This window comes from Stenella coeruleoalba, assembly GCF_951394435.1.
Source record: "Stenella coeruleoalba genome assembly, chromosome: 16".
Taxonomy (NCBI): domain Eukaryota; kingdom Metazoa; phylum Chordata; class Mammalia; order Artiodactyla; family Delphinidae; genus Stenella; species Stenella coeruleoalba.
This window is the reverse complement of record NC_137162.1, coordinates 57,700,825-57,771,400: the sequence shown is the minus strand read 5'-3', so window position 1 is coordinate 57,771,400 and position 70,576 is coordinate 57,700,825. Positions and strand designations below refer to the sequence as shown.

Sequence of the window (70,576 nt, the reverse complement as noted above, 5' to 3'; positions counted from 1 at the left end):
TGGTATTAGTAAAAAGCAATTTCATCATCAGTTTCATAGTAAACTTTTTTTTAAGGATTCTTGTTCCATAATGTTTGAGAACATTAACCATATTCTTTTTTAAACTCTCTAATCTAATAAGTTTAATTCTTTGATAGTCTTCTTGTAGACTTAAGTTACCCCTTACTAAAAGTAATTATGGTAATAGACATTTGTCAGTTCTTTACGGTATTTAGGCATTTGAGACAGGAAAACTCTTTTTTTACGATAGTCCCATGGCTTTCTTAAACAGTATTGGTTTCATTCAGATAGTTTCAGAGCCAACAAAGCATGTCAGCTTTAATGCCATCTTTACTTTGGCAGTTAAGACAGTTTGCATTTGTAAAATGTTTTAATCTGAATTACCCCACACTGCTGTAGAGGAAAATTCTTAATAACACCAGAAGTCAGACTGCTACAGGTGAGCAATGAGAAAGGAAAGAGGTTGAGGGTATTTTCTTTCTCTGTCTTTGAGTAGCTTTGAATGGCTGAAATTACTATGGAAGTAGGTTTTGTTTCCCCTCTCACCTATCCCTCACCCCCAGCAAATGCCACCAATTTCAAGTATCTAAAATATGGCGAGTTATTTTGCATCAAGTTCAATGAAAACATCTGTGAAATCTATAATCCAGCTCCCCAAAAAGTTGGTTTTTTAGAATATGTTCTACCCTAAATTGACCAAAGGATTTTATTCAGTGTACTCCATGTTTAAGCATAAGGGAACTTTGTGCCTAATATGGAAGGAGAAGGAATACTATGTTAATTTTGTTGTTATTTCAGGTCTGTTTCAATCTGAACTACTGGGTTGTCTGAACTAGCCAAGCAATGTTACCAGTTAGTAATATCATCTTTAAAATGCTTAATTTTAATAATTTTTTATTCAAAGAATCTATGGATTGTTAAGACAGTTGAAGTATTTCTGATATGAAACAAAGGGAGTGGAAACTGGTACTTAATGGGGGAAGCAAAATTAGCTTGGGCTAAAGTGGGCATGATTTGTTTTAAGAATGCTACCTAAATGTCACCCAATCTGCAGAGATACTAGTATTACTTGAAGATGTGAAAGTTCCTGTGGTAGCCATACCTTGAAGCACAGTGTTGTATATAAGTAAATATCTTGATTCTAAATTAAATCCAGATTTCACTAATATATATTATTTTATATCTTTGTTGTATTAAAATGTTTAAAAACACTAAAAATAAAACATTTGAAAGTTGGATTGTAGTCTCTTATTTAAATGCCTTTCCATTATTAATACAGCTGGTTTATTTTTTATGCAGTGAATTTTTATCATTTGCAAATGATTGGGCCCTGCAACTTTAAATCCTAATGTATACCTGGTCCCTGGCATTTACTAATTCTTGGTTGTCTATTGATAAGCCATTTGCCTTTTCTCCTTTCTCTTCTGTAAACTAGGAGAGAAAGGTAATCTTCATGATGGTATAAGAATAATTATAGATGAAGTCGAGAAGGAGGAAAGGGAAGCAAAGCAAATAGCTGCTTATTCCTGGGCACATTAAAGTTTTTGTTTATTGGTTTTGGGTTTATTTTAATTGTAAATTTTGTAGAAAGATGCCATCATCCTGTCAGGTTAGCTTTGGAGATAATGATGAACAGGAAAAGAAAACAGTTGTTAGGGGTAGCCCAGCAGCCCAGAGCCATGGAATAGTGAGAACACTAAGTATTGTCACAGGGCCCTATGAGTTTATTAATTCATAACTGAATTTGTCTTCGTGATCACTACTAATTGTAGCCTCTCTGGTGCTGGCACCAGCTGGTCTCTCTCGGGAGCTCCGGAAAAGAATAGTCCAAAACAGACTGAGAGGCTGCTTTGTGGAATAGAAAATGTGGTGGATTTAGACTCTGAGGACCTAGGTATGGGTTGCAGCTCTGCTGCTGATTAAATTGGGTCTTTTCTTCCAGCTCCACTTAACCTTATGTGTAAAATGTAGGGGGAAATGCCTACCTCATAAGCTGTGTTAAGGGCCAGATTATGAAAGTACTGTGGCCTTAATGGCTCAGTACCTGGTTTATAATGCTGAAATATTAGTTGAATTTAGGTCAGAAACACAGGGCCTGCACTCCCAGGGAGTTAATAATCTAGCAGGGAAGATGACCTAAAAAATGGAACTGGCAACATTCATTGGCAGAATAGAGCAGTAGTTTTAAAGCCGTCTGGGTGAACATCTTGTGGGGTTGGGGAAGAGAGTTGGAGCTTGTACCATTTTCATCCAGAGTTGGTGTTTTACATGTTTGGCTTTCCTAGTAGGCTTTCCCTTTGAAAACAGGGTTGAGGTTAGGGGAGGTAAATGTTTGGAAACCACTGAGGCAATAGACAAATTCACTCTCTTCATTTAATAGTAGCTTGGGAGAGGAAGGGCTCACTGGGGACTGAGGATGCAAGAAGAATTCACTAAGCATGTGAAACTTGAACCTAGCCCTCCCTGATGGGTAAATTCACTAGGCTGTGATGAAAGGCTTAGAGGGCTCTGTGATGTGAAAAAATTGGATTTATTTGTGTGTTAGGGAACTGTTGACAGAATATGTGTTTGATTTTATTTTAAATGGAAGCATTGGGAATGCCTATTGCCAGGGTCTAAATTGTGGGGACAGGATAAGTAATTCTGTAAAACAGAAATTGGTAAAGGGCAGAAGTTTAAGTCTAAAAGAGAGAGGAAAGATGATGGAAAGTACACAGAAGATCACTGGAGATGAAAGGAAGGCTAGCGACCCCAAAATAGTAGATCAGGGCACCAGGACTGGGCACAGTTTGTAGGAGGCCTTTGTCCCCAGCCGAGGAAGATCAAGACACCAAACAAATGAGTTGCCAACTGCTACTGGCTGGTGCCATATGAATCTAGGATATGATATACCTTGTATCCAAAATTGTCTGTGTTTTTTTTTTTTTTTTTTTTTTTTTTGGCGATACGTGGGCCTCTCACTGTTGTGGCCTCTCCTGTTGCGGAGCACAGGCTCCGGACGCGCAGGCTCAGCGGCCATGGCTCACGGGCCTAGCCGCTCCGCGGCATGTGGGATCTTCCCAGACCGGGGCATGAACCCGTGTCCCCTGCATCGGCAGGCGGACTCTCAACCACTGCGCCACCAGAGAAGCCCCAAAATTGTCTCTGTTATGCTTGTGCACCTAACCTGTTGAAATGCTGACCTGCCAGGCATTAAGTGGAGTGGAAGCTGACTCTGGTGAAGACGTGAGGAGATGCAGTGGTAAGAGAATGCCTCAGAGGAGCTCAGTGATCACCCTCAGCTGTAACTTAGAAAAAGAACGGATGACAGCTATAAGACCTCTGCTGGAGTAGCATGATATTTAAATGCTGTATGTTCTCACCTCACAGAGCTCCCCATGAGAGCCAGAAATACAAAACCACCATGACCTACCTGTTCATATTCCAGCCTTAAGAGCCCTGGATCACACTCTGAAGAAAATACCTGTACGTAATGTTTGTTTTTTTTTTAAAATTAGAGTATAGTTGATTTATACTATTGTGTTAGTTTCAGGTGTACAGCAAAGTGACTCAGTTATACATATACATATATTCATTCTTTTTCAGATTCTTTACCCATATAGGTTTTTACAGAATATTGGTTGGTTATCTGTTCCACATATAGTAGTGTGTGTATGTTAATCGCAAGCTCCCAGTTCATCCCTCCCCTTGATGTTTCCCCTTTGGTAACCATAAGTTTGTTTTCGAAATCTGTGAGTCTGTTTCTCTTTTCTAAATAAGTTAATTTGTATCATTTTTTAAATTGGATTCCACATATGAGTGATATCATATGGTATTTATCATTCTCTGTCTGACTTACTTAGTATGACAATCTGTAGGTCCATCCATGTTGCTGCAAATGGCATTATTTCATTCTTTTTTATGGCTAATATTCCACTGTATATATGTACCACATCTTCTTTATCCATTCCTCCATCAATGGACATTTAGGTTGTCGATGTCTTGGCTACTGTAAATAGTGCTGCAGTGAACATTGGGGTGCATGTATCTTTTCTAAGTATGGTTTTCTCTGGGTATATTCCCAGGAGTGGGATTGCTGGGTCGTATGGTAGTTCTATTTGTAGTTTTTTAAGGAACCTCTATACTGTTCTCCATAGTGGCTGTATCAATTTACATTCCCACCAACAGTGCAAGAGGGTTCCCTTTTCTCCACACCCTCTCCAGCATTTATTGTTTGTAGACTTTTTGATGATGGCCATTCTGACTGGAGTGAGGTGGCACCTCATTGTAGTTTTCATTTGCATTTCTCTAATAATTAGTGACGTTGAGCATCTTTTCATGTGTTTTTTGGCCACGCGGTATGTTTTCTTTAGAGAAATGTCTATTTAGATCTTCTGCCCATTTTTTGATTGGGTTGTTTGTTATTGTGACATAGAGCTGCTTGAGCTGTTTGTATATATATTTTGGAGATTAAACCCTTGTTGGTCACGTCATTTGCAAATATTTTCTCCCATTCTGTGGGTTGTCTTTTCGTTTTGTTTATGGTTTCCTTTGCTGTGCAAAAGCTTTTATGTTTTATTAGGTCCCATTTGTTTATTTTTGTTTTTATTTTCATTACTCTAGAAGATGGATCCAAAAAGATATGCTCTCATTTATGTCAAAGAGTGTTCTGCTTATGTTTTCGTCTAAGAGAGTTTTATGGTGTCTGGCCTTGCATTTATTTCTTTGATCCATTTTGAGTTTATTTTTGTGTATGTTGTTAGAGAATGTTCTAATTTCATTCTTTTATGTGTAGCTGTCCAGTTTTCCCAGCACCACTTATTGAAGAGACTGTCTTTTCTCCATTGTATAGTCTTGCCTCTTTTGTCATAGATTAACTGACCATAAGTGCATGAGTTTATTTCTGGGCTTTCTGTCCTGTTCCATTGATCTATATTTCTGTTTTTGCACCAGTGCCATACTGTTTTGATTACTGTAGCTTTGTAGTATAGTCTGAGGTCAGGGAGCCTACCTAATGGTTTTTTGATACAGACTAATCAGCTGCCTTTAATAAGACGTCAGAGTACATGAAATTTGATCCTATTTTTCCACAAAGACTGATTTTGGAGGCTTAGCTGGAGAGCATTTTGGCAGTAAGGATGCAATTTGAGGACTTCAACATGGTTGAAATCTCACATGCAGACATGTAGAAATGTGATAAGCCTAAATATCTAGGCAAGATTCTGAACTTTCTTCACTACTGATTCCACAGTGGTGCCTGTGATTCTTACTCTCTTTTTTAAAAGTTACTAATTTCAAGTAAATGAATCATGAACATGGTAACAAACTATACATACTGAAGAGTCTTCTCCCACCCCTGTGCCCCAGCCTTTAGCTCTCCTTCCAAGAGACAATCATTTTTTTTTTTGCGGTACACGGGCCTCTCACTGTTGTGGCCTCTCCCATTGCGGAGCACAGGCTCCAGATGCGCAGGCTCAGTGGCCATGGCTCACGGGTCTAGCCGCTCCGCGGCATGTGGGATCTTCCCGGACCCGGGTACGAACCCGTGTTCCCTGCATCGGCAGGTGGACTCTCAACCAGTGCGCCACCAGGGAAGCCCGAGACAACCATTTTTAACGAGTGTGTTTTTCCAGAGCTATTCTATGCATATACAAATATATTTTTTTAAAGATTATTTTTACATTATTTTACACAAGTTGTAGCGTATACACATATGTGCACATATAAACATGGTTTTACACCTTGATTATTTTGCTTAACATGTGCCAATCCCTTCCCCTCTAGGGACACACCTTAGTTGAATGAGTTGAGTTTATTGCTCATTGCAGTGAGGGAGAACACACACCATGGGGAATTATAGGGCATCTCAGTTGCAGTGTGTTGGAAAGGACTTACCAGATTGGGGTTTGGATTAGTTGGTTTTGGGGGAAAGTTTTAAGGAAGCAGCTCATATTTGCTGTGGATTGGATACTTTCAGGTTGCTGGAGCAATTCTATGATTGCATATTTTAATAAATCTTAATAAGGCAGGAGGAATGAATTGAGGCTAATGTTACAATTCATAAGTGCTGCTGTTACAGCAGTCACTCATATCAGCCAGGATAGAGGGATGTTTGGTCATGTTTGTAGTTACAGTAATGTTCGTGTTTTTATCTGTGTTCAGACATCATTACTAAATATTCTTGTTTTTGTCCTGATCCGTCATGGTCACAGATCTCCTTGTCTGATGGGGTGTTCTGGGAAATTTTTTATGTTCAACAGGAAAACAATAAGGCCTAGCTGTGAGTGCCAGGCCAGCTTCTAGCAACATCGAGTTCTCGATGATGGTACCAGGCCATCTCCCCAGTGTCAAGGGGAGCTTTTCTCTTAATGTTGTCTCCACTGCACAGAGGTCCTAATTTATTACGCATTCCCAGAGAGATGGACATTTAGATTGTTTACTATTCAAACAGTATTGCAATAAATAACATGTTACTTTGCCTGTGTGCAAGTTTATCTGTAGAATAAATTTCTAAAAGGAAAGTTGTTGTCAGAGGCTTTGTGCATTTTAAATTTCGTTAGATATTGTCAGATTGACTTCAATAGAAGTTGTACCAATTTATTTTTCCACTAGCAATGTATGAGTTTGCCTGTTGATCCACATCATTGCCAAAATAAGGTATTACTGAACTTTTGTATTTTTGCCAACTTGATAGGTTTAAAGATGGTATCTTAATTCCCTTTCTGCATAAGTAAGCTGCAGAATTATTTTTAAATTGCGGTAAGGGAATGGTGGAATGGTGACAACTTTATTAGCATGTGAATCTTTCTGGAAGACTAACTGAATCACAGACTATGTCGTATATTTTGTTAAAAACCCATATGGCTATAAGATGTTGAATGGGAAAAGGAAGATGATTATTAGATTGAGGAGTGTTTCTCCTATTTTATTTGTAGCATAGTCTTTCAACTTGGCCATCTTTTGTCATTGGAGAGTAGTGTTTTTTCATGATAATTATCTTCCCTGAACCCTGATGAAAGCTAAGTGCCATCTAGTCTAAGGGAGAGTCCAGAGGACCTAGTTGCTCTCCTTGTTTTAAAGTTCTATAAAATGTAACTGTTAATACCTGTCTGCCTACCAGCAGCTACTATTGGCTCTGACATCGCTTATGAGACATTCCAAGGACTCGAATTTACCTGTCCCAGATATAGGGCTGTATTGTAGATGTGTAGGACCTGAGGTATGAAAGATGTTTTGAAAAAATAATTATCAAACATTTATTGAACACCTACTATATGCCAAGCACTGGTGACAAAGTCCCTGCCCTCAGGAAGCTTACTTTCTAAACAATAAACAAATATATGAGAAAGAAAAAAAGCATCCCTGATAGCTGTCAACTAGCGTAGTTACAGTGGTGTTCCCCTACTGAACCTAATGTTACCGAATATCAACAGCAGATGAGGACTCTGCATGATTGTGAAAGGCCATCTTCAGTCATAATTAAGCCTGAATGAACACCATGCAACACAAAAATAACAATACACCCCCTCCCCCCCCCACCCCCCCGATTAATACTGGTAACTAAGAGGGACTTCCCTGGTGGTCCATTGGTTAAGAGTCTGCACTCCCACTGTAGGGGGCATGGGTTCAATCCCTGGTGGGGGGAACTAAGATTTTGCATGCTGCGTGGCGCAGCCAGAAAAAAAATACTAGTAACTAAGATACTGAATTGCCCAGGCTTTCTGAAAACACTCAATCCGGAATAGCACCCCACTTGTTTTCTTGAACACTCTGTAACATCACCTAACACAAGCCCAAATCCTGTACAGGTCCCTCCTAAAACCCTCTGAGATTCCCCACTCTTCTCCATGGTGTTCAGTCTCTCTTGCTACAGGGAGTTTAATTTTAAAAACTAACTTTGACTAATGTGTGTTCCTGGTGATCTTTGGCTGGTGGGAATTGACCCTTTAGGTAGCAAAAGTGCTGTCTTTATAACACACACACACACACACACACTCTCTCTCTCTCTCTCTCTCTCTCTCTCTCTCTCTCTCTCTCTAGAAAACAGGATGAAAGAGAGAGGAGCATTTGCTGCCTGACAGCGCTAAAAGGCCTGCAGAGGTGACTTTTGTGCAGAGGCCTGAATAAAATGAGGAAAGACCCATGTGGATATCTAGGGGTGGAAGGAATAGCAACTGCACTGGCCTCTGGAGCAGGCTTGGCATGTTCTCCAAACAATTATGAGGCCAACTTGGCTTAAGAGTGAGAAGGGAAAGGGTAATTGGAAATGAATTTAGAGAAGTAGCCAGGGCTCTAATCCTGCAGGCTTCAAAGGTCCTGGTAAAGACTAGATTTTGCTTCTAGTGTTATAGGAAGCCAGTAAGAAATTTTGGTTTTGTGTAGGGGAGTGACTCACGTACCACATCACCGTTGTAGCCAAAATGACACTGCCCTTGGGCTAAGGCAGAGAAGGCCTCATTCACCCACCTCTTACTGTGTGGGGCGACTTGCCTGGCCTTGGAGACAGTTTCAACAAGCTCTTTTGAGTCCTTTATTAGGAGCCCAGATGAATGAAGGTTGCACAAGGAAATGAAAGCTGCAGCAGAGCCATAGGAGAATGCACCATGAGCTACAGTGGATTGAAGCAGCAGTGGCTGTAATAGGAAACCGGAGTTTTCTTCTCTTCACTTGAGTAAAAAATTCACAGGCTGTCAAACTAGAGTTATGAGTGTCTTGTTTTTAGTTTAGAGGTCGGCCTTTGCAGATGGGCACCAGCAGAGGGTGCTACAAACTTCCAGCAGCCTGTGTGCCTTTGTCACTTAGGCACAGAATGAACTGCGGAAGTTGCTGTTTTGAACAAAGTATAGTGTGGGTATCAGAATCACCTGGCTTGTTAAAATTCATTAGATCCTACCTCCTGAGTTTGATTCCATTGATGGGAGGAATTTTCATTTCTAACAGGTTTCCAGGCAATGCAAATTCTTCCAAATTGGTTCTCTATCTGGAGGCAATCAGAATCACCTGAAGACCCTTTCTACAAGGCTGGGCGCCCTTCCCTAAGGGCATTTCACAATCAGGTGTAGTGAGAATGTAGGTGTTCACAAAGCTCCCTCGTTTCCTCCTCTTAAGTGGATGTGAAAGTTCACTGAAGCTTGTAAGCATCATGCTTAGCTTTTTTTCCCCCATTTCTTCTTTTAATTTTGCTTTCCAATTGTATGTTACTAGTGTATATAAATACATTTGATTTGGGAATATTGATCTTTTGTGACATTGCCAAACTCATGTATTAGTTCTAGAAGTTCTTTTGTAGATTCGTTAGGATTTTTTGCATAGTCATAGTCAATCTTGTTGTCTGTGAACAGGGACAGTTTTATCCTTCCCCCTTTCCATCTTGAACTCTTGTTTCTCTGGTGGCCAGAAATAGATCTGCTGACCCCATTCTGTCATGATATTCAAGAGCAGATAACTTACCAGTTCACAAAGCAATTGACAGTATTCTGAATCCTAAGTGACCACTGAGGACACTTACGGGGAAAATATCTGAAATGATGATAAGGGCATTGGCTTGGAAATAAGAGAGACCTAGCCTTGATGAAATAGTTTGTTCTCATTGGCCAGAGCTAGAGAGTCTAGCCTTTAGCACAGCCCTGCTACTCTAAGCCAGGAGTTCCTGAGTTGCAGCATCCCAGGGGACTCGGGTTAAACCTTGGGGCAGACCAGGGCTTGGCAGAGGAGAAGGTATCCCACCTGATAGGTCCTGGGAATTGGTAGCTGCATTCTCATGGAGGGCTCCAAATGGAAAGCAACAGATTGGGCTTCTAGGCAGCAGGGAAGAGGAAGTTTGCCTTTTCCTGGGCAGTAGTTGAATGGGGATGAGTGGCATCTGGGGGCAAAGTAATGTGTTTGTGTCCTTTCTCCCTGCACGCTACCTGGTGCCTTCATACATTGGCACTAGGAGCATAACCTCCCTGGGCCCTCCCTTTGCCAAACCACTTTTCCTGGGGTCAGTTTACTGAGAGTTCCCATTTTCACAGCTTCATCCTTCCTCTGCTTCTATTCTTAAAGGTGGCCATTGTCTTCTCAAGGAAAATATCATCATGTATAAAATGCATTACATTTTCATTTCCCTAGCTGTAGGGTAGCATGTTTTGGAATAGATTCATAATTGGTACTGCCTTTGGCCTCCCACTCTGGGTTCCACCTCTCACCCTTTATAATTCTTCCTGTTAGGAAAATTACTTAAAATAGAAATGGCTGATAACCTCAGCTGTCACACTGTAATAGGTCTTGGCTTACAGAGGAAAGACATTGGTTTTGTCTCCTAGGGTTTTTTTTTGTTTTTTGTCTCCTAGTTTTGATGTAGTGGGACTGTGGGTGAGTTTAGGCAGGTCATCAAACCACTCTGACTCAGTTTCCTCATTTGATGTAATGGGATGATAATATACAGTATTTGGAAGGTAGAATAGTATAGTGGTTTAAGGACATGGGCTCTGAAGCCAAGCGCCTGGAGTCAAATCTTAGCTCCTCTACTTACTAGTCATGTTAACCTTGGGAAGTTACTAAGCCTCTTTGTCTCTCAGTTGTTGTTTTTTTTAACATCTTTATTGGAGTATAATTGCTTTACAATGGTGTGTTAGTTTCTGCTTTATATCAAAGTGAATCAGCTATACATATACATATATCCCTATATCTCCTCCCTCTTGCATCTCCCTCCCACCCTCCCTATCCCACCCCTCTAGGTGGTCACAAAGCACCAAGCTGATCTTCCTGTGCTATGTGGCTGCTTCCCACTAGCTATTTTACATTTGGTAGTGTATATATGTCCATGCCACTCTCTCACTTTGTCCCAGCTTACCTTTCCCCCTCCCCGTGTCCTCAAGTCCATTCTCTACATCTGCATCTTTATTCCTGTCCTGCCCCTAGGTTCTTCAGAACCATATATATATATATTTTTTTAGATTCCATATGTATGGAATATAGCATACGGTATTTGTTTTTCTCTTTTTGTCTTTCTTACTTCACTCTATGTGACAGACTCTAGGTCCATCCACCTCACTACAAGTAACCCAATTTTGTTTCTTTTTATGGCTGAGTAATATTCCATTGTCTATATGTGCCACATCTTTATCCATTCATCTGTTGCTGGACACTTAGGTTGCTTCCATGTCCTGGCTATTGTAAATAGTGCTGCGATGAACATTGTGGTACATGACTCTTTTTGAATTATGGTTTTCTCAGGGTATATGCCCAGTAGTGGGATTGCTGGGTCGTATGGTAGTTCTATTTTTAGTGTCTCTCAGTTTTGAGTTGGTGATAGTACTTACCCTCATAGGGTTATTATGAGGATTTATGAGTTAATACATGCAAAGGATGTAAAATGGTACCTGGAACATCCTAAGTGTAAGATATCATCATCATCATCATCATCATCATGATTATAAGGATCCAGTGAGTTAATATTGTAAAAGTACTTTGAAACTGAAAAATGATACCCACCTTTGACTCTTACCTTAGTTATGCTTAGTCTGCAGGTTGAGGAGGGCTGTTTTGAACGTCACCTTCCCAAAACCCTGAAAAGCTGCTCTTGCCTGACAGTTCCTCTGCCCACAGAATGGCATGGAGGACCTAGGTCCCCTTTATTTACACAGAGCCTTAGGTGCTGATGCTATCACACCCCCAGGGAGTGACTGAACCACCTCTGTAGAAGGGAGTTGAAGAGGGAGGTCTCAGTAGGTGGCAGGGACAAGGATAATGCCCTGGCATGGGACAGAGACCTGACAGGGAGTTGTGAGATTCCTGGCTCTTGTGCCAAACTTCTGGAGGACTGGAGGGTAGTCCCTCCAGGCCTTAGTTTCCTTATCTCTAAAAGAGGAACAAGAGTCCCTGTTCTCACTTCACAAGGCACTGGAAAGGAGGCAGTGAGTTAATAAGTCCCAGATATTTAAAAAAAAAAAAAAAAAAAGGTATTATTGGAGTAAAAGGTTGTACTATTACTTGGCAAATTACCATTCCTGAACCAAACCTCCCTAAAAGTGAGTTCTGTTGGAGAGTTAGGGTGTGTGGGTGAGCAGTAAGCCCTGCTCTCTTGCTGGCCTCTGTCAAGGCTTTTTGCTAGATTGTACTCTAAATTGCACTCTGTGAAGGCTTTGGTTGAACCTGCAAAAGTTTGGCCACTCTGCCACTCAGTTTTTCCAGTGTTCTGTCTCTGCATGGTCAGGAGCCTGGGGAAGGCTTGCTTTGTTTTTCAGCCCTTTTGCACTCACACCACATCATACAGGTGTTTTTGCCGTGGCACCACATCCTCTGCGGTAGACGCTATACTCTTTTGCACTGTGACTTCACTGTTCCATCCATCAAGACACAAAGTCTATTTCCCCAGCCCTCGTAGGTGCTGTCTTTGTGGCTTGCTTTAATTAATAAAATGTGGTGGAATTGCTGTTATGTGACTGAGGAGACTACCACTTTCACCTCTTGGGATGCTGGCTGAAGCTGCTGTGCCACGAAGGAGACTGGGATGAAAGATCTTGAAAGGAGAGAGAGGCTCAGCTGACCAAGCTATCCCAGCTGAGCCCAGTCCCCAGCTCACCCACCAGCTGATGCAGCTGCATGAGTAAGCCCGAGGGAGACCAGGAGAACTGTCCAGTCAATGCACAGAGTCATAGACATAAACTGTTTTAAGCCACTAAGTTTTGGTGTGGTTTGGTTTGTTCTGTGGCAATAGATAACCCACATACCTAACATTTTATCTCTAAAGCCCCTTCACACTGGTCTTCTGTCTTGAAAGACCTGGCTCTATGTCTTTAAGAGTGCAGAGTGTGTTTGTCCAGACTTCTTGGTCAATACCCAGTTCCATGCCATCCTGAAGTGTGTTTTCACAAGGCTGGTCTTGGCTCTGAGGCAGTTGTATTTTAAATGCAGTCTTACTGGTGAGCCACTGGTGCATTGTCGCTTGGCTTTGCCTGGAATTAAAAGCACCAACAAATATGCTTTCAAATTTTTTCAATTAAGAAATCACAAATTTAGGACTTCCCTGGTGGTGCAGTGGTTAAGAATCCACCTGCCAATGCAGGGGACACGGGTTCAAGCCCTGGTCCAGGAAGATCCCACATGCTGCGGAGCAACTAAGCCCATGTGCCACAACTGCTGAGCCTGTGCTCTAGAGCCCATGAGCCACAACTACTGAGCCCCCGTGCCACAGCTACTAAAGCTCACATGCCTAGAGCCCGTGCTCTGCAACAAGAGAAGCCATGACAATGAGAAGCCCATGCACTGCAGTGAAGAGTAGCCCCTGCTTGCCGCAACTAGAGAAAGATTTCTGCCCGTGGCCAAGGTGAAGCAGTAGGGTCCAGATTTACCCTTCCACTTCATTGATGCCCTCTAGTTTGTCACCATCATTATCCTAAATATGGTATTCCAGTTGTGACATGGGCCTAATACTGAGGACGGCCAGCACATGCTTCCCTTGATCTGGACTCTATATGTCTATCATTTCACATTTGTAATTTGATGAAGGAGGTAGAACCTGAGCAGGCACTGTCTGGTAGCTTGTGACCTGGCCTCAGCTGACCTCTCCAGACTGGCCTTGCTAGAAAACCCCTCTTCCTGCTACCTCCTCCCCTAATATCCCATCTGTTGTAATTCCCATTCTTGTCATATTATTTGCAGTTTGCTGAACGTGCCATGCTGCATCGTGCCTGAGCATTCTTTCCTTATGTGCTGCCCTTCCCCTCCTTGTCTGCCACACAAACACATCCTCCACTTTTAAGAATCCATTGAACTCTGAGGCCTTCCTGATGCTCTCAGGGTGATCTGATCCCTTCATAACCCCACTGTCCTCTGTTCATATAGCAATTCTTGCGCAGACAGCACTTTACAATACTTGTTCATGTTTGTCTCCCTTTCTATACTGTGAGATTGGGTTTTTTAAATTAATTTATTTATTTTTGGCTGCGTTGGGTCTTTGTTGCTACATGCAGGCTTTCTCTAGTTGTGGCAAGTGGGGGCTACTGTTCATTGCGGTGCGCGGGCTTCTCATTGCGGTGGCTTCTCGTTGCGGAGGACGGGCTCTAGAGCGCAGGCTCAGTAGTTGTGGTGAACGGACTTAGTTGCTCCATGGCATGTGAGATCTTCCTGGACCAGGGATCGAACCAGTGTCCCCTGCATTGGCAGGCGGATTCTTAACCACTGTGCCACCAGGGAAGCCTGAAATTGTTGATTTTTAATTAGCCTCCGGCACAGTGTCTCACACACACTAGTTGCTTAATAAATGTTTGTAGAAGAAAAGGAGAGAAGAAGAAATGTGTGTTACAAAATCTGAAAGAATAGGGATTCCCCCTGCCACCTGCCCCAGCTGGAAGAATAGCCCATGCAAAAGCTGAGTGGTTCCTTCTGAGTGATGAATACAGTAACTTTTATTTTTGTTATTTATTTAATTTATTTATGGCTGCGTTGGGTCTTCGTTGCTGCGCGGGGCTTTCTCTAGTTGGGGTGAGCGGGGGCTACTCTTCGCTGTGGTGCGTGGGCTTCTCATTGCGGTGGCTTCTCTTGTTGTGGAGCACGGGCTCTAGGTGCGCGGGCTTCAGTAGTTGTGGCACGTGGGCTTCAGTAGTTGTGGCTTGCGGGCTCTAGAGCGCAGGCTCAGTAGTTGTGGCACCCGGGCTTAGTTGCTCCACAGCATGTGGGATCTTCCTGGACCAGGGCTCGAACCCGTGTCCCCTGCATTGGCAGGTGGATTCTTAACCACTGCGCCACCAGGGAAGTCCCTGAATACAGTAACTTGATTTCATTGCTCTGTTAATTGGGACTTCACTAATTTTGAAGGAATAACAAGTTGGATAGTTTATTTTATACCATTTATAAACACAGAGTTTGTTCAACTGAAATCCTGCCATATAAACAAGAGCAGGCATTTCAAGTTGCCTTAAACACCTGACAAGTAATCCTTTCCGTATACACAATTGATGGACTGAATTAGAAAATATTCTCATCTGTTCATTAAAACAGATTTCCCTTAAGACCTATACTGAGAAGCAATTTATTAGCATAGTTCCACTAGATTCCTGAAGGTATAAAACTGAATTTCTTTTAATATGCTTTATGATTCAAACCAACTCTTGTCAGCTGGACCTAGTTAATCTGAATTAACTATACATGAAGTCCTTGGCACTGCAGAGAGCCGAGTGATTCATTCAAATGGTGTGTCCTTGTAGCTTGTCTCATAAAATTGCTGGAAGCTCAGAGAAAATGGATGCTGTTTTGAGGGCAGTGAAGGAGTTGTCCCTGGTACACTTTGGCTTCTAGATTTGAACCTCATGAGCTTGGTAGCTTTCTACTAAATGGGAGCTGTAGCAGCAGCCCTGACTCTTAAAAGGCACCCATCCCAGTGACTTCCTACCTCCAACCCCCAAAATGCCCACTTCTATATACATATCATCCATAGAACTTTCATGGGGCATCAGGACCTTAAATGAAGAAAAACACAGACTCGTCATGGAGGGTCATCCTGTTAGAAGACAAGGGAAGAAACCTTGCTACGCACAAACACACTTGCCTACTGGGGGAACAAAGAGATCACTAGTGCTGGGCTGTACCTCCAGCAGGGCCTTAGGCATTTCTTCTACCTACAACTTTTCTACTCTTGGCTCAAATATCCTAGAGCTGGGGTACCAAGGGACTAATGAGGTTTTCAGAAGAGCTGAGGTGAGTGTGAAGGCTTCCCCTCCCATCAGAGAGCAACATTGGGCTCGTGGGACAGGTTACACCCTTTCCTGAGCCTCCCCAGATCCAGAGCCACAGCTGGGCATACAGGCAGAAGATCTAGGGATTCTAGTAGCTTCCTCCTGCACAGACCAATGACAGGTTACTTTGGAGGCCACCCCTGATGTGCTGTGGTTTCTCCCACCAAGTCAGAGTTCATGGGAAAATCCTAAAACCAACATGGCCTGGGGAATTCCCTGATGATCCAGTGGTTAAGACTCCGAGCTTCCACAGCAGGGGGCACAGGTTCGATCCCTGGTTGGGGGACTAAAGTCCCACATGCCACGCAGTGTGGCCAAACAAAACAAACAAATAAATCTTGTTATTTAGCACAGGGAGATCAGCTTGATGCTTTGTGATGACCTAGAGGGATGGAATAGGGAGGGTGGGAGAGAGGCTCAAGAGGGAGGGGATATGGGGATATATGTATATATATAGCTGATTCACTTTGTTGTACAGTGGAAACTAACACAGCATTGTAAAGCAATTATACTCCAATAAAGATGAAAACAAACAAAAAACAGAAAAAAACCTCAAAAGAACATGGCCTGACACCATGTACTGAAGGAGAAGGCTATACTCTGAACTAGGCAGGAAAGCCCTGGCTCTGTATGTTCTAATTGTGTCCCTACATTGACCCATTGTTCATTATCAATCTTTGCAATTTCCTTCCTTCATTTTTCTTCCATTTTTTCCTAGTTACACTAAGCTTGGGTATGAGGCTTTTACTGCTAAAATAGCTCTTCCTGGTTGTGTTTACAAGACTTAGAGTGCCAACCTCTGCAAAGGGGCCTAGGAGCACACCTTTGGAATTCCTGGCCCTTTTCTTGGCAGTTATTTCTGAAATCATAGTTCTTTTGTATATTTCAATATTATATATAATAAATATATTTTATATATATTATATAAACATTTCCTATTTTATACATGTATTTTGAATATTTACATTTCCTGTACCATTGGTTGACTCTCCTAATTGGCTCTTCTGCCCCTTTTCTCTGAGATGCCCATTTCCTTCTGCAAGGAACCATTTTCTTCCACACAGTTTAACAGCCATTTGTTGGGCCACAATGATTAAGGCCCTTAAGGGGAGTTAAAGATGAAGATTACACTGTCTATCCTCAAGACTTTATAAATCTGATAAGGAAAGTAGAAAAAAACGCAAATGACTATAAACCGTAAGTGTCATTCTATCTGTTGAGTACCTGCTATATGCGCAGTGCTTTAAGTGTAATTTTTCATTTAATCCTTGTAAGCCTTGCAAGATAGTGGTGTAATCCCCCATTTTACAGCTTGCTGAGGAAATTCCTAAAGGTTGTACTGCTAGCAAGTGACAGACAGAGTTGGGATTTGAACCTGGTATACTGTCTTCCAGAGTCCATGAGCTTCCCTACTGTATCAGGAGGCCTCTCAATGCAGACCATAGAAACAGATTCCATAAAAGTGATGTGAGGTTCCAAGGAGGAACTGAATCTGGAAGGGCTTTAGAAGCACATTTGAGACAGGTATGCTAGTTTACATCCTCTCAGCAGCAGATGCCAAGATGGAATTAAATGTGCAAGAGATTTACCGAGGGATATGCCAGAGACAGATAAAGAAGAAAAAGCAGTAGCAGCTTCAGATTTGGATACAGGAAGAAGATTGGGTAGAAGAGTTTCAAATGGCAGTGTAGCTCTAAGAAAGTTTCAGCCAGGTCAAAGGGGCATCCTGTTAAACGAGTCCCATGTTTTGCAGGGATGGACCTGCATGAATACCCCCATCATGCTTGGTCATCAGCAGCAGCTTGTGTGGCTTCACTGGATCCAGAGGGGCAGCAGCCAGAGCAGTGAATCTGCCATGCTCCTCATAGCAGCAGATGTGAAGAGTGCCTTTTCATGGCTGCCATGATAGCCTTAGAAAAACTGGTTAAATTTCAGGGGTAGCTATGTTGAGAGTGACATTTGAGATAGCACACGTTCTATGGAACACTAGGCTCTCAAGATCCTTGTTGAAAAAACTGGAAATTTGTTGCATTCTCCTTTCAGAGACTCATCATGCACAATAATTCAAGGCTCTGTGAAGTTCCACTTAAAGAAACGGGTTAACCTTGGTTTAATATAACAGTTCCCACACCTGTTTGATTACAGAGCTCTTTCTATGTATGTAAATTCTGTTAATGCCCTGTGTGATTATTGTTCAGCAAAACTCTGTGCTTGCTTAGAAAGTTAGGTATCAGCCATATGGTGAAGGGTTTTAACCTGTATTTAACCTGGGTTGCTTTATAGAGGGGTTCTGAAGAGGGGATTCATACAATCAGAGTTGTATTATCTGGCAGCGGTGTGTAGTGGTGATTGGAGCAAGAGGGTGACCCTTAAAGTTAATCCCTGATTACTTAACAGCCGGAACCAGTCCTGGGATTGCCCCCAGTTTCCAGAAATAGCATGTGAGTCATTTTAAATCCAATTGCTTTACTTCCAATCAAAGGACTAGGAGAACTCAAATTGTTGGGAGGGGTGGGTCACCCAGTATCAAACTGACCAACCTCCTACAGCCAGAAATAATGGCCCATTGTCCTGCTGGCTTCCTCATCAGTTTCCCTCTGTACTGAGTGTCTAGGCAGCTGCCAGTCAAGCTGCACTTGTGACTTGCCCAGGCCTCAGAACTCTCCCTCACACTCCTTCCACTGCCTCCTGCACCAGCCCTACAGACACAGGGAAGCCACACAGTAGATGCAGGCAGCCGTGGGATGTGAGTCATGAGACATTCTCATAGGTGACCCAGTGACAAGTCTGTGGACAAGCTAGCTTCCCTCTCCCCCATTTACCTTCATTGTGGAAGCTCATGCCCTCATCATCACAAACCTACCAGGGAAAATTTTTCAAGCCAACTGTCTCTCTTAATGGGCCATGACAAGGCTGGTACAAAGCAGTGGACTCTGAACATTCGATAAATATGATTAGTTACCTGCATGGGGTAAGGCTTTGACGATGGGGAGGCAATGTGAATGGTTAAGAGCATGTGCCCTAACTCACAGTTGGGTTTAAATTTTGTCTCCACCACTTAAAGCTATCTATGCATACTGGGCTAGTTACCTGACCTCTGTGTTTCTAATCTATAACAGGTGTAACAGGCTTATAGTACCTGTGTTCATAGGGTTGTTATAATAATTCAATAAAGCATATGAAGTGTTGAGAATAGTACCGGCACAAAGGAAGTGCTTGATATTGTGTTAGCTGTGATTATTTTGATTGTGTTTATCCTTACTAGTGTCATCATTATTAGTTACTGGATGGGTGGGTGGGGAGGTGAGTGGGATAAAGTTAAGTAAGAAATGGTTCCCACTATTAAAGAGTTTGATAGGGAAGGCAGAGTGTTTTTTAAAAACATGTAGGTAAATTTTAATTAAAAAACCATAAATATTGAATTCTAGTTAATTGTATGTATGCTGAAGTATTTAGGAGTGAAGTATACTGATATCTGCAATTGACTTTGAAATGGACTGATGAATGGATAGATGGAAAGATATGGGATAAAGCAAATATAGCAAAATGGTAAATGTAGACTCTAGATAATGGATATATGGGGGTTCACTTTACAATTCTTCCAACTTCCCTGCGTATTTGAACATTTTCATAATAAAATATTGGAAATATATGTTGATACCTTATGCCATAAGGTAAAACATACCATAGAATTTCAGAGGGAGTAAAATGACGTGTAACTGGTAGGTCAGAAAAAACTGTGGTGGGAGTATATTTGAGTTGGGCTTTAAAAGGGTTCAGAGGGTTTAACTCAAAAATGGTGGGGACAGGAAAGCATTCCAGGTGGGATGAACAGCAAAGGCCATGATACTAAAAACAATGGGATTTGGGAATGTATCACCTGAATTAGTACAGGTGGTAGGAGGGAAACATGACTGTGATGGAAGGCAGAGTAGGATAATGGTCCATCTTCCTTATATCAAGGACCTTATCCTACAGATAAATGGGAACCACTGAAGTTTCTTGAGCAGGAAACTCTACATTTTTCCTGTCACTTTGGGCTAGGCTTTCCCATATAGGAAGGTGTGAACTTTTTCAAGGAAGTAAACAATGTTTCATCAGTGTTTTAATTAGAACTCTGATCAAGACCACAGGTTGGACTGGATGATACATAGCAAAGTCCTTTTATTACATATCAGTCTCTATACAAACCCAGAACCACTGGTATATCAATTGAGAGGAACTGCATGAAACTTGCACTTAATTTGTGTCCTGACTGTTAAGCTGTAACTCCAGTATCTGCTTTAATAGTCACATCTTACATTAAATACTAAATCAGAAACGGAGTCTACACTGCATGTGTCTGGAGAGCTTTAGAATGCTCCTCTTTTCCCCTAGGGACTGCAGGGACTTGATAGACAGCCTAGATCAGTGGTTTTTATGCTTCAGTGTGCCTAAGAATGACAGCCCAATGTTGTATGCACAAAACCAGGCACACTGTCCCTTATGTGCAATTTCAGGGATTTCTTTCACAGCTAAGGGCTTGAGTTTTGAGCCCAGTTAATCCTAAAATGGCCCTCACCCCCAACTGTGGGTCTTAACTCCCCCAAATATTTTAAGTCCCTCTATTTATCTGTGCTCTCCTTAGTTTTCATGTCAATCCTGTCTGTGCTTCCTTCTTCCTGGTTTGTCCTCCCACTGCTGCTCTTCCTGCCACCCTATCCCATGGAGCCCTCTAGAACCTCGTTCCATTGTAAACAAACTACCCTAAGTCCTTAGTTTCACCACTTGGTGCTCTTTCACTCTGCTCACCTTGGCAAAAAACTACCTTTTTCCATTGATATATTGGATCCCAGGGAAGACTGCTCATTCTCCCACACCCTCCCACATCCTAGGGCTGGACCTGGGGACAGGAAGGATGGCCACTTTCTTAATTCCTCCACCCTGCTATAAAATCACCTCCTTTGAGGTTCATGCCATCAGTTCTACCATCCTCTACTGAGGTCATCCTTTATGGCCAACTTCCTGTGTTCCCTGAGGACTTTGGCACCTGACTCAGTTTTCCTACCTCTTATCCTAGCAACATTCTGGTAACTTCAGTATCCCTGCCAACAAACTGTGCCTATTCCACCATTGTGTATTGGATGTGTGGGGGGCAGGTAGCTGTAACAACCAAGCCTCACCTCTTGTCCTGGACTACCTTCAACTCCAGTGAACTTCACTTCCACCCTTCCATGGCCACTCCCCACCCAGAATGCTCCACTGCTAAACCTTACACCCCAACATCCCACATTCTAACTGTAACGACAGCTTAGGGTTCTCTCTTTCTCTTGTCTCACCTCAATAAATGTTTGTTCCAATTGTATAAAGATTCCCAGTGCCAAGCCCCAAAGACCCGGGCAAGAGGAGCCCCCACCCCAAGTCTCATACTTTAGAGGGCCCCAGTCTAACCCTTCTCAGATGGTGCCTATTCCTCTAGGGTAAGGAGTCTGCAGGGCCAAGGGAACATGCCCACCAAAGCCCATGCTCACCCTCTCCATACCTGGACCAAGCTCTGGATACAGAAGATCTTAGTTTTCCCTGTTGAAAGAGTCCTGAGCCTGCTTCTGGGGCCTGCATGGACTTTGTCCTCAGAGTCCTTTCTCTGGAGCATGGATTGAACTGCCAGTGACACACCGCTAAGCCCATGGGGTGGTCAAGGAGTGAGCTATGTGAGGGAGGATGGACCTTGCCTGTGCAGGCTACGGTGTACCCTTCACACTGTGGGGCGGAGCCTGGGGCAGGAAGAGAAGGAGTGTGTATCTAGGGCTGGCTCTTCCCATGTGACCTCATCTGGCACAGTCAGGATTAGCACTGAGTCCTAATAAAGGAATCTTGAAAACTGACCTGGCTGGATTTCAGAACTGCTGTGGACTCCACGTACGTCCTGTTTCCCCTTTTTGACCAGGGGTGTCTTCAGCAGTTATCTTGTGCCTAACCTTCTCCGTGTGTGTTGGATATGTGTATGTGTAGGGGTAGGCAGATTCTCTTTAGTTCATAGATCTTCAGGTTAAGAGGAACTGTACTGGAGCTGCCGTACTTAAAGGAACTACACCTGACAAGCCTCTTGATGATGCTATAAATGTGAAGGTTTGGGGAAGGCTTTAGGAGGGAGTTAGTGTATTTTCCGTGTAGAAGAAATGTAAATAATGTGACCAGAGTGTTGACTATGGTAGTTTAAAATATATCCACAATTCTTTGATACTCCTTTCAAAAGGAGGAGCCTAATTTCTCTTCCCTTGAGGGTGGACTGGTCTTAGTAATTCGCTTCTAACAAATAGACTAAGGCAGGAATGACAGTGTGATTTCTGAGGCTGGATCATATAAGACATTGTGGCTTCCATCTCTCTCTCAGATCACCTGCTGTGGGAGAAGCCAGGGGCCATGTCATGAGGACGCTCAAGCAGCTGCCCTATGGAAAAAGCCACATGGTGAGGAACGGAGGCCTCTTGCTGAGAGCCACGTGAGGGAGCCACCTTGGAAGCAGATCCTTTAGCACAGTCAACCCTTCAGATGACTGTAGCCCAACTAATATATTGACTACAGTCTCATGGGAGGCCCTAAGTGAGAACTACCCAGCTAAGCTTAATTTTTGACCCACGGGAAGTTTCGGATAATAAAATGCTTGTTGTTTTAAGCTATTAAGTTTTGGGGTGATTGGTGACACAGTAATGGCAACTAATATTATACTTATTCGGTCTTGACCTCACTTGACCACTCCTCAGGACGTGACACTGTTCAGCACTCCCTCTTCCACCCACTGCTTTCCCACATTGGCTTCCAGGAAAGTACTTCCACTTGAGTTTTCTTTTAGCCTCCTAGCCAGTCTTGTCAGTTTTCTTCATTAGCTCCTCTGCTACTTGCCCCTGAAACAACCAATTCTCCTAAGACTTCTATCTTTATTCCTATCACATTGCTTATTGACTTTAATCACACCCATGATTAGTCATAATTAAAACTAAAATTTTCATGTCAATGTCTCCTCTCCAGACCTGTCTCCTAGACTTCTGCTTATAGGACAGCTGCTTATAGGACAACTCTATTTAGAGTTGGTGGTCCCTGGCTCCTCATACTTATTTGAAATTGAATCATCCTCTTTATCTTCACACTTGTCCCTCTTCCCATAGCCCTTCCAACAATGAGGGAGACCGTTGTCCTCCCAGCTGCTCAAGCCAAAAATTTTGCTCCCAGCCACCCTAGACTCCTCCTTACTTGCTGCTTTCAGGACCTTAGTCATTCGACTCCAGCAAATATCTTTAGACTCATATTGCAATTTTTTTTTTTTTTTCGGTATGCAGGCCTCTCACTGCTGTGGCCTCTCCCGTTGCGGAGCACAGGCTCTGGACGCACAGGCTCAGCGGCTATGACTCACAGGCCTAGCTGCTCCGTGGCATGTGGGATCTTCCCGGACCGGGTCACGAACCCGTGTCCCCTGCATCGGCAGGCGGACTCTCAACCACTGCACCACCAGGGAAGCCCCATCTTGCAAATTTTTCTACAGGTTTTTCCAGCTTTACTTAATTACTTGTGGTTTCCAAGCGATTCTTGCCACTTCAAGCCCCTTATGGCTTTGCATATGCCTCTTTCTAGAATTTTGCTTTTCCATCCTTGATCTGTTGGTTTTCCAATTTTGATAAGTCCTACTTTCAAACTTTAGTGCAAGCGTCTCCTCAGTCTAACTGTGCCCACAGTACTCTGTGCTTATGTTTAGCATCGTCCTTGCAACTCCTGAATTCTCCATCCTACTTTGTAGGGCAATTCTCCATGGTATTTCTACATGTCTTGTGACAGCTTTTATCTCAAACTATCTTCTTAAGAATGTTCGCATAGCAAACAGCCTTGGGAGACAGGGGTAGTAACTCCCTCTGGGACAGGAGGCAGAGGGCAGATTTTATTTCCAGAGAAGTATAATAATGTATGTCTCTGGGGCAAAGACTGGGCAGGTTAGCAGCTCCTGATAAGGCAGGAGGTTTTCTGAGCTTAGGATTCCTCAGCTGTGACACAAATGCATGGTGTGCAGTTTCTACCTAGGGTGCTCTGCATTACCCCTGTGGAACACAGAGGGCAAGGGGAACTGATGTGAACATGAAGCTTATGCTGCCTGCTGAGCCATACATAATAAAGTCCTTTGTCTGACCTTCAAGTTTCATGTCTTCTGCCAGCATCTATGAACCTATGAAACTGTGGCAGGCTAACTTGCTAGCTTGCACATAGGGAAAATCTTGGACTCTTCCCAATTCTTGACACCTCTCCACATGCTTGACTGTAAGTGCCTTGAGAGCAAGAGCTGTGTCTGAATGGACTTTGCTTCCCTTGTGGATGACACAAGGTAGTTGCTTTATAAGCGGTGGCTGCTACTAATGATGTTTCGGTCTAAATGGCTTTGGAGGTAAGCACTCAGATATATTTACTGAATCCAACTTTGAAATAAATTGCCATGATTCTGCTGCTGGTTATTAGATATTGTGTACATTCCTTGGAGTTGTAGAGGGTGAAGGCTCAGATCTGTGTTCTGTGGCACAGTGAAATTCTCTGGGGGTTAAAAATGCTAGATAGTTCACAGGGTGTTAAGCCCTACTGCAGGTAATGAAGGTGGCTGAGCAGAGTCTAGGTTTTTCTGGGAGGTGGTATATTATGCTGCAGTTGTGATGGGATGGCATTCTCTGCCATTAGCCTCACAGTAGCATCAAACATAGCCAGAGCAGACCAGTCCCCTGTGGAACCAGACTGATTTCAGACCAATCTGTCTGAGCTTGAATGAAGGAATTTATCAGTGCTTCTGGTGCTTGAACTTTTAAGAGCAAAGGCTCTTCCCTTCTTCTAACCCTTTGCAATGACTAATCCCAACCATGACTAGGCAAGATTGCTGGCGGGGTTTGCTCGTGGGAGGGAAATCCACCAGGCTGCAGCTTTAATCCGGCTTTGCATTGTGGAAGCCTGTCTAGCTATCCTTTTTTCCTGGTTTAGGAGGAGATGGAACCTTGTCAGCATTTGAGCTGAGGTGGCTTTCAGAGCCAGAGTCAGGGGTCAAAAGGCTTTGCGCATAGTCTATGGCCAAATGGTTATTAAAGACCACTTCATCCCATTTAAACCTATAAATAAACTGGGGTACAAAGGGGATAAATCGCTGATAATTGGCGATCGATTCCGGAGCCTAAATTGACTCTATTTCCATCTCAGTAGACGCCTCACTTTTTCTTATTCCCTTGGCTCCCTCACTCTTCCTGCATACCCAGGGAACTTGAGTGCAGCATTCTAATGCTTGGTCAGCATGATTCCTAAATTTTCTAGCAGGGTTGACTCACTAAGACAGCTCCAGTTCCCTGAGTGTGTAAAGCAGTCCCACCTCTAAGCGAGACGGAGGCGTCAGAAAAGGAACCCTAGGGCGTGAGCCGGGGAAGGGGGGCGTGCGGGGCAAGGCGGGGCACCCTGAGACGTGCTCGTCTGTTTAGGGAGCGGCAACCCAAGAGAGACTCTCAGGTCGAGTCCCGCCCTGCATGGCGATTACACGGTGGTGGGAGGCGGACGAAGGAGGGAGTGCGCAAGGGGCGGGAGGTGCGTCTCTGTGCCCCACTCGTTTCTCCCTGGGCCAGGAGAGAGAGACAGTCTTTCAGAAGCGCACGCTGCACTTGCTCAGTGTAGAAGGGGTAACGCTCAGCTGACTCCCTCCTAGACTGGGGATTGGCTCTGCAGGGTGTGCCAAGCACAGGGTGTACGAAACTCTCCGAAGGGAGTTGGAGAGAAGTACTTGACCCGGGGTGCGCGGCGGCGCGCTCAGTCGCGCCCAGTCGCGCCGAGCCCCGCGCAGGCACGCGCCTGAAGCCCCGCCCCGCCCGTGACGAGCGCGCGCGGGGCCTCTGCCCCATCCCTCGCCCGCGCGTTCCCCTCCACGCTGCCTCCGCCGTTCCCCGCCCCCTCGCCTCAGGGGCTGCCCTCGTAGCTGCCTGACTTGAGGTCCGGCAGCTTCTGCTTTTCCTGCCCCTGACGAGGGACCGAGGGAGCACACCCCGTGGGCAGCGGTGCTCTCGGAACACGTGGCCATCTCGGAGCAGGTTGGAGTGAGCAGCGGGCGGCGCTGCGGGGACAGGCGCGGTGGGCAGCCCCAGGGGCAGCGGCAGGGTCCTGGCGGGGGGAGGACAGGGTTGCGGCGGGCGGAACGGTGTCTCCTTCACTTCGCCCTCCAGCCGCGGCAGCTGCAGCGGGACGCAGAGCTAGCCGAGCGGCCTCAGCTGCTAGCGGAGCGGCAGCGGTGCCTCCCCCTCCCCCCAGGAGACCACCAGGTACCGCCGCGCCCGCCTCACTCGGACCTTGGGCCTAGGCCCCGGTGGCCAAGCAGGACGCCTGAGCCGGACTCGGGGTCGGCCCCGACTCCCTAAGATGGCCGCGCTGCCCTGCGGCCCCTCTCCCCTCTGTCTGAGACCCCCTTCTGGTCCCTTGATTCGCCTCTGAGCCCCGCTGACCGCACTTCTTGTCCCTCCCTCAGATCACCTCTCCTCGCGGCCTCGCCATGGCGACCTCCGGACAGACCTCCCCGCGGCGTAAGTAGAGCGATCTCTGCGGGATGGGGCGGCGGTGTCTGGGCAGCCGAAGCCTCCCGACCAGAAAACCGCAGCTTCTTTCCCGCTCTGTCTTCAAGGGCTTGGAAGTTCGCCCCTTTCGGTAGCCATTCCACCGTCTGACTTCCCTGGCTTTGCGGAGGAGGGACTGGGTGGTTGGATCTCGGATAGCGGGACTGACTAGGCCTGGGGAGCTGGTCTGTGGACGCATTCACGTTCAGCTTTGACGAACTGAGAAGCAGAAAGTTATTAATTATCGGGTTCAGCTTTTGCAGGATTGGATCGGTCACGTTTTTAGAGGAAGTAGTAACCCCCCGTGTGAGGGCGCAAGGTCATTCATTACATGTGCTCCTAAGGGCGTGGACGTGCTATGTAGGATGAATGAGCTGGTGTAACGACCTCAGATTGCTTGCCCTTAAGCCTCACAGCGTGGGCCGAGGACTTGAGTGTCTTACTAATATGTTTAAAGTGCATTTGATATTTAGTTGATGTAGGCGCTTGAGTGAAACATAAATGGCTGTATTTTTTTTTTATGTTTCAATATTTAAGTTTCAGAAGTATGACCTATCTTTCTCTTTCTATTTCGGAATATTGGTTTTGATCTCCGTGAGGATACTAAAGGTTGAATAGGGGGGAGAGGGACTTGTCTTAGTTTTTAATCTTATCTCATTTGGTTAAATCACATTCCAGTGAATTTTGGCAGGTATATCTGTATGTACAGATATATACGTGTGTATGTGTTTGATTCTTTGTACTAGTCTCATCGTAGGAAGTGAGGCTACAGGCACTGTGTAAATTTAGGAATAGAAAATATTTTTATATATTTTGGAGGGAATTTTCCAAGTTTGTATAAACACTTAACTGTGATTATCTATTTTAGAAATAAGCCTTTGGTGCTGATACCTCCTTCATGGATCATACTAGACTACAGTGTTATTATAGATTCTAGTGGTATCAAAACTAAGTTGGACTGCTTGGTTTTAAAGGTAGCAGTGGGTCATAAGCTAGTTCTTGGACAGACTGGGAGAACAGGGACGTTAACACTGGAATGTTTCTTCCCACCAGCAATGTGTATTCCTCCATCATATGCTGACCTTGGCAAAGCTGCCAGAGATATATTCAACAAAGGATTTGGTAAGAACTGTTTTAAAAATTTTAGATCTGAAGCGAAAATGTGTGTTTGGATTGCTTAGTGAATTAGTAATTTCTTCAGATTGTAAATATCTTGCTGCAGTAATTCTTCTGTTAGCTACATTTAAGATAACATTTCTTTTAAAAGAGTACTGTAACAATCCACATTTCCCTCCATCCCACATTTCCTCCCTCCATCCCAATTTCCTCCTTTTTTTCATACTTTAGTTCAGGGAATTTACCTTTAAGAAAAAAAACAATTGTGCTTTCATTTCCTTCGGATGTAGTTTAGGCCTTGGTTGACTAGAATTACGATGTTTTACTGCTTTTGCTTTTATGGTGGTGACTCATAAAGGGTTATGGGTTTCTGCAAATAAATTTGGGTTTTGTTAAAGATTTTGTTCCACACCCCACCCTCCCTATCCTTTAGATTATTTCCCCAGTTGTTCAGATTATTAATTTCAAAGCGAGGTATGCCTTTGAGATAAATGTTCTAAATGCCTGTATCATAATAAACTATTGACTATTCTGATCTTTAAGTTGAATAGATTTTCTGATCTGATGTTTAGGTTTGAAAAGCATGTTTTAATAAATGTTTTGATAAGATGATTTGGAAGCTGTTTTTGAGGGTGGGTGCCAAATACACGCCAACATACTAGGAGAGCTTCATAGAGATGTTCTGTCCTTTACATGTTAGTTTACATAGAATAATTTAATTTGTTTTCATTTAAATATTGTATATCAACACACATTTTTATCCCCCTCTGAATATGTGAAATGTTTCTGGTTTTTGTTTTTTTAAATGTAGTCAGCTGTTGGTATGCATCTTTTATACAAAAAGATCATTTTGTTCTTTTTTGCTCTCTACTTGAAGGTTTTGGGTTGGTGAAATTGGATGTGAAAACAAAGTCATGCAGTGGCGTGGTGAGTGTTAGTTATTTGATAAGTTCTGACGAGCCTTTATACAATTTTTCAACCCATAAGATAGTCATAACTGAAAGATGTCTACACATTTTATCTTAAAGAAGGGGCAAAAGATAATTTCGTTTTAAGGGAATTTTATCTTGATTGTTTTGGCTTTGGATATGATTTCTGATTTTCATGTGGTCTTTTGCCATATTACTTTGTATGCTCAAGGAACTCAGGAAAGACACTGGTCATGTGGGATTCTGTTTACTTAGTAAGGTTGCAAGCTTAAAGGCAGGGAACCTGTTATACTTTTTTGTAACCCCTTCTTTTAATGCCTGTGGAAAACATTAAGAGTTCTGGGCATAAAAATATTCAGTAACTTAATTTGAGTGTACTAATCGTTTATGTAATGGTCATATTCTAGCAGCCCGCCTTGGGGAAGATTTCTACTTGTATTTTGTGAATTTAGAGAGTCCTAAATTTGAGTATTTTTAAAGAGGTTACTATTTTGATATTTGGATGTCTTGATCTTGCCTAACAAACTCCCTCAAAGAGAGTAAAGTAAAATTTAATTTTGTGTAATTTTTTTCTTCTAAAAGTTTTTGTTTGGGGATTGTTTTGGGGATGGGTATAGTGTGTGCATATTGAATATTATTGGTTATTTTGATAAATTCTTCCTACAGTTGTTAACTCCCTTAGTGCATATAACTGGTATTTATTTAATCATTTTGTAGTTTCTCAATGCCTAGACTTGGATTTCTGGGGTTTTATATTGGTCGCATCTGTTTTTTGGTTTCTTTGGTCTGAAAGGAAGCCTGAGTATTTAGTGTGGTTGAGTGACTTACTTGCTCAAGGTAACAGGTTACAGAGCAGTGACTTAGTGTTTGTTTTGTGTTCCCTCTCTTAACCTATTGCCCCTTATAAACCACTTGCTGTGTATTTGCTGAAACACAAAAGGCCTTCTAAAAGTAGAAGACTCAATTCTTGTGTTTAAAAAGCTTGCTTGCTGGCTGGAGAGACAAAATAAACTTTAAAGTAGGGAACAGTCAGAGCAGTATATCTAGTACTAGATTGTTTGATAAATCAAAACCTTTGTTGGAAAGGAAAGGCTTATTGTGGATAGGAATTTTATAAAATTAAGCTTAAGAACATGAAGGATATATAAGAGCTTGATTAGATATGGTATATTTTAATTTACATTTAATGTATGTAATTCCAAAACATGGTACTGATCTTGTAATATGTCCCTGGCCCCAAATAGTCGCAGTCGCATTTCTCACCTGAACTGCAACGATGTCTGGGCCACTGCAGAAGGTAGAAGCCTAAATATCTTGGTGAGGAGTGAAAGGGAGGGTATAAGCTCCACCAGTGGTATCATCTGACCCATTTCTGGTCCCAGATCACAGTGTGATCTTCTTGGTTTTGTGTCTTGAGGACTCCTTGGCATGTACTTGGCATGTATATAAGCTGGCTCAGTCTGTGGGCTGATGGGTGGCAGTGGGTGGGGCCTTAAGAATCATTAATCATTGTCACTCAGGACTAAAAATAGCTACTCATACACATTTGCATTTCAATTATCTGTTAGAACAGGCTCCATATATATTATATTGTTTTAGTAATGCATTCCTGTTGTGTAGAGCATGTGAAAATGTGCAAAGCTTTCAAAGTCTTAGTCCAATTTAATCCTCCAGAAGTAAGTTTTGTTATTACAGTTGAGGTAACTGAGACCCAGAAAAGTGTCTTCCTCAGTGTTACTCATTTAGTAAATGCCAGGCAGAACTGGATGTCAGGACTCCTAATTTCATATCCAGTGTTCTTCCCTAACACAATTTGGTGCTTTTTAGTATGGGCATGAGTGCCAAGCTTTGACTTGAAATTTCTGTTACTGAAAGCATCTAATTTCAGGAGATTGTATATAAGACCTAAAGAATTGAGTCTGTTTCACGGCAGAGCGATAGTTACACAAATGCTCTGTTTTCTAAGTGAAGGATGATTGGTCTTTTCTCCTTTTGATAGAGTTTTTGGTATTTCCTCATTCTGCAGGTATCACAATTTCAGGTCGAAGGCTTTTCTTTATTAGTTCAGATCAGCCATCTTTAAATTTGGCTTTCCAATGACCTTAAGAGTATAACCATCATTAGCAATCAGATCAGAACCCTCAAAGGGCATTTTTAACATTTTATCTTGGAAGATTTCAGTTGCTTGCCTGTATACTAAGCTCTGAAAGGTTAGATTTCTGGATTATCTGTAGCAGATTTTGAATTTCAGATAAGCCCTCTCCATATTATGCCTTCCTTTTCAGTTGGTGTGCAATTAGGGATTGGCAAGTTATTTATATTTGCTACAAACATAAGATTATATAGTACATTTCAAATTGATCACTGCATAGGTTGTTTTTTCTACTAATATCATCTGTTGTACAGAGTATAGTTTATATTATGCATGATATAAATCAGTTATAGAGTAAATCTCCTATAATTTCCCTCCCCGTTTTTTTTTTTTTTAATGAGAATGTAAAGATGGTTGGGAAGGCATTAAACCTGATGAAGACTCTTTATGTCAGAAACAGAATATTGAGGTTACCAAAGAATTAAAAAAAAAAAATCTTTTGTGGCATAGATTCTTACAGTGGGGTGCTTTCCTTTTAAGGATTTTCAGGAACCATTTCATAGTAAATTGTGTATAAACTCAGATTTTAATGAAGGGGGTCTGTGATTAGCCATACTGACCTATTTAGTGTCTCATTCAATATCAGGCAGATTGGAAGCAGTACTAAAACATCCATCCTCCCCCACTGATTTTTTTTGAATCCCAAATAAAATCACCTTAGCAGAAGTTTCCTTAAAAGTCGTATAGTTTGTTGTTCACTTGAGAATCAGATACAAGTAACTTTTGATCCATTGGTTGGAAATGTCAGCAGTAGTAAGATGTAGTCAGTAACTTACAGGCTAATTTGTCACTGTTGTATATACTCAGTAGCAGAGGGTAGGAGTGTTTGGGAAGCTAGAAAAAAGAGGATTAGTGAAATTATTGTGTTTCAGTGGGGTTTTGTGTGTGTGTGTGTGTGTGTGTGTGTGTGTGTGTGTGTGTGTAAATTAGGAAGTGGATTCTTCTAGGCTTACGAGAAAGTTCCTGAAGTTTGTCTTGTCTTCTTAGGAATTCTCAACATCTGGTTCATCTAATACAGACACTGGTAAAGTTACCGGGACCTTGGAGACCAAATATAAATGGTGTGAGTATGGTCTGACTTTCACAGAAAAGTGGAACACTGATAATACTCTGGGAACAGAAATCGCTATTGAAGACCAGGTAACATTTGAAAATGTGCTGTAGTATTAATTATTTTATTTTTGTATTTCAAAAAAGAAATAAAGCTGAAAACAAATTCTTTTTCTCTCGAAATAGATTTGTCAAGGTTTGAAACTGACGTTTGATACCACCTTTTCACCAAACACGGGGTAAGCATGGCATTTTTATCTGCTTTAAATTGAAAAGCATTCTTCTTTGGTATATTTAAGAAAGGTGCACATTCAGGTGCCTTGTGGTGGTGAATTTCTGTTTCTGCCTTTGGAACATGAGCAGTATGGTTGTTGACTTGCCTTCAAATATTTGCCTCTTATTGTGACACTAACTTGGGTACCTAACATGTTTTTTATAGGCTTTTGTGACTGATAACCAGTTCTGCAAAGCAGTCTTCCTATGGTGGTGGTGGTCCAGTCGCCCCTTGTGCCTTTTAGTTCATTGAGCCATGTTTTTTTTTTTACCTCTTATGATTATCTTGCTATCTCTTATACAGGCATACCTTGGAGATATTGCAGGTTTGGTTCCAAACCACTGCAATAAAGTGAATATTGTAAAAAAGCGACTCATACGGATTTTTTGGTTTCCCAGTGCATATAAAAGTTATGTTTACACTATACTGTTGTCTGTTAAGTGTGCAGTAGCATTATGTTGGGGAAAAAAACAATGTACATACCTTAATTAAAAAATACTTTATTTCTAAAATATACCAACGATCATCTGAGCCTTCACCAAGTCGTAGTAGTAACATCAGAAGATCAGTGACCACAGATCACTGTTAACAAATAAAATAATAATAATAAAGTTTGAAATATTATGAGAACTACCAAAATGTGACAACAGCAACACAAAGTGAACAAATGCTGTTGGAAAAAAACACCCAAACAGATCTGCTTGGTGCAGGATTGCTACAAACCCTCAATTGCTACAAACCCTGCTACAAACAGGTGCAGGGGGGAGGGAAACACGGTAAAGTGAACTGCAGTAAAACAATGAAGTGTGCCTGTACTCCCCAGTTACAGTGAGGTTCATTTAAATCTGTTTTGTGCCCTCTATGCAGAAGTTATGTCTGTAAATCTTTCCCACTGACATCAGTTTTAAGACAGTTTGTTCTTTTTCCAGAAAGAAAAGTGGTAAAATCAAGTCTTCTTACAAGAGGGAATGTATGAACCTTGGTTGTGATGTTGACTTTGATTTTGCTGGACCTGCAATCCACGGTTCAGCAGTCTTTTGTTATGAGGGCTGGCTTGCTGGGTACCAGATGACCTTTGACAGTGCCAAATCAAAGCTGACAAGAAATAACTTTGCAGTGGGCTACAGGACTGGGGACTTCCAGCTACACACTAATGTGTGAGTATTTCTTTTGTGGGATATTATGATGTAGGACCTCAAAGTGGTATTGATGTCTCCTGTCATCTCCTGTGAATCTGAGTACAACCTAAAGGAATTTTCTTAACATAAAAAGATCATCCTTGGGCATTTCTAGAATGCCCTTCAGAAGTGTACAGTAAAAACCATTAGTCTGAGTTTTGGTGCTGAGAGAGTAAATGTTCATTTCACATGAGGCTTGATGTGCTTTGGATTTTTAGAAGAGGCTAAGATGGGAGTTCCTTGGTGGTCTAGTGGTTAGGATTTGGAGCTTTCACTGCCGTGGCCCGGGTTCTGTCCCCGGTCAGGGAACTGAGATTCCACAAGCTGCATGGTATGGCCAAAAAAAAAAGGCTAAGACATTGCCAAACTCTATGTGCATTCATTTGACTTCATTGTCTGTGATGTGTGAGATGCTCATTTGATAGGATTACCTAAAATGTATAGAGTTTTTACCTAATCCAAATTAAATGTATATGTAGAAAGGACTTAAAAAGAATTTTTTCCCTTATAAAAATGATGCATTGGTATATAACAGAAGTACAAAGAAGAAAACAAAAATGTTTCATAATCCCACCGTCTAGACATATAACTTTTGTTAATTGTTAATGCTTTGGTGTTTCATCTTTTTATATGTGTGTATATAAAATACATACCAAAAAGGCTGTTTTTAACCTCCCCCACCTTAATACATTTTGATCATTTTCCTATAGCATTATGTGTTCTTAGTGATGGTTAGTGGCTGCATGATAATTTTTATAGATATACCATGATTGATTTGACCAATCCCTGTTTTTGGACATAAGTTGGGAAAAGTCCTTTGATGACATTAAAAAAAATTTTTTTATTTATTTAGTTTTGGCTGTGTTGGGTCTCCGTTGCTGTACGTGGGCTTTCTCTAATTGCGGTGAGCGGGGGCTGCTCTTCATTTCAGTGCGCGAGCTTCTCATCGCGGTGGCTTCTCCTTTCGCGGCGCACAGGCTCTAGGTGTGTGGGCTCTAGAGTGCAGGCTCAGTAGTTGTGGCGTATGGGCTTGGCTGCTCCGCAGCATGTGGGATCTTCCTGGACCAGGGCTCGAACCCATGTCCCTTGCATTGGCAGATGGATTCTTAACCACTGCGCCACCAGGGAAGCCCCGAAAAGACCTTGTAAAACTAAAGTTTTCAGTGGAACACTAGAGACCCATGTAAGCAGTGGCTTTTATTTAAATGTAATGCTACAGTATCAGCCTTGTGCCTTAGACATTATTACATTGTCTAGTCTAGGTTGACTAATTTAAAATATCTTATAGCAATGATGGGACAGAATTTGGAGGATCAATTTATCAGAAAGTATGTGAAGATCTTGACACTTCAGTAAACCTTGCTTGGACATCAGGAACCAACTGTACTCGCTTTGGCATTGCAGCTAAATATCAGTTGGATCCCACTGCTTCCATTTCTGTGAGTACTGCTGTGGGCTTAGAATGGGATTTTGGTTGTGGGACTTAATCTTTGGGTATATTGGATTGTGTTGAATATTTGAACTGTGGTTCACACAATTCCCAGTTTACACACAGATTGGGACTAGAACTCGGGAATGCTGCTTTTTTTTGTTGAGACAGAGATGTTTGCTATCCAGGCCACAGGAGTTTGTTTAAATTAACTTCAAAAGTTGTTGAAGTAGTGTAGATAATAACTATGAGGGCCAAGCCTGTCCAAGCCCAGGGAAGCCAGTATTTTGGGCCCTGGGCAGTTCGCATTCTGGTTGGAAGGTAATAGTACTTTGTTACTTTGTGTTTGTCTTTAATGGTTTACAAAATATCTTCAGATTTGATCTGAGCAGCCAGTGGTACACATGCTGTTTTGCAAGTGAAGAAACCAAAGCTTGGAGAGAGGAATGACGTAGACCACAGCTAGGGAAGGAAGGAAAGAGAGGTAGGGCCAGGACTGGACTTGCATGTCTTTTGATTTCCCTTCTGTCTAGGGTGACTAGGTAGCTCATCCTGCTTTGCCTGGGACTATCCCAACTTCAGCACTGAAAGTCCTGCATCCCAGGAACTCCCTCCCCTCTATTGTGGGTTGGCTGGGTTGCATGGCCACCCTAGTCCTGTCCTTACACTCTTTCTGCTATTTCTTCCTTCAGTCATAGTGGATTGTGGTAGGGGGGAGTACAGTGTCTGAGGGTATAGAGCGCTGGCTCCAGTTTCAGGCAGATCAGCAGCTCTTCCTGTGTGTTAGTTGCTTACAGGTCAGGCACCGTATGTACTAGAATGAAAGAGTTAAACCTTCCGTGAGAGTTATTTCTGTTACATAGTCATCTTCATTCCTGAGGACGATATGTTTTGATAATTTAGGCAGTTAAGTTTTAGCCCCATTCTTGTTTTAGCTTAGCAGGGTTGTAATCAGAGAGAATGAGAAGCACCCGGAATGCTTTTCCTGTTGGCAAGGCAGTGATTCATTTATTTTTCCCTTCTCTATTTCTGACTACACTGTAGCAGTAAAATCCTCAGGATTCACACAGCACACTGTGCTGCGGTAGCTACATTGCTATTCTCTTCAAATATATGTCTATGGCACCATCACAGGTTTAATGCCAGCAGAAGATGCAGCTCTCTCACAGTCTAAAATGGGAAGGCAGCTTGGGACCTGTGTGCCAGTGAGTGACTTCTGGGGATTAGTTTGGAAAACTATTGAATATTTAGCATGGTCTGCCTAAGTAGTGCTGCTGTTACCCTAATCAAGCATCACCCAGGAAGCATTGCATAATGCTCCATTAGTTTCATGGTTGACTCCTAAAATAGTAGGAGCTATTTTATTGTTTGGGGCTCTTAATTTGTTTGGCAAAAGATGGTTGCTAGTGGGGCATTCCTTCCTTAGACAAATAACTCACATGGTCATTGGTGGCTCATGAAGACTTGGCTGTAGTGCCAAGTGAATACAAGTTTTGTTTCTGTGACTTTTGCCTGTATAGTTGGATCATTTCTCTCTCAATTGGGCTGTTTTGATATACATTACAAAAGAGTGTAGACATCAAATCATTTCCAAGTCTGTTTTTTTTTTTTTTTTGCGGTACGTGGGCCTCTCACTGTTGTGGCCTCTCCCGTTACGGAGCACAGGCTCCGGACGCGCAGGCTCAGCAGCCATGGCTCACGGGCCCAGCTGCTCCGCGGCATGTGGGATCTTCCCGGACCGGGGCACCAACCCATGTCCCCTGCATTGGCAGGCGGACTCTCAACCACTGCGCCACCAGGGAATCCCCCAAGTCTGTTTTGATCCCAGAGGCTGTTTGTTACCTTTTTATTACCATAGCACTCAAAATGCTGAAGAGCAAAGTTACCTGACTAGGCAACCTAGGCCATGGAGAGCAGGGTGAGATGCCCCCATTTACAGCCTTAGGCCTCTGGTATGGCTTAAGTGATATCAGTAGTGGGAGAGAATGGAGCTCGAAGCTTCTCCTGACCATGTCTTCCTCTCCAGGATTCCTTCCAGCCCTTGAAAGTCTGTGACTAAAATCCTAAAATATTAGAATTGTACAAGGAGGGAAGGGGTCTGGATTGGTAAATGATGCCCCTTTGGAACGCCTTCTTAAGCACCGTCTAGTTATATACAGCCAAGACTCAAGGGCATTAATGAGAGGTGTGAGAAAGTGAGGTGAAGGAGTTGTAGTCAGTCTCTTTCTTCAGAGGAAGTGCTTGTCATTTGGAGATTTAGAACATGCATGGTTTAAATTCTTTAGGAATACCCCTGAAAGTAGTGTCGTAGTCACAAAATTAAACTATACATACACATGCCATACTTTGAGGGTGGTGTGTGTGTCAATGTCATGTAGTTAGTGAGCCTGGTGAACTTCCATTACCCACATTCTGGTATGGTCTTATGTGCTAGATTAGACTCAACAAGGACAGTTTTTTTTTTGTTTTGTTTTTGTTTTTTAAGGACAGTTTTTATGAGAGTGCTTAGGCTTTTGTGCTATATGGACAGTTTGGGGTCTGTGGACACATCCCAAAAGATTGCAAGAGTTTTGTGTCCTGCTGACAATTTGAATTTAGTGGATGAGGATTAAGTGGCACCTAGTTTTCGCTTAGCTTAATACAATATTAAATTTTATTAACTCTTGTGGAAAAGTGAATGCGTCATAATTGTATGATAGGGAAACACCCAGGGGCTTTGTCCCTCCATTCAAAAATTTGTCTTACATTTGTTTTTGCATTTTATCTTAGGCAAAAGTCAACAATTCTAGTTTAATTGGAGTGGGCTACACTCAGACTCTGAGGCCTGGTAAGTATTAAGGATTGTTCTGATGGTGGTTTCAAAATTAGTTTCATTTCTTAGCTTCTTTTTATTTATTTATTTTTTAAATGGAAACTTTTGAGTTTATGCTTTAAAAGGCAGTATTAAGAGAATGAAGACATACCATAGACTGAGAAAAATGTTTGCAAATCATACAAAGGACTTGTACCCATAACATGTAAAGAACTCTTAAAACTCATTAATAACTATGACAAACAATCCAATCAAAAAATGGCAAAAGATTTGCAAAGACATTTATATGAAGACATACAAATAGCTAATTAGCACAGGAAAAGGTGCTCAGTGTCATTAGTCATTAAGTAACTGTAAATTAAAACCACAGTGAAATACCACTGCTACCCACTAGAATCGATATAATAAATCATTAGAAAATAACAAGTGTAGATGAAGATAGGGAGAAGTTAGAGCCCTCATACAGTGCTGGCATGCACATAAAATATTACAGACACTTTAGAAAACAGACTGTTAGATTTTTTTTTTAAATAGATCTTTCTTGGAGTATAATTTCTTCATAATACCATGTTAGTTTCTGTTGCACAACAAAGCGAATCAGCCATATGCATACATATCTCCCCATATCCCCTCCCTCTTGAGCCTCCCTCCCATCCTTCCTATCCCACTCCTCCAGGTCATCACAGAGCACTGAGCCGATCTCCCTGTGCTATGCTGCTGCTTCCCACCAGCCAACTGTTTTACATTTGGTAGTGTATATATGTTGAAACTTCTCTCACTTCGTCCCAGCTTCGCCCTCCCACCCCATGTCATCAAGTCCGTTCTCTTATGTCTACCTCTTTATTCCTGCCCTGCAACCAGATTCATCAGTACCATTTTTTCTTTTTTTTTAAGATTCCATATGTATGCTTTAGCATATGGTATTTGTTTTTCTCTTTCTGACTTACTTCACTCTGTATGACAGACTCTAGGTCCATCTACCTCACTGCAAATAACTCAATTTCGTTTCTTTTTATGACTGAGTAATATTCCATTGTATATATGTGCCACATCTTCTTCATCCATTCATCTGTCGATGGACATCTAGGTTGGTTCTATGTCCTGGCTATTGTAAATGGTGCTTGCAGTGAACACTGAGGTGCATGTGTCTGGTTTTCTCAGGGTATATGCCCAGTAGTGGGATTGCTGGGTCATATGGTAGTTCTATTTTTAGTTTTTTAAGAAACCTCCATACTGTCCTCCATAGTGGTTGTATCAATTTACATTCCCACCAACAGTGCAAGAGGGTTCCCTTTTCACCACACCCTTTCCAGCATTGATTGTTTTTAGCTTTTGATAATGGCCATTCTGACCAGTGTGAGGTGATACCTCATTGCAGTTTTGACTTGCTTTTCTCTAATAATTACTGGTGTTGAGCATCTTTTCATGTGCCTCTTGGCCATCTGTATGTCTTCCTTGGTGAAATGTCTATTTAGGTCTTCTGCTCATTTTTTTTTTTTTTTTTTGCCGTACGCGGGCCTCTCACTGTTGTGGCCTCTCCCGTTACGGAGCACAGGCTCCGGACGCGCAGGCTCAGCGGCCATGGCTCACGGGCCCAGCCGCTCCATGGCATGTGGGATCTTCCCAGACTGGGGCACGAACCCGTGTCCCCTGCATCAGCAGGCGGACTCTCAACCACTGCGCCACCAGGGAAGCGCTCCTCTTCTGCTCATTTTTTAACTGGATTGTTTGTTTTTTTGATATTAAGCTCCATGAGCTGTTTGTATATTTTGAGGTTAATCCTTTGTTGTTTCAATTGCAGATATTTTCTCCCATTCTGAGGGTTGTCTTTTTGTCCTGTTTATGGTTTCCTTTGCTGCACAAAAAGTTTAATTAAGTCCCATTTGTTTCTTTTTGTTTTTATTTCTGTTACTGTAGGAGGTGGGTCAAAAAAGATCTTGCTGTGGTTTATGTCAAAGAGTGTTTTTCCTCTAAAAGTTTTATAGTGTCTGGTCTTACATTCAAGTCTTTAATCCATTTGGAGTTTATTTTTGTGTATGGTGTTAGGTAGTGTTCTAACTTCATTCTTTTACATGTAGCTGTCCAGTTTTCCCAGCACCACTTATTGAAGAGGCTGTCTTTTCTCCACTGTATGTTCTTGCCTCCTTTGTCATAAATTAGGTGTCAGTATGTGCGTGGGTTTATCTTTGGGCATTCTATCCTGTACCATTGATCTATATTTCTGTTTTTGTGCCAGTACCATACTGTCTTGATTACTGTAGGTTTGTGGTATAGTTTGAAGTTGGGGAGCCTGATTCCTCCAACTCGTTTGTCTTTCTCAAGATTCAGCTGCTTCTTTTCCAAACCTTTCAAGCATACAGAAGAATTGACAGAAAGTACAGTGAACACATGTTTACCTTTTGCCACAGTTTTTTATTCCTTTCCTTTTTTTTTTTATGGTGGGCTGTTTGGAAATTGCAGCTATCATGACATTTCCCTAAATGCTTCAGCATGCATCTCCTCAGAATAAGAACATTGTCCTGCATAACCACAATACTGTTATCACACCTGAGAAAGTTAACAGTGATTCCATATTATTACTTAATATCCGTTCTCTATTTACTTTCCTCACTTGTACCTGAAATGTCTTGTAGTAATTTTTATTTCTCCAGTCATAGTTCACTCATTGCTTTGGTTGTTTGGTCTCTATAGTCTCATTTACTTTACATAGTATTTTTGAGCCTTGCTGTGTTTTCTGGAGCAGTACTTCTCAAATACCAGTGTGTGCATGAATCACCTTGGGAATCTTATTAAAATACATAGGTCTGGGGCGAGGGGTTCTGACTTTCTGACAAGCTCTTAGGTGATGCCAGTGTTGCTGGTTCTTGAACCACCAGTTGAAGAGCAAGGTTCTAAAGCACTTGGAACTTTTTCCCCAGACTTTTTGACTGTTTTTAAACCTAAAGAAAAGAATGGTACCACGAACACTCATACCTTCCCCACGTTGACCAATTACTAACATTTATTTTGTTTTTATTATCTCTCCATGTTTCTATACATAATCCTTCTTTTCTTTTTTCCCCACATATCCTTATGAATTATTTAAATGTTTTCCAAGCACATAGACACATCAGCCCTAGCATACATATCATGAGAGTAAGACATTTTTAACTGCATCATTATAAAGACATCATAACTATAATACTGTTTTCACAGCTAAGGGAATTAACAGTTTGAAATTATACCTAATATATAGTATATATTTGGATTTCTGCACTTGTCCCAAGTGTCTCTTAATTGTAGCTTTTCCTTTCCAGGATCCAGTTATGGTTGTCATTTAGTCTGGATAGTGTATTGAACATGATTGTATTTTCCAGAGCTGTTTGAGCTTTATTATGAAGTTCTTATGCTCTGGGACTTGATTCCTTCCTTACTGTGGATGTGCAAATGAATTGTCTGGTGTCTCAGATACTCCCAAGCGCCCTCTGGTGGCTGGCACTAGTAGGTCATCTGACAAGCTGAGGAAAAGTGACAGGTTGTGGCGTGACTGCAGACTCCCATGAGGTGTTTCAGGCACTTGATAGTTGTCTGCTTTTGTTTACAGGTGTGAAGCTTACACTGTCTGCTCTGGTAGATGGGAAGAGCATTAATGCTGGAGGCCACAAACTTGGGCTTGCCCTGGAGCTGGAGGCTTAATCCAGCTGAAAGAAACCTCTGGGAATGGACATCAGAAGATTTGGCCTTAATATATTTCCAGTGTGACCAGCAGGCTTCCCCCCCACCCCCACCCAAGAAGGTGATCAAAACAAAGGATGATCTAAACAAGAGCTGTATTTTAAATATTTAGGCAGTTACTTGTTAGCTGGTTTCTAGTTGAATTGGTTATCTATCTAGTTACCAATGCTGCAGTCGTGCAGTCACCTATACATTATTTAAATGTATTTAACTGTTAAATGCGCTACCCACCAATAATGAAATAGACCTTTATGAAAACTGTGCAATTGTGTGCATGTTTGTTTTTATGTTTCTTTTAACATTGAATATTGCCATTGAATGAGATGGATCAGTGGATGTTTTAAGATAAGGTTAAAATTTTTTGTTAATTTCAACCATCATTAGAATTACTTTTGGTATCCCAAAACATTACAAATTATGAATAAAACAATAATACATAATTAATGACTCTTAAGTATTTGCAGAGTTAAAAACTTGGCAGCTAGGGTCAAATCTTCCTTGTTTCTAGCTAGTACTTTATTTTTCCAGTGAGCATTTATTTTGCTCTTTTCATGAATCTGTGCCACAGAGTCCTCTGACCCGAGAGTAACTCCATGAGATTTTTAGACTACAATAAAGTAAGAAGATATATGCCTTCATATCTTCAGTTTGTAAATTTGAAAAATTACATTGGATCATCGTGAACTCCAGGAAGAGTTAGCAAGTGATGAAAAAAGAGAAATGAAGGGATGGTGCTGAAGGTTGTATACACCCACCACACCCCTTTGGGTTATTGCTTTGGAAATGATCCAGGCCCTAGTTAGGTAGGATGGGACGAGGTGTATGGAAAGGGAGTAAGGCGTAGACAGACAGTGTCAATACCCAGAGGGTCTGTAGAATGCAAGTGTATGGGCCCCAGTGAGAGGTCGTTACTCCTTTCTTTTCAGGCAGGCACTGAGAAGCTTGGGCCTAAGTTTGTGACCAGAGTGCCTTCAGGCTATGTGGCCATTGGCCTTAATCTGGACTTGAGCTGAATGATAGAAATTAATAGATGATTTGGTTGGAAAAGTAGGAAAGAGGAATTTTGATGGCAGAAGTGTTAGAAAGATACCATCAAAGGTTAGAGAAGGGTTTTGTTGAACAAATTCATAATACTAGATCTGTGGTATAGTTTGAAGTCAGAGAGAACAGATAAGAAAATGTAGTACTTACTTATTACCCAAAAAGTGATACATGCTGAAAATTTCCAGGTCAAGAAGAATCTGATGAGAGATTAGCAACCCAAACAAGCTTTCCATACAGGTGGAATGGGGGGCACAAAGGCCCCTTCTGATCTGTTTGTCCTAAGGGACTGGCTGGAATGGCCCATGGAATAAGACACATAACTTAATGGCAGTAAGTTGGAATTTGAACCAGTTTGTTTGAATCAGGCAGGACCTATTGCTAGGTAAGAAGAAAAACAGGAAAGGCTGTCTGCAAGCTAGGTATGAAAGCAGCTCTTGTGTTTTCAGGATACTTAAGAGTAAAATGGACCTATTCACCCATGTGCTTCTTATATACTTTTATAAGTAGGAGAGAGAAGGATAGTTTACAGCCAGGTTCCTGAGGGTTGTCTGAAATGCAAGTATATATCCCAAATACTGTAGGGTTATGAAAGCTGCCAGCTGTGGGCTCATGGGGCTCCTGTGGCCTTGATATGTTAGAAATTAATAGATGATTAATTTATTAATCAGCAGCCTCCAGGTTCAGTTCCACCACCCAGGCCTAACAGATGGTGGCAAAACCTAATTCTAGGCTGATGCCATTTCTGCCTGAGGCCTGAGGCAGTGTTGGTGGAAAGGACACTTCATATCTGAGCCTGATCTTCATTTGTGGTGTGGAGATAAGATCTTCCTATGGATTGTGGAGGTTTAAACCACAGAGTGAAGCACCTGGCTCCCTCTCCACCTGGGCTCATAGGCTCATAGATGTTTGTGTTGGAAAGCTTAACTTTCTCTTCATCTTCCTCTGGGGAACTTGTTAAAAATTGCCTCCTACCTATTGGCCTGTCTGCTTCACACCTCTGGCCAGTGATCCCACTCAGTGTCTCATGTTCTTCATGGACTTCATGGGGAGGAGAGGATACATACTCCAGTCAACCTTGAGGTCCTCAGGCCTAAGTCAAGTGGCCTGGTCTCAGGTGATGTTGACCAGGGCCTCCACTGCAGAGGTGAGGCCAAGCTGACAGTTCTGTGACAACTGGGCAAACGGCCAGCAGAATTGGCGTAACCTACAACACTTACACGGAGCAAGGCCCTTTTCCTGCCATCAGATCCCAGATTGGTCTCCACCGGTTCCAGCTGCACTGAACAGGAACTTTAGTCATTTGCCCTTCTTAGGAAGAGGTGTCAGAGGGAGATCACAGGGGCTCTACCAGGTTTCCAGCCCTCAGGTCCTGTGGAGGCAAATCTCCACAAGGAGCTGGGGTTTCTGACCAACTGCATGTGGGCAGGTCAATTAAAACTTTTTTTTTTTGCGGTACGCAGGCCTCTCACTGTTGTGGCCTCTCCCGTTGCGGAGCACAGGCTCCAGACGCGCAGGCTCAGCGGCCATGGCTCACGGGCCCAGCTGCTCCGTGGCATGTGGGACCTTACCGGACCGGGGCATGAACCCGGGTCCCCTGCATTGGTAGGCGGACTCTCAACCACTGCGCCACCAGGGAAGCCCCAATTAAAACTTTTGATAATCCTGCTTCCAGTCAGCTGGAAGCTCCTGTGGTCAGGCTACAGCCCTGGTGCCAGAGTGTCCTCAGGAGTGTGCCAGGGAGGGGATGAACATCTGTGGCCTCAAGGCTCCCTTTTGTTGAAGATGTAGCCAGTGCGGGGCCTTCACTCCCTACCCCACTTCAGCACATACGGAGGCTCAGAAGATCGTCGTGTCCCAGGCCTCACTTTATTGTCAGATTTAAAACTCGGTGTCAATGGCTGGGGGTCCCAGGGCCCCTCCCTTGAGGCCACTCGGTAGGGGCCAGCCCTAGATCTTGAAGGCTAAGGTGAGGCCGTCGCCCAGGGGCAGGAGGCTGATGTGGACCCTGGCGTCCCGCAGAATGCGCTCATTCAGGTTTCGCACACACTGGGCCGCCTTGTCCTGCGGTTTAGGCTGCAATACCTCTCCACGCCACAGGACCTGCGGAGGGGCGGGGCATCGTGGGGGCGGGGCCTGGGGGGGTGCCTGAGCAGGAGGCGGGGTGAGAGCTGGAGACCCAGGACCTGAGCAGGGGAAAGTGGAAAACCTGGGGACTCAATTCGAACACCTGGGGGCAGGAGCTTACGTGATTGTACTAGGCGGGGCTCTGGGGCAGGGGGGCGAGGAGGAGCCCAAGGAAAAGACGGACCCAGCTCAAGAGGGTCTTTCTTCTCTCCCGGGGCTGTCCCTTACACTGAGCACAGCGAGGACACCTCCGGGTCGCAGCAGCTGCAGGCACCGCTCGTAGTAGGCGGTGCAGTTCTCCTTGTCCGCATCCACCACGGCCAAGTCGAAGGTGCCGGCCTCGCCCGCTGCCAGGAGCTCATCTTGCGGGGGAGGGAGGGGCAGATGCAGCTGAGTCCGCAGGCCCCAGCGGCCGGAAGACCCCGCCCAGGCCGGCCCAGGCGCTGTGACCATTCAGGTACTTGAGGGCCCCTGCCTGCCACTCTGCATGTGGCTGCGTACCGGGTGGCGGGGGGGGGGGTGGGGGCTGTCATTGCCTAAGCCCGCCCGTTGGACCGGGTCACTACCTCGCGCCGGGTGGTCCCATTTGGGAAATGGCGCCAAGGCCCTTTCCGCTCCGTTGCTCACCCAGGGTCTCCAGAGCGGGTTTCAACCGAAGTTCGATCTTGTGCTCCACCTCGGCCTGCGTGCGAGAGGAGCGGGGTCAGAGTCAGCATGTCCTTTCTCCCGGAGCTGGGAGTGGCCGGGCTCCAGGGTCCCGACGAAGGCCTCAGGTGTGTGGGGCACTCACCTGCCTCCACAGGGGACGTCCCAGCTCCGGGGGCCCTGCGTCCACCTCGCAGGTCACCACGCGCCCGGCCGGGGGCAGCGCTAGGGCCAACGCTAGGGCCGAGTAGCCTGTGAAAGTGCCTGAGGACGTGGACACGGACAGGCTCAAGCCAGAGTGGGGCGACGGCCCGGTGACTCCGGCCCCCAGTGACCCCAGCCACGTGCCCTACCAAGGTCCAGTGCCTTCTTAGCCTTGATGAGGCGAGCCAGGTTGGCCAAGAGCTGGGCCTGCTCACAGGTCATCATGGAATCCCCCTGCGGCTGCTCCAAGGTCAGCTGCTTGCGGGGAGGAGAGGGTCGCACTAGCCCTGCCAGTCACCCAGCTGAGCCCCAGGTTTAGAGCCCCCAGAGGCGTGGCTGTGGGCGTGGCCCAGGGGCGGACCTTCATGGAACGCCCAACCATGCCCGGCCTGCGCGGACGGGGGCCACCGACCAGCCCAAGGTCACGCAGCCACGTGGGTCCCTCCCGGCCCGAGGTGGGCGCCCGTTCCCGCTTCCGGCCCTGCTGACCAGGCGCAGGCTCCGCAGCGCCGGGTGCTCCCGCATGGAGCGGCTCAGCAGATACTGCCACAGGGGGCTGTCCTCAGGGGGCAGCAGGCGCTTCTCTCGCCGGGATCGCCATGGAGGGAACCATCTCCCTGCCGGGGAGGGGTGGTGCTGGGTCAGGGCCTGGGGCTCCAGGGCGCCAGGGGTGAGCCTCAGCCGCAGCCAGCCTCGCGGGTTCACGGGCTCTGCTCCTGCGTCCGCCCGCCCGCGGGGCCTCTGCCGAGGATGCCGAAGGCCCGGCCCTACTCACCCAGGAAGAGGCCGCTGGCGAAGGCAGCGGCCAGCGCGGCCGAGCCTAGGGCCAGCGCGGCGGGCACAGAGAGCCGGGGCACGGGCTGGGTCATGGTTCGGGCAGGAGGCAGCGGCGTCCAGGTCACTTGCGCTAGGGCTACTGGGACCGCCCTGGGACCCGCGGGCCCTCGCGGCTCCAACTTGCCCGGGCAGTGCCCTCGGAGCCGCGGCCTCGACCACCATCTGGCGGCCTCATGGCCTTACTGCAAGCCCCGCCCAAGTGGGTCAGTCGTCATCTAGTGGCCGCTTTCGGAACTGTGCCGGCGGCTATGCTGCTTCCTCATCGCTACCATTTTTGCTGAGAACCCCCAGGGGCATATGGGTGGGCGAGTAGAACGTCGGTATAACAGGATACTAACAGGTACAAATGATAGAAATTAAAGGAACCCTGGGAGGGACCGAGAGGTTCAGGGAGGGCCTCTTGGGGGAGGTCACCAAGGATGTCAAGTTGAAGGAATGTATGTTTGGGGGAGTTGGGGTTTGGGAGCCCTGGGTCAGATCTGGTTGATGGGGTGCTGAGACAACACCCTTAGTTAGAATCATGCTCTTGGGTACCAGCTAGGCTTGGGTGTGAGATCTTGGGCCCATCAGTCTCTGAGCCTCAGTTTCCTTTGTGTAAAACTGGGACCACTGTCGTACTATTAATGGCACCAGATCCCATAGCCTGGCACACAGTAGCTGCTCAAGAAGTGGCAGCTGCTGTTATCATAAGTTGAAGATATCTTGGGGAGGAAAGATCAGAGGGCAGGTGAAGTCCCCTTGCAGGGCTGTTCCTCAGGGATGCTATCCAGTGAACAGTGATGGGAACACTGACTGTGTGCCGAATGGGGCGAGGCGAAAGAAGCTGTCCTGGCTTGTGTTAGTGAAGCTGGGCTCAGAGACCACAGGGCACAGGGAACTTGTGTGTCCCGGCTTCACAATTTCCTCTTCTGTAAAATGGGGTTCTTAACAGTTCTGACCTCTTGGGAGATGAAATGAGAAAATCCAGGTGAAGGATTCACACAGGGCCTGGGACTTAGTGGGCTATAGCTGTTACATTTAAAAGGAGCCAGATTCCATTGGCCGTTGCTCCGTGGCTGTCCCCTGACACCAGCCTTCAGCAACCACACTGGGCAGACTGGAGTCCCACCGGGGGCTTTCTAGGCGAGGCTCAGCCCCAGCAAGGCTCAGGGACAGGCTTGTTGGGGGAGGTTGGTGAGGGAGCAGTTTGGCTGAGACTGAAGACAGGGCGAACTAAAGAAGCCCGGAGCTCAGAGCCCGGGACTGACCGGAGCTGCGGGAGCTCTGGGCCCGCGGGAGGCCACGCAGGAGCGTGGACACACAATGAGCTCTTCTGACCCGGGGGAAACCAGAAGTGCTTTCATGGTTCCTCTGCTGAGACCCTTCCACCAGGCCAGGCGGCACTGGGGCGCTGGGCTCAGCCGGGGCTGCAAACTGGCGCTCTCTTTCCTGTCTGGGGGTCTGGGTTTGGGCAGGCCCCCAGCTCACACCAGAACCTCCCTCCCCCCACCTGGCTTCAGGCCGGAGCCCGTGGAGGTGGGAGGCGGGCGGGGAGGGGAGGCATGTCACCATATATCCCCCTCAGATTAAAAAACTAATTTGAAAAGATTAATGTATTCCATTCTTGTTACGCTGGCTCTGATACCTCTGGGCCTGCGGCTGCTCTGCCTCCTGATTATTGAATTTTTATGGCCTGGTAATTAATTGCAGATTCCCTGTTTTGTTCTATTTCTTCTTCTCTGACATTTTAATTTCAACAAAAAGCAGTGGTCTCCATGCAGGTTCTCTCTGGAGATCCTAATGGTCTATAAAACAGAATGACTTATAGACGTGGCACCCACTTCAGTTGGCGAGCGATTGTTTGAACCCTTGCTGATCACGCAAAATTTAATTTTTCCACCTCCCTCCCCCATTCGCTACTCATTTCTTGTCTCTTCCATTACAGCGCCGGTGTCTCAGTTCGCAATGAAGGGAGCAAAGTGTCGCCTCCGAATCTGTTACAGGGCCTTTTCCTAGAAGACCCGGGGGCTGAAGACAAAGTAGGTTTGGGTTCTTTTCCTTGGAGGTGGCCCGAGTGGCGGCGGTGGAAGCTGGGCCTCCCCAGAGGGCCACGTGGATGTGGGCAGCTGTCTCCAGGGGTGGGGGAGGATCATTTCTGCCTCTCTCAATTGCCCTTTTGGCCAAGTGCAGCTGCCCCATTAGGCACCAAGGCACCTGCTGGTCATGAGGGCAGAGAGGATGCATGCCCATACGTGCTGTTGGGTCGACACCAGGAAGTCAGGGGGTTTGACCCCTGCCAAATTCTTAGCCAGACTGGGTCACTGGAAACAGCTGTTCACAAAAATGGATCTGGTAGAGGCCCCTGAGTTACTAACCTAATACCCCCAACCCCTACTTCTCCCAGCCCTGCTAACATCATACAGGCTGGGCGCCTTCCCCCAGGATCCCCCCAGGACTGGGCGGGGTAGGGGCAGAAGAGTAAGGTTATGGAGTCAAGTTGGGCCTAAAGGATTAGAATTTAGATATCTTCAGGGGTCAGGCAGGCAGGTGAGGGGAGGGCGGTAGGAAGCAGTGGGGACTGTGGTGTTCCAGAACTGATGCCCCATCAGGTGTGGCGGCCCCTCAGCTCCCACTCATGTGGCCATGTGGGAAGAAGAGCATATTGTGGCTGGAGCTTCTGATTTTTCAAAAGAGGTTGGAAATCTGGCTTTTAATGTGAAATCTCACAATTTAAAACACTTGGGTTAGACTTTTTTTTTTTTTTTTTTACGCTCCATGTCAGCAAAACTGAATACATCTTTGATCTTTGTGTCTGACCTGGCCCATAGGACAACTGTTTCTTCTGATTTGGAGCATGGGTCAGAGAAGTTAGGACATAAGAGTGGAGTCTGTTGGGGCCAGAGAGGCCTCACTGGCTGGCTGATCACCCCCAGTCCCCAGGCCCTGCCCCAGGAATCCTCCTCCTACCTTTGGGCCCTTCAATCCCCTTCCTGCACTTGTGGGCTCTTCCCCGGCAGCTGTGGTTCTCTCAGAGGTGCCTGTGAGCCTCTGTCCAGGGCTTGCCTTCTTTAGGCCTCCTGTCTCCACAGACAAACTTGCAGCCTGGAGTCTGACCACATCTGGGTGAGGTCTGCTGAGCTTTTCACCTAAGACTTCGGGGGGCAATGCTGTGACTCTAGTGGCTCCGGGGGCCGTGGTGGGCCGAGTGGGCTGATGCAGACAGACCGTGAATCAGGAGCTTCTGGGGCCCCTCAGATGAGCGGGGGAGGACAGGGGCCACGGCCTGCTCCCGCCTCCTCTGTGCTGAGATGCTGTGGAGCTGGCACTGGCAGTGCCCTGGCCTCTCATGCCTCAGTTTCCTCATCTGGACAGGCCGAATGGGAAGTGACAGCATGGGCTCCGGAGTCTGAGGGACTTGGGTTCAAACATTGGTCCACCACTCACTTTGTGGCTGTGTGAGCTCCGAGTTTCTCAGCTAGAAAAATGGGGATGATCCTTCTGTCTTAGTGTTCTGTGCTGTGTAATGAACCACCACATGCTGAGCGGCTTAAAACAATGCCATTTTTTATCTCGTGGTTCTGTAGGTCAGGAGTCAGGCCAGGCCTGGCTGATCCTCCGCTCAGGGTCTCACCAGGTAGAAGGCACCTCGAATACTTCTGGTGTTTCAGATCACTCTGCCTTCCTTTTCTGCTTTTCAGGGCTCACGTGATTCCAGGGGACCCACCCGGCTAATCCAGGATAATCTCTCCATTTCAAGGTGAGCTGGTTAGTGACCTTAGTTCCATCTGCAAAGTTCCCCTTGCCACCTGAGTTGATGACCGAGAGAGTAACATTGGTGGTAGAGATCATGGGAGAGTGGTCAAATTCTGCCACAAACTGCAGCCTCTCAGTGTGGTTGTCAGGATGAAGATAACCCTGCCAAGTTCCCGTCCCCCCTCTTTGAGAACCACGCTGTGAGGTTTTTGGTTTGTTTTTATTTTTGGCCGCGCCACGCGGCGTGCGGGATCTTAGTTCCCCGACCAGGGATTGAGCCTGGGCCCCTGCATTGGGAACGAGGAGTCTTAACCACTGGACCACCAGGGAAGTCACATTAGGTATTTAAATACAGAGGATTCCCTGCTACTGCATAGACAGAATGGGCAGTGGGCATGTTCCTCACAGCCACCCTCTCAAGAAGCTAGCATTGCCCCCGTTTTCCAGATGTGCAAACTGAGGTTCCCAGATGTCAGGTGACATATAAGTGGCAGAGCCAGGTGTGAACCTGTCCCTGTCTCAGCTTCACATAAGAGTTTGTCATCTCACCACTGGCCCAAGTCCAGAGCTCCTATATCCCCTGGAAGTTCATCGAGTTCTCTTGAGAGGCTTCCACCATGTGCCAGAGATTTACCTGTGATCCGATTTCTCTGGTTCAACTCAGGTCCTGGCATTTGGGTGTCTCTGGGATTCCCCAGTGGATGACTTAGATGTGTGTTTCATGGTGTCACCTGCTCCTTTCTTCTTCTTCTTCTTTTTTTTTTTTTAATAAATTTATTTATTTGTATTTATTTTTGGCTCTGCTGGGTCTTCGTTGCTGCCGCGTGGGCTTTCTCTGATTGCAGTGAGCGGGGCCTACTCTTCGTTGCGGTGCATGGGCTTCTCATCGCGGTGGCTTCTCTTGTTGAGGAGCACGGGCTCTAGGTGCGTGGGCTTCAGTAGTTGTGGTGCACGTGCTCAGTAGTTGTGGCACACGGGCTTAGTTGCTCCGCGGCATGTGGGATCTTCCCGGACCAGGGCTCGAACCCGTGTTCCCTGAATTGGCTGGCAGAGGCTTTCAAATTCTTAACCACAGCGCCACCAGGGAAGCCCTGCTCGTTTCTTCTTGATGGGATGGGCAGGGTGCCACTGTCAAAGCCACTCCTGGGCATCATCGCTTTTGCCAGACACCTCAGCTGACACTCAGGAGCCGTCAAATGGTCAAGACTTCATGGGCGTCCTTTTGAGAAATAGCAAAGAAAGTTCCCCTGCATCTCTTCTCTCTCCTCCTTGAGACACTGGCCTACATTGTGAATCCTTCCTTCCCCAAAAGAAGACAAACACACACGTCTCAGCCTCCCCTGCAGGTACCAGACCTGATGCGGCATGTGAGTCCATGGTTGGAAGGAGAGTGATGCTGTGTCGCACCCACGCTCTGGCCCTCCCAGAGTCAGCTGTTTGCCACAGAGTAGACTTGGCTATTTGCAACAAAGTGGATTCTGTTATTTGCAGCAAAGTGAAGTCTGCTGTTTGCCACAAAGCAGCTTCTAGATTTGCAGTTAGGAGTGCTGCCTCTGTGGGACCGATTCTCCCACCTCCAGCACACAGTGTTACCATCCACTGCAGAGCCAACCCCCTCCTTCTGCTTTGCCAACAGGAGCCCAATATTGTTCAGGCGACAATGTGCCCAGCTCTGGGGGATGGACTGTGATCCCTCTCAGGCTGTCACAACCCCCCTCCCCACCCCAGTCCCTTTTTCAAGATATCCAGGGATATCTTGCCAGGGAAAAAGAGGTGCTTCTCAGGACTTTTTATTCCCTGATAATAAGAAATCCCCTCTTCTTGCTTAGCCTTTTCTTACCCTGAATAGGGTTGTGTAAAGATGAAATGCTTGGAACTTTAGCAGCCATCTTGTGGCCCTGAGGCAACAAGGTTAAGAATTAAAAAAAAAAAAAACAGTGAGGATGATGATGGTCCTTGAAGACATTATCTAGACATTAAACCACTCCCAGCAACTGTTTACCTCTAGCCTCCTTGTTATGTGAGAAAATGGAGCCCTTTGTGTTTAAGCAATGATTAGCTATTTATTCTTTATTGAAGTTCATAGCATTCCTAACTGATACAGGCACTCTAGCAGTGTGGTCTGTGCCCAGGGGTGATTGAGAGTTGGTGCTGAGATAACCCCTTTTGCTTTTTTTCAGGTTGAGTGACAGATTCCACACTGAACTCAAAATCACGCTCTCCAAAGGTAAGGCCTCGTTTTCCTCAGGGGTCAGTTTTCTCCCAGGAGATGCCCTATCCCTCCCACGCCTGACGAGTGGAAATGCCAGTACCGTGCACCCCACCCTTGCCCTGCTGCAGACTTGTGTCTCATCAAGCCTCCCCAGTCCCTGGTGAGGCAGGCATGATCACCCACTCTTTACAGACAGGGGACATCTGGGGTCTCATAGGCAGGATGTGGGGATTGTCTCCAGTTCTGTATGGCACAAAGCCTGGGGTCTCCCCACTCCAAGGAGAGTCTCTCTATTTGCATCAGAGCCAGGGGTGCAGGGGCTTCTGGGACAGTGGATGACCAGACAGGGTGGGAGCTTCTGTGCAGCAAGCTGGGTCCAGGTTGGGGAAGCCCACGACCTCCCAGCATAGCGGTCAGGTTTCTGCTGCAACATTGCTGTGTGGCAGCCCCAAGTCTCAGCAACTTCCAAAATAAACACCTACTTTTCTCACTGCTGGGTCAGTGGATCAGCTGGGCTATTTCTGCTTGGGGTTGTGGGTCCAGATCATTCTGAGACCAGCAGCTACCTGGGGGTGCTCTTTCCCAGGGGACAGCATGGGGGCAAGAGGCCAACCACACAGGTACTTTGAAAGCCTCTGCCTCAGTCAGGTCTGCTCATGTTCCAGCGGCCCCAACAAATCACTCGGCCAAGCTCTGCATAGGGGGCAAGTGTGTGTACTCTGCCCTCTCTATGGGGTGGCACTGTGAGCTCACGTGGCAAAGGGTGTGGCTGTGTAGCCCTATTATGGGTCAGGGAGAGAAGAGTCAAGATCAGCAGTTCAATCTACACACAGATCCCAAGGGCCCCTGGGTGTCCCCAAAGCCGTGGGTGCAGAGATCCCCACAGGGCAGGGCCTCAGCAGGGGCAGGAGGGCCAGGGCCCCTGCCTTGTGCCTGAGCTGAAGATTCCCCAGTCTGTTTCTCAGAGGAGGAACTTGGAGCTCTGGGAGTCAGAGTGTCACCTGAGGTTGCAGGGCAACCTCCTGCCTCTGTCCACCTTACTGCCATCCTGAACCCAGCGGGGAGGGAGCAAGGGGTCAGGCTCACCTTCCCTGGGTTCAGCCCAGGGTGCCTACCTCCCCGGGGAGGACAAGCCCCTTTCTTTTATCCCCACACTCAGCATATGCCCATTTTCCCCCGAGACACCAGGACATGGAGCCTGGAACTCAAGGATTCCGATTGCATTGCATGGGAGACTTCTCAGTGCTTGTTTACTTCTGGTGGCCCCTGAGCTGGCCTGGGGACATATTTTGTTTGCCTCCATCAGTATTTTGTTTATTTGAATGGAGCCAACACTAAACCATCAGAAAATTTCACATTCAGATTTGATTTCCATTTCTTTTGAAAGAGCAGCAGATTTGACAACACTGGGCCCATTTTTTTTTTTTTTTTTTTTTGCGGTACACAGGCCTCTCACTGTTGTGGCCTTTCCCGTTGCAGAGCACAGGCTCCGGACGCGCAGGCCCAGCGGCCATGGCTCACGGGCCTTGCCGCTCCGCGGCGTGTGGGATCTTCCTGGACCAGGGCACGAACCCGTGTCCCCTGCATTGGCGGCGGACTCTCAACCACTGCGCCACCAGGGAAGCCCCCACTGGGCCCATTTTGCTGCAGGGCAGGTTGGCTGGTGCTGTGTGGTTCCCCCCCCATCCCCCACGGGTCATGTGCCCTTGCCCCAGTCCCCACTGCTCCCTGCTGCCTCAAACCCAAAGAGGTTCCCTCATATTCCACATTGGTCTTTGAGCTGCTGGTGCATGAGCTGTAACCTCTGGTTTAATCCACTCCCCAGAGGCCCAGAGAGGAGAGACACCTGCCCAGGGTACACAGCCCATCTCAGGCTTTTGTTTCTCTTTCTCGCTTCCTGAGTAAGAACTTCACCTGGATTCCAAAGAGCAATCCCTCTTGTGGGCTCCAAACAAGGATCCCAGACTTTGCCGCCCACCCCAAGCAAAACTGTTCATGTCATGGTTGAAACTCAGAACACCTCTGGCGTTGCTACCCTGAGAGCACAGCCACTTTGAGGGGAAAATCTAGACTGAGATGAGCTTTGGGAGATGTTACAGGGACCCAGGTCTCTGAGTTACATAGGGAATCCCCCTAGATCTACAAAAATGAAATACTAACGGCTGATATTTATATAGCAATTACTGTGTGTCAGTCACTTCAATTACTGTGTCAGTATAGCAATTACTGTGTGTCAGTTAAACTTCATTTAACTCACTTAATCTTCACATAAACCTTGTAAGGGGAAAGGTACCATTTTTATCCCCATTTTACAGGTGAAGAAGCTGCAGCACAGAGAGGTTAAGCAACATTCCTAAATTTGCACAGCTTATAAGTGGTAAAGTTGGGATTTGAACCCATGTTCTCTGGTTTCAGGGCTTATAGTTCTTAACCACTGACATATCCTAGAGGAAATACCTACTGAGGTGGCCACTTTTCCTGTAATAACTCATTTCACCCTTGGACTTGCCCAACAAGGTAAGGTTGAGTTTGGCTGTGAGAGACAGAAAAGTCCAAAAAAGAAGTTGGTTTCTATTTTATACAGATGTAACTTGGAGGTTGTACGGAGCCTCCAGGGTCAACTGAGACTCAGGCTTCTCCTCTGCTGTGTTGCCATCCTCATCATGTGGTGTCTTCTCATTAAACAGGATGACTGCTTGAGTTCCAGCCATCACACCTTCAACCCAGTTTTTAGCAAGCAGAAAGGGACAAAATAGAACTAACCTCGTTCCTTTAAGGACACTTCTTGAAAGTTTCGTAAGATATTCTACTTGCATCCCTTTGAGCAGCACTTAGTCACGTGACCACACTTTGGCCTGGAAATAGTCTTTATTCTAGAGGGTTATATGTTCAATGAAAAAATCAGTTCTATCTTTAAAAGGGAGAATGGATACTGGGAACATTCAGCATCATCACTGTGTTTTTTACAGATAAAGAAACTGAAGCTCAGAGAGGTGAATGACCTTCTGGCGGTCACACAGCCAGGAAGAGGTGGAGCCTGGATCTTCTGTCCCTGGGCCCTTTGGAGCAGGTGGGCTCCAAAGATATACTCTGCCGATTTCTTAAGGGGTGAGGAGGACTGTGGATACGTGCATAACCCCCTCTACAGACCCCAGGAACACCCAGTGCCCAGGTCCTGCCAGCCAGGCAGCCTTGTGCCTGCAAGCCCTGGCAGCCTGTCCGGGCCCAGATCCATCACCCCGGCACCAACCATGCCCTGGGCCTGACTCCATCCATCCGTCTAATGCCGCATTGACTGTGCTGGGGCACGTTCCTGAGGCGGCCTCAAGAGCGCTGAATAATTCAGTTCTGCGTAATGGGATAATGAATTTACTGACAACCCAGTGTGGTCTCGGTACTTACATGTCAAGAAATACTGACTCCCTAGGCCTGCTCTGCAGGCTGGAGACGTACACGTGCCAAGACACTGTTGCCTTTACTTGCCTCGTGGGGTTCAGGCTTGACTGAATGGAGACCCTACTTTGGTCTCACTGAGTCTTAAACTGCTTTGCCTAGTGGGGAGCCTGGGGGTAGGGGGACTGCCTGGTTGGGACTTTGGGGCGAGGTGGAACTGGAATCACAGAAGCTTGGACATGCAGAGCTGGAAAGGACCCCTTGGTCCTGCATACCCATTTTATGAACCGGGAAGCTGAGGTTGTGGCAGGGACGGGCCTCTGCTCCTGCACACTGTGTTCTGTGGCTGGGGACACCGGGGATGCCTCGGGACTCCAGGGAGGAGCCCTGCTTGTTTTCCTTCTAACCTGCTGTTTTCCCCATCCCCCAGCTGCTGAAGGGTTGCTGCTAATGACTCCCAGCTGCCCCTTCGCTGGAGACGAGCCCTCAGCCAAACGAGAGGCGTCCCCCGGAAGGCCGGCCCACCCTGCCTTCCTTTCCCAACCTGGGCAGACGATGGCTGATGACCGGCTGATGTGGTGCAAAAGGCCACCCCAAGCCTCAAGGTAGGACAAACTCTGTGATGCTATTAGGGGTCCAATATCCTTGGTGGGACTGCGGCTTGACCCCAGCTGAGACCGTGTTCTGGCTTAGCTTTTACTCCTTCCCTATCCTGCTTCCCTCACTCCCTTTCTCCCCAGGGCCTCCCCCCCACCCCATAAATCATCTGAATGGGAATCTCTGACTCAGGTTCTGCTTCTGGGGAACCCTCCTGAGGCAGCTGCGTTTCCTGGTCTGAGCCCTCCTTTCTGAGGACTCCTCCCAGAGCACTAAGAAAGGCTCAGGGCCGGGAATTCTTGCCGCTGGCTCTGCTGTGTGATGGTGAGGAAATCACTTCTCCACCCTGAGCCTCAGTTTCCCCTTTTGTATGGCTGGGGTTGAGGGAGCCTCTCTCAGGTCCCTTCCAGCTCTGAAGGTCTGTGATATGACCTGAGGTGCCAGGAAGCCTTCTGCTTTCTTAACTAGCGCCACATGTGCATGGAGTCCTACCATCGGGGACTTTTCTCTGAAGGCTTTTTCAAAATGCAAAATCATCTGAGATGAGAATGAGTTTCACGTTAGGTGATCACACTGCAGGGCAGACTCTCTCAAGGTGGGATCCTTGGGTCACCTGAATCCATCACCTGAAGGGGACTGCCTGGTTGGAACTTTGGGGCGAGGTGGAACTGGAATCACAGAAGCTTGGACATGCAGAGCTGGAAAGGACCCCTTGGTCCTGCATACCCATTTTACGAACCGGGAAACTGAGGTTGTGGCAGGGACGGGCCTCTGCTCCTGCACACTGTGTTCTGTGGCTGAGAATGCTGGGGATGCCTCCGGGCTCTGAGGAGGAGACCTGCTTGTTTACCTTCTAACTTGCTAGTTTCCCCATCCCCCAGCTGCTGGAGGATTGCTGCTAATGACTCCCAGCTGCCCCTTTGCTGGAGACGAGCCCTCAGCCAAACGAGAGGCGTCCCCTGGAAGGCCGGCCCACCCTGCCTTCCCTGACTTGGGTAGCCAATGACCGGCTGATGTGGTGCAAAAAGGCCACTATTGGGGACTACCCTTGAGTCCTACCATTGGGAACTTTTCTCTGAAGGCTTTTTCAAAATGCAAAAGCATCTGAGATGAGAATGAGTTTCACGTTAGATGATCATGCTGCAGGGCAGACTCTCTTAAGGTGGGATCCTTGGGTCACCTGAATCTGTCACCTGAAGAGGTGCTTATTATTAATATTTCCCTTCCCTTCTTCGTATTTGGACAGGTAGCCACTGTCCATTCCTTCATGGAGTTTTCCAAACAAGTGTGGCCATATTCTGGTACCAAGGACGCGTGGAAGGCTCAGGCCATTTTGGAGTGATTCTGGCCTCTAAGCAGCCCTAGACTCCTGTGTGTGGGTTACAGTGAAAGAGAGAGAGAACGCAGACAGAAGCAGACAGACAGAGGGATGGAAGGAGAGGGAGAGAGAGGCAGAAGTCGAGGAGGAGGAGGGCGAGAGGAAGGGAGACGAGAAGGAGGACAGGTTTTAGAGATAAACGTTGAGGTAAACGTGACAGTGAACCTCAAGTCAGACACAAGCTAGTCCATCACCCTGCCCCCGCCCCCATGCCGCAGCTGCAGCCTCTTCACTGTGTAATGGAGTAGACTGGGGCACCTGCCTCGCAGGGCGGTCGGCAGGGACGGATGGCTCAGCACGGACCCGGAGCAGGCGCTCCGCCAGTGGGTGCTTCTGCCCCACCCAGACTGGTCTGACGGTTTGGTTGCGGCTCTGAAGGTGGAGGGAAGATGACGTGACCTCAGGTGAACCTTTGTCTCACCTCTTCTGGAGATCAGTGGCCTTTTGGAGAAAGGGGAGCAGCGTTAGTGTGTATGTGTATGTGTGTCCCAGACTAGGTGCTTTCAAGTCATCAGAAGGCTGGGTATTTTGTTTGACGGGAAAGTGGCCTCCTGGACTAACAGCAATACGAGGAACACATTTGTCTCCTGACCAAGAGGGTGGGGTGGGGGAAGATTTTTAAGGAGCCGTCAGAAGGAAGGGAACTGGGGAGCCACAGCTGGGGTTAGCTGGGGAGAGAGTCACTGTTCCAGACCCCGAGACTGAGCTCCCAAACCTCGGGGGTTGATGTGTGTGTGGGGAGCCCTCTCTGAGGGGCCTCCTGTCTGCCCCAGATTAGTGAGGACGGCAGGGACAGAAATGGCCCCAGACTAAGGATGAGAAGAAGGATCTCTGAGTGGCGGGGTGGAGGGGGGATGAATTGGGAGATTGGGATCGACATGTATACACTAATATGTATAAGATAACTAATAAGAACCTACTGTAAAAAAAATAAAACTCAAAAACCAAAGTATTCATAAAAAAAAAAAAAGAAGGATCTCTGTCAGGAAAACAAAGCACCTGTGGGTGGTGGGCAGCAAGGAGCCCAGGGATCGCCTTTGCCTTGGGTGCTCTCTGGGCAGAGTCTGACCTCCAGGGCCTGGCGTGGAGCCTCAGCTGAATGAGGGAGCCCTGGGCTCCACCAGGCCTGGAGGCTGTGAGCAGGATGAAGGCAGCGGTACTCCAGCATCAGCTGGGAGCTCCGGGCTGGGGCAGGAGGGGTGGCTCCTCTCCCTGGCTCATGCCCTGCTCACCTGGCTAACTACTCATGCCTGTCAGGGAGGCAGACAGTGCTGTCTCCCCCAGGCCTGATGTGCCCCTGACTGAGCTGGTGCAGTGGCTTAAAAATGTGACTGAATCCTTAGACCCTCCTCTCATCAGGAGGTGGGGTCTGTGTCCCCTCGCCCTGAACTGGGGTGAGCCTCCTTGAACAGAATGTGATGGAAGCGATGTTCTCTGACTTCTGAGGCTGGTTAGAAAAGGCCAGGTAGCATCTCCCAGGTTCTCTTGGAAACTTGCTCTGGGAGCTGTCAGCTGCCCTGTGAGAAGTCCATCTCTGCGGAAGCCGCCTTGTGCAGGGATCACAAAGAGTGAGAGAGATGCCTGAGGGGCCCCAACTCATCCATCCCCAGCTGTTTGAGTCTCCCATGCCCCAGATATCAGACATGTGCATAAGGAAGCCTTTGAGATGACCCTAGTCTCAGCCACCAAATGCCTGCAATGCATGACAGACCCAGAGTGAGAGCTGCCTGCAGTCCAGGCGACCTCCGGATTCATGAGTGGAAGACAAGATCATATATGGGTTTCCTAGGGCTGCCTAGGTACCAAATGGCCACAAACTGGGCAAAACAACAAAAATTTATTCTCTCAGAGTTCTGGAGGCTAGGGTCCAAAATCGAGGTATTGGCTTGTTCCTTGTGAGGGCTCTGAGGGAGAATCTGTTCCCTGTGTTTCTCCTAGCTTCTGGTGGTTGTAGGCAGTGCTTGGCTTTCCTTGGCCTGTAGGTGCATCACCCTGGCCTCTGCCTCCATCTTCGCATTGTGTTCTTGCTGTGTCTCTGTGTCCAAATCTCCCTCTTCTTATAAAGGACACCGTCACATTTAATTAGGGGCACCTGTACTCTGTTATCTCATCTTGACTAATTACATCTGCAATGACCCTATTTCTCAAATAAGATGACATTCTGAAGTACTGAGGGTTAAGACTTTAACATATCTTTTGGGGGGACATTATTCAACCCATGACATATCATTATCATTTTAAGCCGCTATTTTGAAGTGATTCGTTATGTAGCAGTAGTTACTCAGAACATGAGAATTAAAGGATGGCTAGGGAAGCAACTAAAACATCAGTGGAAATGTAATTTACCAGAACATCCTTCTAGGAGGCTACTGTATGTGGTTGGGATAATTGATTTTCTAAGTAGCTTGGGGTCGAGTCTGGATCCTCCCCACAAAAGATGGATGTTCCAGCAACAACATGTGCTTGAATAAAAACAGACAGCTTTGCTAAAGCCTTCTAATGTGGGAAAAGAGCTTGAGTTTTGCTTTGTATTCCTCCCCCTTAAATAAATGTTGAATATTTACTTAAAGAGAATCAATATGATTATTAGAGTGTTCCTGGCCTCCATATATCTCAGCATGGCCTTGTTTACTAACACCTACCCTGTCAGAGCACTGATTAACTGTGGGCTACAGTTGCCTGGTTAAGTGTCTGGTTTCTCCATAGACTGGAAGCAACCCTAAGAGCAGGGACAGGCTATGTCTTGTTCTCTCCTGAATCCCCAGCACAGTTCTTGGCACATAGTAGGTGCTTAATAGTTAGTCTCTGAAAGCATGGATGTTGGAAAAGGAACAAAGGGACTTAAAATCTATATGATGATGAAAGGTGTATAAATATATCAGCTACAGAACATCTAAGGATGCTAGAAAAAAATATTTTTGAAATTTGAAATTCTTTTCTGTTAATGGAAGAGCCTGTAAGCAAATAAGGGAATCATAAGAGGCCAGGAACAAATTGGAAACATCAGTCCAGGGAAGTAAAGACTGCTGGACACCCTGAGGACTTCTACCTTGTTGGGCAGCCTACAACTTCCACACCTTGAGCTTCTGTGGCACAAGAAAGACAAGGATGAAGCAAGGGATGATAAACATGACCAGGAAGATTTGAAAAAGAACCAGACAGAGGTTCTAGGAATTTAAATATATCACATACAAAATTTAAAACTCAATGGAACAGTTAAATAGAATAGACACTGCTGGAGAGGGAATTAGTAAACAGGAAGATAGATTTGAAAAATTATACATAATGCAGTACAGAAAGAAAAATGAAACTATGAAGAAGAGGTTAAGAGACATGGAGAGTGCAGTGAAAAGCTCTAATATATGTCTAATCAGATATTTGGAAAGTGATTATAGGAATAATGGGAGAGGTATTATTCAAAGAGATAGCAGCTGAGAATTTTCTATGATTATTAAAAAATATGAATCTTCAGATTCAGGAATTCCAGTGAATCCCAAAAAGGGTAAATAAAAAGAAGTCCATACACAGATACGTCATAATCAAATTAAAGAATATCAAAGACAAATAGAAAAAAATAAAAGAGAAGTAGAAGATCTTAAAAATACCCAACAGGAAAAAACTTCGTTGTTCACAACTTCTCTAATTAGAAGAAATTAGACTAATGGTGACTAGTTATAATAGTATGAATAGTAACAATGAAAAACAGAATAATGATGACTTTAAAGGGCTTTTAAAATTCACACCAACTAGGGACTGTATACCCCAGCCCCTAATAAGACTGAAATAATTTCTTAAAAGATAATTTATCTTTTAAGGATAAATGTAGATCCTAAGTATGTGCTAAAGAAAATTGAAAACGTATATTCATACAAAAACTTGTACACAAATGTTTATTGCAGCATTATTTATAATAGTGAAAAAGTGGAAACAACCTAAATATCCACCAACTTATGAATGGATAAACAAAATGTGGTATATCCATACAGTAGAGTGTTACTTGCCATAAAAAGGAATGAAGTTCTGATCCATGCAACAACATGGATGAACCTTGAAAACATAGGCATATCGATAGAGATGGAAGGTAGATTCGTGGTTGCCAGAGGCTGGAGGGGAATGTGGAGTGACAGCTAACAGGCATGGGCTTTCTTTTTAGGTGATGATAAGTTCTGGAATTAGATGGTGGCGATGTTTGTTAAATCTTATAAGTACACTAAAACCACTGAATTGTACACTTTCAAAGGGTGAATTTTATAGTATGTGAATCATATCTCAATAAAAATGCAAAAAATAAGAATAAGGGTAGAAATAAGGACATTTTCACTTACAGGCATACCTTGGAGATGTTGCAGGTTCAGTTCCAGGCCACTACGATAAAGCGAATATTGCATTAAAGAAAGTCACAGAAAGATTTTTGTTTCCCAGTGCATATAAAAGTTATGTTTTGGGAATTCCCTGGCGGTCCAGTGGTTAGGACTCGGCACTTTCACTGATGAGGGCCCAGGTTCAATCGCTGGTTGGGCAACTAAGATCCCACAAGCTGTGTGTCGTGGCCAAAAAAAAAAAAAAAAAAAAAAAAGTTATGTTTACACTATACTATGTTCTGTCAAGTGTGTAATAGCATTATGTCAAAAAAGTGTACATAATTTATTAAATTTATTAGTTTAAAAATATTTATTGCTAAAAAATGCTAACCATCTTCTGAGCCTTCCAATGAGTTGTAGTAGTAACATCAGAGATCTGATCACAGATAACCATAGCAAATATAATAACAGTGAAAAAGTTTAAAATATTGTGAGAATTACCAAAATGTGACACAGAGCAATGAAGTGAGCAAATGCTGTTGGAAAAATGACGCAGATAGACTTGCTTGATGCAGGGTTGACACAAACCTTCAATTTGTAAAAAAAAAACACAGTAACGAAGCACAATAAAATGAAACTCAATAAAAGGTATGTCCGTTTACTATAACTGAGAGAATTTATAAACAACAGACCCCCATTCAAGGAGTTTCTGAAGAATGAGCTTGAGAAGAAAAATGATCTGAGGAAAAACGTCTCAGATACCAGAAGTGATGATGAATTGAGAAAATAATAAAAATATGGGTAAATCTAAACAAACACACTGATTGTCCAAAACAATGTCTATTCTGTGGGGTTAAACAGGAGATGGAACTAAAATCCTGGACCGTAAGTATAATAAATGGAATTAAAGCTTTCAAAGCACTTTGCATTGTTCAGGAGAAGGGTAAGATATTGATTAACTTTAGACTAAGTTAAGTTAGGTAATAATTTCAAAATACTAAGTCACCAATAAAAAAAAATAATAGAATACCTATCCTCTACACAGTAGAAGGGGGAGAAATGGGATGAGTAAAAAACTTCAAAACAGTGCAACAAAGAAGATGAAAATAAATCCTTAGGAAGCAGGACAAATTAAAATAAAAACAAAAACAAGATCCTAGAAATAAAGTCAAATATATTTGTAAGCTCTATAAATATAAATAGACTGAACTCTCCAGTTAAAATTATATACTCTCAGATTGGATTGAAAAAAGAATAGCCAAATGCTGCTTACATGAGACACGTCTAAAAGCAATAAAAAATTGTAAGTAAAACAGTGAAAAAAAATCAGAAAAATGCTAACCAAAAGAAAATTAGCATAGTTATATTACTATCACACAAAATAGAATTTAAGGCAAAAAGGCATCATTAGAGATATAGAGGGTCAATGTATGAAATTTAAATTTATCAGGAGAAAATAGTAGTTCTAAATTCATGGATACCTAATAATGTAAGTCCCTTATCAGATATATGACTTGGAAATATTTTTTTCCCATTCTGTGGGTTGTCTTTTCACTTTATTGATGGTGTCCATAGAAGCACCAAAGTTTTCAATTTTAAGTTCAATTTATCATTTTTTTTCTCTTTTTTCTCATGCTTTTAGGGTCATATCTAAGAATACTTTGCCAAATCCAAGATCACGAAGATTTAACCCTATGTTTTCTTGTAAGAGTTTTATAGTTTTAACTCTTACATTTAGGTCTTTGATCCATTTTGAGTTAATTTTTGTGTATGGTGTGAGGTAGGGTTCAACTTCATTCTTTTGCATGTGGATATCCAGTTGTCCTGGCATCATTTGTTGAAAAGACTATCTTTTCTCCATTGAATGGTCTTTACACCCTTGTCAAAAGTCAGTTGACCATAGATATATGGGTATATCTGTACTTTCAATTTTAGTTCACTGATCTATATATCTATCCTAGTGCCAGTACCACACTATCTTGATTACTGTTGCTTTGTAGCAAATTTTGAAATCGGGAAGTGTGAGTCGTCCTACTTCATTCTTCGTTTTCAAGATTGTTTTGGCTATTCCTGGTCCCTTGTAATTCCATGTAAATTTTAGAATCAGCCCGCCAGTTTTACAAAGAAGTAGCTGGGATTCTGACAGGGATTGCATTGAATCTGTATTCAAGTCTCACATCTCTTTGCGAAGTGAGCGTATCTCCAATCAGCTGGTCCACGAGAGTAAGGCCAAAGGACGTTCCTGACCAAGCTGGTCTGGTGTGCCCCCATGTACGTGTCCTCAAGAAGCTACGTTCAGTGTGGGTATCCCTGGGACTGAATGTGTGCAGTAAGTGTGTAACTGACTGAAATAGGAACCCAACTCTTCAAGACCTTTCCAAGGTTGTCCTCATGACTGTAGTAATGGATGATCTTAGGTTGGGTCCCCCAAGAAGCAGACCTTGAGGCGAGGATTCATGTGAAAGTAGTTTTGTGGGAGGTGGTCTCAGGAAGTTCTGGAAGGGGAGTGAGGAAGGTGTCCAAGGAGGGCAGAGAAGTCAGGAGTGTGTGTCTAAATGAGCAGGTCATTGCTATGGGCATCTGGGGCTCAGTCCCATTGAGGACCTCTGTGAGAGCGTAGAGAACAGGGTTTCTCAACCTCAGTACTATTGACATTTTGGACTGAATAATTATTGGTTGTGGGGTGCTGTCCTGGGTGTTGTTGGATGTTCAGTAGCCTCCTGGCCTCTACCAGATGCCAGTAGCAACCATCCAACCAAAATGTCTCCAGATATTGCTCCATGTCCCCTGGGGGTGCAAAATTGTACCTGGTTGAGAATCACTGGTATAGATTTGTCTCAGAATTGTCCCATCCAAGAGGGGAGAAGGTGGGGGGGATATATACACCAACTCCCAATCATCGTTAAGGCTGCTTCTGAAGGTGTCAAATCCCTGCACTTCTGGCCTGTCCTGAGGGTCTCCCGAATCCTAGGCCAGAGAAAGCTCTCAGGCAGCAGAGAAACTACCCATAGTAAGAAGCCACCAGCATGCGTGGAAATAATGAGGGCTGCAGGGATGTGGGCCCCCATAGCGCAGCTACCTGGATTATGCTGTGTGAGGCTTTGGAGACCCCAGCTCCTTCCCAGATCTGCAGCTTGGCCTGGACTTCCACATTCCTGGGGCTTTGCAGGTTCCACTGCATCACTGTGTTGAAACCAACCCACCCCCGAGCAAGGCTTTAGCCCCTCAGCTCACTTCCTAGTCTCTGCATCTGTCACTGCTCCTGCAGGATGAGGAAAGATGACTTGCGAAGACTGATAGACAGGAAAGACCTAAGTGATGTTGTTTCCCCAGGTGGAAGGCACTGGTGGGAAAGTTGCTCACAGAATTCCCCTCCTCTTCCCTTATCAGCTCCTTGCACCCACTAGAGACGCTAAGGATGTTCTCCTTTTGCAGTATGCTGTGTGACTTTGGGCAATCACACCTCCTCTCTGGGCCTCAGTCTTCCTTCTATAAAAAACACGGGCCTAAAAAAAAAAAACACGGGCCTGCTGGGGGTGGACCAGATGACCTTGAAATGTCCTTCCATCTCGAGTGGCTGCTGAGAGCCCTGGGAGGCCGTGGGGAGTCACCAGGCAGCCAGAGCCTGGGGGCCGGCCGGAAAATGTGACAGCTCGGCCCCCGGTGGTGTTGCTGGCCTCTGATCTCCACTCTGTGCCCGATACTCTGGGTCTGGTCACAGCCCATTGCGGCCCCTCGCTCACTCAGGAACATCTGCTACAGCATTTACCACGTTAATAGATTAGCTTTGAGAATCGGGCAGGTGTTTTCCACCCAAGCCAGAAAACATCAAAATCAGATTGCTCTCCAAGACTTTCCGCACAGGCAATCGAGTTAGAATGACTCGTATGGTCTAACAGATAATAAAACACACATAACATTTGCTTTAAGGTACAGGCAGGGGTATTTTGTCCCGTGCTTAGGAGAAACAAAAACTCACTCTATTTGGGAATAGGGTAATTGAATACAGATGGGAGGAGGTAAATGAAAGAATTTAGCAAATATCTCAGTGGAATAGCTAATGGGAATGAGACAGAATAGGAAATTAAAAATTATTCGAAGCAGATGGACCATTCTTTGAGTTTTTAAAAATTTATTAGGGCCGCGAAAAAATGTGTCTGTTTATTTTCTACGGCCATGAAATTAATGACTTGGTGAGTTTTGCTTGTGCAATTTTATGACTGCCATGTCATCTGTCATAATTTGGGGGCTGTTTGATATAGATTTATGAATGTCCCCACCCCCGCACCCCTCCCTGATTTATTGGCGTGGGTCAGACATGAATTAGGCTGTCCCCTATCAAGGGAGCAACGCCAATGGCAGCGTAACCCCACAGGCCCTGGGTGGGGGCCCTTGGGGGATTCTCAGCCCGGAGGTGAGTGGAAAAGCCATGGAGGGGCTGTGGGAAAGGGGTAGGCCTGACCTGGCTGAACTTCCTCTGCAGGGATGACCCCAGCCTGCCCGGGCTGGGGAGGTGTTCGGAAGGGGTTTCTTGCAAACTGTGGGGAGCAGGAAGCCAGCCCGGGCTGCTTGTGCTTGGCCGGGAGTGAGGTGAGGGCTGTTGCTGCTGCTTCAGCCCAGCCCAAGGGCCACCTGGCTTCCTGTCCCTTCAGCCCCCATAGCTGGGCTCATCTGTCTCTAGACCTGAAGCTCAAGGAAGGAGAAGAAAATTCACAAATTGGGAATCTGTGTGCCTGGCTGCATGCTGGGGTCTTACATGCATCCTCTAGATGGTGGTTAAAATAGGGCTTTACAACCAGCAGATTTGGGTCCAGTTTCGATCTGATTCTTCCCAGCTGGGTGGCTTTGGGCTGGTTACTACCCTCTCTGAACTTCTTTCCTTCTCTGTAAAGTGAGAATAGAAATGCCTAATGAGGGCTTCCCTGGTGGCTCAGTGCTTGAGAGTCCGCTTGCCGATGCACGGGACACGGGGTTCGTGCCCAGGTCCGGGAAGATCCCACATAGCATGGAGCGGCTGGGCCCGTGAGCCATGGCCGCTGAGCCTGCGTGTCCGGAGCCTGTGCTCCGCAACGGGAGAGGCCACAACAGTGAGAGGCCCGCGTTCCGCAAAAAGCCCTCGGCTACCTTGTAGAACTTTGGGGATGCTCCATCCAACCAACTGCTGCCACCTTCACCGTTCCAGTTTTTAAATCCTGAGTCAAGCACGCACACACACACACACACACACACACACACACACACACACACACAAATCAAAAAAGACAAAAAACCCACACCAGATAAAGCCATGCCAGTCTCATCTCGTTTTCTGCACGAGTTAGGTTTTGTCAAGAAATGGGTGTAATGCAACTAACAGCCCACCTGGAAGCATTTGCGGTGGACGATGGAGGCGCCAGACTCAGTGTACTCCTGCTTGCTGATCCACATCTGCTGGAAGGTGGACAGCGAGGCCAGGATGGGGCCGCCGATCCACACGGAGTACTCGCACTCAGGGGCAATAGTGATCTTGATCTTCATTGTGCTGGGAGCCAGGGCGGTGACTTCCTTCTGCATCCTGTCGGCGATGCCTGGGTATGTGGTGGTCCCGCCAGACAGCACTGTGTTGGCATAGAGGTCCTTGCAGATGTCGACGTCACACTTCATGATGGAATTGAAGGTAGTTTCGTGGATGTCACAGGATTCCATGCCCAGGAAGGATGGCTGGAAGAGACCCTCAGGGCAGTGGAACCGCCCATTGCCAATGGTGATGACCTGCCCATCGGGCAGCTCGCAGCTGTTCTCCAGGGAGGAGCTGGAAGCCGCGGTGGCCATCTCTTGCTTGAAGTCCAGGGCGATGTAGCACAACTTCTCCTTGATGTCATGAACGATTTCCCGCTCGGCCGTGTTGGTGAAGCTGTAGCCATGCTCCGTGAGGATCTTCATGAGGTAGTGCATCAGGTCCCCGCCAGCCAGGTCCAGACGCAGGATGGCCTGGGGGAGGGCGTACCCCTAGTAGATGGGCACCGTGTGGGTGACCCTGTCACTGGAGTCCATCGCGATGCCAGTGGTGCTGCCAGAGGTGTACAGGGATAGCACAGCCTGGATGGCCACGTACCTGGCTGGGATGTTGAAGGTCTTGAACATGATCTGGGCCATCTTCTCACGGTTGGCCTTGGGGTTCAGGGAGGCCTCAGTCAGCAGCACGGGGTGCTCCTCGGGGGCCACATGCAGCTCGTTGTAGAAGGTGTGGTGCCGTATCTTCTCCGTGTCCTCCCAGTTGGTGACGATGCCCTGCTCGGTGGTGTACTTGAGGGTCAGGATGCCTCTCTTGCTCTGGGCCTCATCACCCACATAGGAGTCCTTCTGGCTCATGCCCACCATCACGCCCTGGTGCCGGGGTTCCCCCACGATGGAGGGGAAGACAGTCCAGGGAGCGTCGTCGCCCGCGAAGCTGGCCTCGCACATGCCAGAGCCGTTGTCGACCAGGAGTGCAGCAATATCGTCATCCATGGTGAAATGTGGGGAGAACAGGACCATGAGCCGGGGGTCGGGTGGGCCGCCCTCGCCCTACCCACTTCCCTGGTGTCTGTTTTAGATAGGCTGGTTTAGGAAGGCCTCTCTGACATGGTAACATTTTTTTAATATGTAATTTTATTTATTTTTGGCTGCGTTGAGTCTCCGTTGTGGCGCAGGGGCTTTCTCTAGTTGTGGTGAGCGGGAGCTACTCTTCCTTGCAGTGTGTGGGCTTCTCGTTGCGGTGGCTTCTCTTGTTGCGGAGCATGGGCTCTAGGTGTGCGGGCTTCAGTAGTTGCAGTACGCGGGCTCGTAGTTGTGGCTCGTGGGCTCTAGGGCGCAGGCTCAGTAGGTGTGGCTCACAGGATTAATTGCTCCGTGGCATGTGGGATCCTCCTGGACCAGGGCTCGAACCCATGTCCCCTGCATTGACAGGCAGATTCTTAACCACTGTGCCACCAGGGAAGCCCTGTGGTAACATTTTGAGCTGAGACCGGAAGGAAGTGAGCTATGCATATAGATATTCAGGGAGAGACTTTCCAGGTATAGAGAATAGCAAGGGCAAAGGCCCTGAGGTGGGAGGATGGTTGGAGAGTCTGGGAAAAAGCAAGAAAGCCAGAGCAGAATAAATGAGGAGGAAAGTGATTTTAAAGTCCATTATCTCATTTGAACCCTACCACAGTTCCCCAAGGTGGGCGTTATTAACCATAGTTTTACTGATGGGAATACTGAGACTCAGAGAGGTCAGGTCACTTGGCCAAAGTCACACAGCAGAGAAAGCTTCCAGCCCTGCGCCTCTGTGAACTTTTCCCGCTGTACCACATTACTTCTCTGGACATTACAATTGGGTGGCACTGCAGAGTGGGACCAAGAGTCCAGAGAGGGGGTGAGAGCTGGAGAAAACTGCAAGGTGGTGTACAGTTCCTGAGATGTCTGGAAGGTGTGGCTCTGCGTGCAGGCAGGACTTGCTCCTGTGGCCAGGAGGCCCATGGCAGCCCGAGCTGTAAGGATTCTTTAAGGCCGAAGTGCTGGGCTGTGACAGGGCAAGATGGATGAGAGCACTGGGCTTAGTACCCGACTGAATTTCCTGAGCAGTTTTCATCCAGATGGTCTCTGGGAGAATAAGGTTTAAGAAGATTGATTCCCTGGGAAGGGAGGACAGGAAGGAGAAAGGGCTCCTGGCCTGTCTGCTCCCAGTGGAAACGTCTCTTGTCTTTGAATAAAGGAAACTACTGCTTTGAACGGTGTGACTGGACGGGCTTAGTGGCTTGTGTGATTTGCAGGCCTCAAGAGTGGGGCGGGAGGACAGGAAAGGGGTGGTGATGGCTTTCCCGCCTGGGAGGAGGGCAGAGGGGGAGGCGCCCCTCCTTCTGGGCAGGGGCACCTGCATCCCGTGCAGTGCTAAGGGTCCACTCGGGTGCAGTCTCCTCAGCCCCGCCTGGATTTCTCCACCCTCTGCTTCCTCTTTCACCTCTGAATGACTTCAGGTCTCCTGTTGACCCCAAGTGCTCACAGCTTCATGCCTCCAGGTCTCTTCTCATGCTGAGCCTGGGCTTGGAAGGCCACCATTCTGTGGTGGGGCGGCCAGTGACGTGACACTTACTGTGTGTGTGTCGGGGGATAAATGAGACAGAGAACTGGCATCATGGCAGGAAAACTGGCATGAAAGTTGCAGAAACCTTCTGGGAGAGAAAGGACCAAGACTTGAAGGTATTCAGAGCTTTGGGAGCGTGTATGTGAAATGCTGTGAATGTTCTGAAACTAACTTGGCGATGGTTGTACATTTTTGTGACTTGACCAAAAACCGTTGAATTGAACACTTACAACGGATGAATTGTGGGATGTGTGAGTTGTATCTCAATAAAGTAATTATTAAAACAACACCAAAAAGACCCAGTGGCAGGGAAGGCTATTGAGGTCCCTGAGATAAAAATCATCATGGGACAGGCTTGGGACCGGTGGGCTGGCTGGTGGCTCTGCGTGGGGCAGAGAAGGCAGCAGAGACGAAAATCTGCCTCAGTCCAGTTGTTCTGGTTTGTGTCCTGGGATTTTGTGTGTAGCAAATTATTTTTTTTAATATACTTTTAGAAAATTTCAAACAGATGAAGGTACCAAAGGATTCATTAAGAAAATGTCAAATGGAACGTTTTAAAAATCCCAAAAGAGAATAGTATAATGAACTCCTGCGTACCCATCATCCGACATCAACAATTATCAACTCATGGCCATTTTTTTTTTTCAGTCACATCCCCGTTCACTTCTGCCCTTTCCAGCTTATATTGAAGCAAATCCCACACATCATATTTCATCTGAAAATAACATTATTATACCTAAAAGAATTAATAGTAATTCCTTAAGATCATCAAATATCCAGTTATTATCCAGATTTCCAAATGCTCCATTAATGTCTTATTTTTAAAAGTTTTAGTTTGTCTGAGTCAGGATCTAAATAAGGCCACACATTGTGATTAGTTGATATATATATATATTTTAATAAATTTATTTATTTATTTATGGCTGTGTTGGGTCTTGGTTGCTGTGCACAGGCTTTCTCTAGTTGCAGCGAGTGGGGGCTGCTCTTTGTTGCAGTGCGTGGGTTTCTCATTGTGGTGGCTTCTCTTGTTGAGAAGCATGGGCTCTAGGCGCATGGGCTTCAGTAGTTGTGGCATGTGGGCTCAGTAG

General features: G+C 45.7%; 3 protein-coding genes and 1 long non-coding RNA gene across 5 annotated transcripts; 2 read left to right on the top strand and 2 right to left on the bottom strand.

Annotated features, from left to right (window-relative positions):
- The first annotated feature begins 25,655 nt into the window (after positions 1-25,655).
- On the top strand, positions 25,656-41,568 carry VDAC2 (voltage dependent anion channel 2). Of its 2 annotated transcripts, none has more exons than XM_079899923.1 (10): positions 25,656-25,765; positions 26,197-26,251; positions 27,335-27,403; positions 28,275-28,324; positions 31,466-31,618; positions 31,715-31,767; positions 32,732-32,959; positions 34,269-34,419; positions 37,179-37,236; positions 40,805-41,568. In XM_079899923.1, exons 2-10 carry the CDS (start codon positions 26,221-26,223, stop codon positions 40,894-40,896), a joined length of 885 nt encoding a protein of 294 aa, XP_079756049.1. In that variant the 5' UTR covers positions 25,656-25,765; positions 26,197-26,220; the 3' UTR covers positions 40,897-41,568. The 2 variants fall into 2 exon arrangements, with proteins under 2 accessions (XP_079756049.1, XP_079756048.1); XM_079899922.1 differs by lacking the exon at positions 25,656-25,765 and adding an exon at positions 25,848-25,993.
- Positions 41,569-41,704: 136 nt separating this feature from the next.
- COMTD1 (catechol-O-methyltransferase domain containing 1) lies at positions 41,705-46,031 on the bottom strand. Its single transcript, XM_079899925.1, has 7 exons — positions 45,728-46,031; positions 45,442-45,569; positions 45,102-45,207; positions 44,894-45,012; positions 44,731-44,785; positions 44,332-44,465; positions 41,705-44,079 (listed from the first exon to the last, which is right to left on the bottom strand). Exons 1-7 carry the CDS (start codon positions 45,819-45,821, stop codon positions 43,927-43,929), a joined length of 789 nt encoding a protein of 262 aa, XP_079756051.1. The 5' UTR covers positions 45,822-46,031; the 3' UTR covers positions 41,705-43,926.
- On the top strand, positions 44,437-49,506 carry LOC307175083. The gene is made up of 3 exons (XR_013824254.1): positions 44,437-44,560; positions 47,714-47,807; positions 49,467-49,506. It is a non-coding gene; the product is annotated as an uncharacterized lncRNA (long non-coding RNA).
- Positions 49,507-66,581: 17,075 nt separating this feature from the next.
- Positions 66,582-67,948, bottom strand: LOC307175571 (actin, cytoplasmic 1-like). Its single transcript, XM_079900783.1, is given in 2 exon segments — positions 66,582-67,390; positions 67,394-67,948. Coding segments are annotated over 2 exon segments (1,164 nt in total). The 5' UTR covers positions 67,919-67,948; the 3' UTR covers positions 66,582-66,751.
- Positions 67,949-70,576: the final 2,628 nt, after the last annotated feature.

Coding starts and splice junctions, on each gene's coding strand:
- VDAC2 (XM_079899923.1), top strand. CDS start 26,221: ATGGCGACCTCCGGACAGACCTCCCCGCGGC. Junction 26,252..27,334: donor CGGACAGACCTCCCCGCGGC/GTAAGTAGAGCG, acceptor TCTTCCCACCAG/CAATGTGTATTCCTCCATCA. Junction 28,325..31,465: donor CAAAGTCATGCAGTGGCGTG/GTGAGTGTTAGT, acceptor TTGTCTTCTTAG/GAATTCTCAACATCTGGTTC.
- COMTD1 (XM_079899925.1), bottom strand. CDS start 45,821: ATGACCCAGCCCGTGCCCCGGCTCTCTGTGCCCGCCGCGCTGGCCCTA. Junction 45,570..45,727: donor CGCCAGCGGCCTCTTCCTGG/GTGAGTAGGGCC, acceptor CCTCCCCGGCAG/GGAGATGGTTCCCTCCATGG. Junction 45,013..45,101: donor TAAGAAGGCACTGGACCTTG/GTAGGGCACGTG, acceptor CCACGTCCTCAG/GCACTTTCACAGGCTACTCG.